Raw genomic sequence first — 70,860 nt, 5'->3', positions numbered from 1 at the left:
TTACAAGTTATGCAAGGTATGTCTGTGTGTATGTTTGGTGTTTTATAAATAAGTGTTTTTAGCTGTTTTATTATTGGATTGTCACATGCTGTTTTTATCATCGTTGTTAGCCGCCCCGAGTCTATGGAGAGGGGCGGCATACAAATCTAATAAATTATTATTATTATTAATTATTATATTACTTTAGTTTGAAGCTGATGGTATTACCTAGCTGGGTCATGAAACGTCTACAAGGAAAACACCCCCTGCCTGGGGAATTCTGGGAGTTGTAGTCCACCCATTTAACATCTGCCAGGCCTGCTGAGGAATTCTGGGAGTTGAAGTCCACCCACTTTCTTGCCTAGGGTGAGTAACGCCACAATCACAACTGTTGAGGCGCCGTCGAGCCGACCAGCTGGGGGAAACTCCTGCAACAGATTGAAAACCCTTGAATTATGCAATAGGGGAAAGTACCCTCAAGGGTCATCTAGTCTAACCCTGTGTGAGGAAAACCAGTTAAACCATTCCGGAGAGCTGGCACCCAGATTCTTTGCCACTCCCGTTGTGGTCAAAAACCCCAGCTTGCCGAAAAGCCACAAAAAACCCCTACTTTGAAGTTAACGACCAAAATGTGTGTGTAACTTAGAAACCTAGAAGATTGAGGGCAGAAAAAGACCTCGTGGTCCATCTAGTCTGCTCTTATACTATTTCCTGTATTTTATCTCAGGATGGATCTATGTTTATCCCAGGCATGTTTAAATTCAGTTCCTGTGGATTTATCAACCATGTCTGCTGGAAGTTTGTTCCAAGGATCTACTACTCTTTCAGTCAAATAATATTTTCTCATGTTGCTTTTGATCTTTCCCCCAACTAACCTCAGATTGTGTCCCCTTGTTTGTGTTCAATTTCCTATTAAAATCACTTCCCTCCTGAACCTTATTTAACCCTTTGACATATTTAAATGGTTCCATCCTGTCCCCCCTTTTCCTTCTGTCCTCCAGACTATACAGATTGAGTCCATGAAGTCTTTCCTGATACGTTTTATGCTTCAGACCTTCCACCATTCTGGTAGCCCGTCTTTGGACCCGTTCAGTTTTGTCAATCTCTTTTTGTAGGTGAGGTCTCCAGAACTGGACACAGTATTATTCCAAATGGAGTCTCACCAGTGCTCTATACAGCGGGATCACAATCTCCCTCTTCCTGCTTGTTATACCTCTAGCTATGCAGCCAAGCATCCTATTTCTTTTCCTACCGCCTGACTGCACTGTTCACCCATTTTGAGACTGTCAGAAATCACTACCACGTAAAACACGCAACCAGAGCACAGCCAGTCCTCGACTTACAACTGTTTTGTTTAGCGACCCTCCCAAGTGACAATGGCTCTGAAAACTGCTACTTACAGCTGTTTTTCCACGTTTATTGTCTGAGACGGGAGAAGGACTCCTGCCTTGGATCCCTGAGGTGGGGTAGGGGGTCAGACTAGACCACCTCCAGGGTCCCTTGTAGCCTGATTCTAAGATTCTTGCCACACACCCAGCCCCAAACGACACACCAGGCTCTAGAACCCAAAGAAGAAGCCATGGAAACAGAGTTCCGGATAACCCCCAGGGCTCCACCCACACATTCCTGGCTCTGCCCTCTTGGGACTCCCCATGTGCCCTCCGACAGCTCCTTGCCTGGGGTCCCCGAGTCCAGGGGGCTCGTCACCGCCCTTCCCCTCCGTCCTCCTCCTCTTCTTCTTCCTCCTCCTCCTCTTCCTCCTGGCCGAGGTGCCTGCGGAGGGCTGCCTCCACTGCGGGCACCAGTTTAAAAACCTCCAGATGCGTTTCGCCCACCTGTGTGCCCGTTACCGAGAGCATTTCGCCCGGAAGCGCTGCTCCAAATACCCCTGGGGGCCAAAGGCTGTCCGGGACTTCGCCTTAGGTAGAAGGAAGACCCCCCCCCCCGGATTTCAAACTTGGGGGGTGGATGGGGAGAGTGATGGAGCAGCGGGAGGCATCAGTGGTGGGCTTTTGCCCTCATCGGGGGGGGGGGTGTTGTAGGTTTATGCACCATTTATTGAATACTTTAGGTTTTTTATAGTTCTTGGAGGTTGTGAGACCTTCGCCCCTGGAGGCTTTCAAGAAAGATGGGATTGTCAGACATGGCATAAGGTCAGCTGCTGGAGTGGTGGGGTTGGACTAGAATCACTAGATGACCACCAAGCTCTCTTCCAATTCTTGTTCACCTGTGAAATCTCTTAGCCCAACCTTCCTGCTCCAGCGGGAAACCCAATTGGACAGGCGACTTAAGGAACGACTGGTTGAGTCCTGTTTTCATCAGCCGGTTCCTCGGGTCACTAAGTGAGCGGTCGTTAAGTCGAGGACCGGTTTGTGCGAGCCGTCGCTTTTGCAGCCTCAAACACAAACGTGAATGTGTGTGTTTGTGCCAAACTCCTTCCCACGACTGTTTATGATTTGCATCATGGCCGAATGGCTGCGATGGTTGTAAGTGTGATAGAGGGGTCATAAGTGTGAGAAAGGGGTCATAGGTATGAGAAAAAGGTCATAAGTGTGAGAAAGGGGTCGTAAGTGTGAGAAAGGGTGCGTGAAACTGTTGCATTTCTGCTGGAGGGGTTTTTTTTTGCTGGACGCCAGGTCCCATAAGAGCGGCTCTGCGAGGTAGGATGGGTCAAACAGCACAGAATTGGCCCTATGCCGGTTCCAGGGCTGCAGGATCCAATCAGGTTGGGCCTCCGACTTTTGCCCTGATAGGCAGATATCGTACAGGTCCAGCCCGGGCTTGCAACAAAGACCCCTCCTCTCTCTGTTTTCTCGGCCCCAGACGAAGACGCCCTGGACCTGCTTCTGGAGAAAACCCATCGAGTGCTCAGAGTGATTGGTAAGGGGATCCCTGAGTCCCTGGGGGGCTTCGATCTGGGTTCAAGGGCCTGGCTCGCCCTCCAATTCTTTGCCCCAGGCAGCCTCTGAGCGTGGCTGGGGATGCTGGGACTTGTAATCCACAGCTCCAGAAGACTCCCCCTGCATCTCTCTCTCTCTCTCTTTCTCTATCCATCCATCCATCCATCCATCTATCATCTATTTCCATCTAGTCTATCTATCTATTATCTACCTACCTACCTACCTATCTATCTATCATCTATCTATCTATCTATCTATCCATCCACCCACCCACCCACCCACCCACCCACCCACCCACCCATCCATCCATCATCTTCTTTATCTATCCATCCACTCATCCATCTATCTATCATCTTCTTTATCTATCTATCTATCTATCTATCTATTATCTACCTACCTACCTACCTATCATCTATCTATTTATCTTTCTATCATCTATCATCTATCTACATTTCTATCATCTATCTATCTCTCTTTCTATTATCTCTATCTATCTATCCATCCATCCATCCATCCATCCACCCATCCATCTATCATCTTCTCTCTCTCTCTCTCTCTCATCTATCTACCTACCTACCTATTTACTATTATTGTTATTTATTTGAGTTGGACGGGACTTTCTAGGTCATCTAGTCCAACCCCCTGCTTAAGAAATATTATTTCTTTAGAAATAAAGCAAAGTTTGGAGGATCTCCCCAGGTTTTGGAACTGGCTGCACGAGGTGAAGATCCCAAGCGAGACCCAAGAAGGTGGGAGAATCCGCACTCGGCTCCTCAGGAGGGTGGGGGGCAGGGGTTGGCTTTGTGGGGGGTTCAGCCCTGCCTGCCGGCCTCCATAAGATTTGGTCATTTCGTACTCGGCACCAAGGGGCACATTCTGAGAAAAGCCTGCCAATCTTTTTCTAAACAAAATAAATGTGTATCACCAGCACATCCGAATTCCCGAAGTGTTCCTTTGCCTATAAAATTTTGCAAATCGCACAAGGGCCTAGTCCTCAATGATTCTCAGACAAAGCTTTGCTCTGAATTTACCATTATCTGGGGGATATCTCTTTGATGTGATTTTTCTTCTCTTTCTCTCTAGCTCTATGTCCGCCTACCTGTCGTAAGTTTTCCTTCTAAAACTTTTGGATGGATAATTATTTTAATGACCAGTGATTGATCTTTAAAAGGCTATTTTTTATTTTTATTATATTGGTGTTTCCCTTCTGCATGCTTAAATTCCGGTAAGCTGCCATGAGTATTGGGGACAGAAAGGTGTATAATTAAGCAAATAAATAAATAAAAATCTGACAGTAACAATAACAATAATAGTAATAAAAATAATAATAATCCAATAATAAAAATAAGATTATCAACAACAATAATAATATACTTGGTTGATACCCGTATCAACCATCAGTGCTTCAATTGACTGAATGTCATGTTTAATGAATAAAAATTAATAATAATAATAATAACAACAACAACAACAACAACAACAAGTGGCCTTTTGCAATTGACAGATGGAGATTTTGTCAATTTGAAAACCATTGGAATTGACAAAATCTCCATCTGTCAATTGCAAAAGGCCGCTTTACTGGGATGGGCAAACATAATTCGCCACTACATCACGCAGTCCTAGGTGCTTGGGAAGCGCCCGACTGGGGATGAGATACGAAATCCAGCATAGTGATCTCATTTGCTGTGTTGTACTGACATAACAACAACAACAGTAATAATAATAGCAATAATAATACTAGTAGTAGAATAACAACCCGTATCAACCATCGGTGCCTGTCAATGATATTTCTGATAGATTTTTAAATGTTCAAGTTGACTGAATTTTATGTTTAATGATAAAAGAGATAACAATAATGTAATTTAATTTAATTTAATTTGTAGGCTGCCCAATTCCTTCCGGACTAATAACAATAATGATAATGATAACAGTAACAATAAAAATGACAATAACAACAATAACAACAACTAAGAGTGGAAGACGCTCACGTCCTTGACTTATAACCACAATCAAAATTTCCCAAAATTCCCATTGCAAAGCAACCCAGTTGTTGAAATTTCCCCCATTTCAAAATCTTTTTTCCCCCACTGTTGTTAAACGAATCCCTGCAGTTGCTCAGTTCTTAACTCGGTCGTTAAGTGAATACGGCTACCCCGTTGACTTCGATGGTCAGAAGGGGAATCCCGTGAACCCCGCCAGGACAGTGCGACCGTTGTAAAATGTGGGTCATTTGCCGAGCGGTTGAATTTTGATTGTGCAACCGCAGGGAAGTCCGTGACATGGTCGCTAAACGGACGGCCGTAAGTCGAGTATTGTATGACCTAGGAAAATAAATATTGCTACAGCTCAGGCGGAAAAGAAGAAGGGAGAAGCCAGAAGGATTTATTTTTATCACGCCGAGGCTTTTGAAATTGATTTGGAAGGTCAGAAGAGGTCAAAACGGCCCTCATGGTCGTGCTAAACCGCATCTATTTTTTACGTACGGCTGCCATTTTGATTTTTTTGCCCTGCTGGGATTCAAATCGGGTGGGTCTCCAAACAGGGCCGCTTTTCCAGACCTAGTAGATTTCAGTTCCCAGAATCCCACAGCCTGCCACTCAATGGAAATGTTGCTCGTAAATCCAGGACAATCTATAATCCAGTTTTTTGGGTTCCTTCCTCCAGATGTGGTGGCCTTAGTCTTTAATTGTTCTACCTGTCGCCGGACGGAGATTCCCTGTCGGGATATGAGGACCTGCTATCCAGGTGAGTGGTTGGCCCTGCCTCCTTTCTCTCCTGTCCCCCTGGGGTGGGGGGAGAGCAGGACCCTTCCTCCCTGGCCAACCCTCCCCTCTTCTCCCACTTCCCCCACTCCATTTCCTTCCCTCCTTTGGTTTCTTTTTAAGGGGCTATTCTTCCCCCTCCCTCTCTGCTGCTCTAATACATACATCTTGTGGCAGGGAGTTCCGCCGGTGAACGGTGGCTCGGCTGCACAAAAACCAAGAGAAGGGTGGGTTCCCTCTTTCTGGGACCACTGCCCTCAATTCCTTCCCCTCCCAACTCCTCCATCTGCTTCTCCTCCACCCCACAGAATACAAGGGGCTCCCAAAGGTCATCCAGACGTTGCTCTACATTTCCGGCTCCTGCTTCTTTCTTGGATTGGTCTCCTGTGCAGTGGAGTGAGTGGATGTCCCAAGAGAGGGGTTGGGGGTCAGATAGCCTCAGGAGGGGGGGAGGCAGGAGGGGTCTGAATGGAGAAGAGGGCTTTTCCATGGCGCCATGGGCAGAAAACCCTTTTTGGATAAACGCCTAAACTTTGTCTCGATCGCCATACGGTGGGTCAAACTTTGTAGAATCCTAGTTTGGCCAAAACAATGGGTCAGCCTTTTTCAAAAGTGGCCACTTGGAGATGGAAGGACTTCAGTTTCCAGAATTCCCCAGACGGCAACCTGGGAGTTGAAGTCCACTCATTTTCAACCAGTCAAGTTTGAAAAAAAAATTGGCCTAGTTCAAACTATGTTGGCTAGCTTGCGTTTCAGCGGGTTGTGTGAATACAGTGTTCCCTCGCTTTTCGCGGGGGATGCGTTCCGAGACCGCCCGCGAAAGTCGAATTTCCGCAAAGTAGAGATGCAGAAGTAAATACACTATTTTTGGCTATGAACAGTATCCCAAGCCTTCCCTTAACACTTTAAACCCCTAAAGTGCAATTTCCCATTCCCTTAGCAACCATTTAGATCATTACTCACCATGTTTTTCTATTAAAGTTTATTTTAAAAAAAATTATTAAAAGCAGACGAAAGTTTGGCAATGACATATGACATCATCGGGCGGGAAAAACCGTGGTATAGGGGGAAAACCCGCGAAGTATTTTTTAATTAATATTTTTGAAAAACCATGGTATAGACTTTTTGCGAAGTTCGAACCCGCGAAAATCGAGGGAACACTGTATAGTCTTTTGTGAATCCAGTGATCAAAAATATTAAGTTTAAGATGGGTGGACTACAACTCCCAGAATTCCCTAGCCAGCATGGCGGATCTTAAGATGGATGGACTACAACCCCCAGAATTCCCCATCTGGCATGGAAGACATTAAGATGGCTGGACTACAATCCCCAGAATTCCATGCTGCCTGGAGAATTCTGGGAGTTGAAGTCCACCCACCTTAAACTTCCCGTGGCTGACAAACGCTGTATAATGTATCTCTTTAGCCATCCTAAATCGGTTTAAGGATCACACACCCCCCTCATCCAAATGGGGGTCTCTTGTTTGTACAGATAGTCCTCGACTTACGACAGTTCATTTAGTGACCGCTCAAAGTAACAACGGGGCTGGAAAACAAGTGACGTCACATGATCAGTTTTCACACTTGTGCCCGCCCCCATGGTCACCTTATCAAAATTTAGATGCAAGTGACTCAAATTTATGACGATCGCAGCATCCCTGGGGGGGGGGAATCACACAAGCCCCTTTTGCAACTGTCTGACGGAGCCAGATTCGCTTAACAACCTTAACTCACAGAACTGCAGTGATTCGTTGAACGACGGCAGCTAGACTAAAAATATAACAAAACGGAACAAATTTCATTTAACATTTTTCTCAATTGTGTTCTGTCGGGCTCTCTGGCAGACTCCTCCCAAAAATGCACAGGTACAAATTTCAGACACACACACATTTGAAAATTCAAAACAATGTTCTTTATAATGAAAATTCACTTAAACCAAGCCCTCTTTTGGTATAGCAAAGAGCCCTCGTCTCCAAACAACCTGGTAATTTGTACAAGTCCCTTATCAGTTCTGTGATACTTAGCTTGCAGCTATGAGGCAATTCACAGTCCTTCTTCTTCCACAAAGTGAAACACACTTTGCTCTGGTTTAGTTTCAAAGTGGGGAAAAATCAGCACACAAAAGGTCAAAGTCAGTAAAGCAGTCATGAAACACAACGATCAGATAATCCTCCACAATGGCCAAACCCACAGGCTGCTCTTTATAGCAGCCTCACTAATGACCACAGCCCCACCCAACCACAGGTGGCCTCATTTTCTTTGATAGTAATCTCTCAGTTGTTGCTGCCTATGCATCGCTCTCCGCATGCGTGGCTGTATCATTAGCTCTTGTTCTGAATCCAAGGAGGAGCTAGATAATTGATCTCCTTCTGAGCTGTCTGCCCCACTCTCCTCCTCCCTGTCACTCATGTCTTCTTGGTCAGAGGAGCCTTCATCAGCAGATTCCACCGGGGGCAAAACAGGCTTGCAGCATGTGGATGTCTCCCCCACATCCACAGTCCTTGGGGCAGGAGCTGGGCCAGAGCTAACCACAACAAATTGGGGGGTCGCAAACCGAGGACTTCGTCATTGATTTGCTTAATGACAGAAGCGAGAAAGGTCGTAATACGGGGCAAAACTCACTTTTAAAAATTTCTCGCTCAGCGTCGATAGTGGTCGTAAATTGAGGACTGACCCGTACTGACCTCAGCCTCCCAACCCCAGTGTGGTCCGGAGTAATTTCCCAGAATTCTGAGTTAGCACGGAGCAGAGGATTCTGGGAAATGCCGGAGGAGTTGTGGATTGCAGAGAGCTGAGCGGGACAGGTTTTGACATGCACGCAGCATGAATCAGCCTCTAATAAACAGGTCGCTAAATATTGATTTCCTGGACAGAATTTTTTTTTTCCTTGCAGGTTTCGGTTCAGTGGGGTTAGAAGAAAATAGAAGACGGCGAGGGAAAATTTGTAATCTTTTGTGTGTCCCTTGGGCACGTGTGGGTGTGCAAGAATGCAGCCGGATTAGTAACCTTTTCCACCAAGAGAGACGGCTGTGTTTACACAAACAGGCACGCATGTGTACATATATATTTTAAAGTAGTTTTTTTAAAGTGGTTCTTATTATTATTATTATTATTATTATTTATTATTATTATTATTGAATTAAACTGGCCTGTGTTTCTTTAAAATTTAAATATAAAATTTAATTTATATTTGTTTATTATTATTTATTATTATTATTATTATTATTATTATTATTATTATTATTATTATTATTGAATTAAACTGGCTGGTGTTTCTTTAAAATTTAAAAATAAAATTTAATTTAAATTTGTTTTTATTATTATTCATTATTGTTGTTGTTGTTGTTGTTGTTATTATTATTATTATTATTATTATTATTATTATTATTATTATGTCAATACAACACAGCAAACGAGATCACTATGCTGGATTTCGTATTTCATCACCAGTCGGGCGCTTCCCAAGCAGCTAGGACTTTTATCATCATCATCATCATCATTATTACCATTACCATTACCATTATTATTATTATTATTATTATTATTATTATTATTATTATTATTATTATGTCAATACAACACAGCAAACGAGATCACTATGCTGGATTTCGTATTTCATCACCAGTTGGGCGCTTCCCAAGCACCTAGGACTGCGTGATGTAGCGGCAAATTATGTGTGCCGATCCCAGTCAAGCGGCCTTTTGCAATTGACAGATGGAGATTTTGTCAATTCCGATGGTTTTCAAATGTCCCCTGAGATCTTTTGGCATTGCGCCCAGCGTGCCAAGTACCACTGGGACCACTTTCACTGGCTTATGCCAGAGTCGTTGCAGCTCGATTTTTAGATCTTCGTATTTCACTAATTTCTCTAGCTGCTTCTCCTCAATTCTGCTGTCTTCTGGGATTGCGATGTCCATGATCCATACTTTCTTTTTCTCCATGATCACAATGTCTGGTGTGTTATGCTTCAGAATTCGGTCAGTCTGAAGTCGGAAGTCCCACAGTAGTTTTACTTGCTCATTTTCGACCACTTTTTCGGGCTTATGATCCCACCAGTTCTTTGCCACTGGTAAATGGTAGTTCTGGCACAAGTTCCATTATTATTATTATTATTATTATTATTATTATTATTATTATTATTCCATTATTATTATTATTATTATTATGGCCGCTGTTTCTTTATATTTTAAATATAAAATTTAAGTTTTAAAATATAAAACCATTGTTCAAAGCTGCGTGAGTGTTCATGTTTTCATCCCTTTTTCCTGGTTTTGATCACTTTGTAAGTTGTCACTTTCGTAAGGAAAACGGACGGCGACAAAATTTAATAAAAATTATAATAAAAACATAAAATACGGCTCGTTCTTGACTTACAATAGTTCATTTTAGTGATGCTTTGAAGTTACAATGTCAAATTGTGGCCATTAGTAAAATAAAATGTGAAAATGAATTTTAAGAAGTAAAATCAAATGAAGTAATGCAACACAACGCAATAATAATAATAATAATAATAATAATAATAATAATAATAATAATAATAATAAGCAATAAAATAAAGTTATGGTAATTTAAATTCAATTCAATGGCCGTAATTAAAATAAAATATAAAATTGAATTTGAAAAAGGGAAATCAAATGAAACAATGCAACACAATGCAATAATAATAATAACAACAACAATAACAACAACAATAACAATAAATAAAAAGCAATAAAATAAAGTTATGGTAATTTAAATTCAATTCAATTAAATAATAAGATAAGATATAAAGACTAGTAAAATCATCAAATAACATTCCATTAAATTCAAAACAAAACAAAACAAAGTTAAACAACTTCAGGTGGAGCTGGCAGACTAGGGGTGTAAACAGTCCCCCTCGCCACAGATGGATGACCTCTGGGGTTACCTGTGGCGTGCTCACAGCTGCGTTTTGGCAACCCTTCCGTGTTTGTGATGCGTTTTGTGATGCAGACGGTGTGTGTCAGCACCGCTTTGTGTTCATGGCTCGGGGCGATTGGCGTGGGTGGCAGGAACAAACGGTTAGAGGCTGCACGCTGGCTTGGCAAGGGATCAACGGGTGTTCCGCACAACTGATGGTTGTTGAAACCGCACGGTTTGGGCTTGTCGGTGTGTGAGCAGCTGTAACACGCCAAATCTAGGAACCGTTTTGGCTGGCCGATGGAAGAACCTCCAGCTCTCTTGCGTCGAACCGCTGTGCAAAACCTACAGGCACAACTGAGCCCATAAAAGCAGAGTTGGAAAAGGGACCTTGGAGGTCATCTAGTCCAACAGGAGGGAGGGAGGGAGGAAAAGAAGGAAGGAAGGAGAGAAAGGGAAGGAAGGAGGGAGAGAGAGGGGGGAGGGAAAGAAGAAAGGAAGGAAGGAGAGAAAGGGAAGGAAGGAAGGAGGGAGAGAGAGGAAAGAAGGAAGGAAGGAGAGAAAGGGAAGGAAGGAGGGAGAGAGAGGGGGAGGGAAAGAAGGAAGGAAGGGAAAGGAGGGAGGAAGGCAGGGAGGGAGGGAGGAAGAAAGGAGGGAGAGCGAGGGGGAGGGAAAGAAGGAAGGAAGGAGAGAAAGGGAAGGAAGGAGGGAGAGAGATAGAGAGGAAAGAAGGAAGTTAGGAAGGAAGATGAGAAGGAAGGAAGGAGAGAAGGGGAAGGAAAGAAGGAGGGAGAAAGGAAGGAAGGAAGGAAAGAAAGTAGTAAGGAAGATGAGAAGGAAGGAAGGAGAGAAAGGGAAGAAAGGAAGGAAGGGGGAGAGAGAGAGAGAGAAAGGGAGGGAAGAAGGAAGGAAGGAAGGGAAAGGAGGGAGGGAGGGAGGGAGGGAGGAAGGAAGTGGAACATACCAAATTTGCAGTAGTGTTCATAACACTTTTTTGGAGCATCTTCCTGGATACGGTGTGCAAGTCCCTCAGTGTCACCAAAGCTTCAACCCATTTGAAAAATCCTGGCCAATCTTCTTTCTCAGAATTGTACGGAGTTGTCTGGGCCTGTGTGGTCATCTGGAATGGCCAATGCAGTTGAGTGAGGAAGATGGCCAATGCAGGTGCCACACCTGGATGCCCAGTTCAACTTCAGCTCCTTTTGTCCTTGGTCCTCTTTGGGCCTCACCTTTGTGGTCAGGTGGGACCGGAAGGAAGAAGAGGCAGGACCCCAGCACAGCTGGACCACAGTTCGATATTTGGAAGGTTTAGGACAGCAATGGCGAGCCTATGGCATGGGTGCCACAGGTGGTATGCGGAGCCATATCTGCTGGCACGCGAGCTGTTGACACCAAATATGGATGTGTGTGCCGGCCAGCTGATTTTTGGCTCGCACAGAGGCTCTGGGAGGGCGTTTCTGGCTTCCAGGAGCCTCCAGGGGGATGGGGAAGGCATTTTTACCCTCCCCTGGCTCCAGGGAAGCCTTTGGAGCCTGCGGAGGGCAAAACACGAGCCTACTGGGCCCACCAGAAGTTGGGAAACAGGACATTTCCAGTCTCCAGAGGGCATTGAATTAAGAGTGTGGCCATTCATGCATGTGTAATAGTGTGCACAAACACTCTTTTGGCACCCAAGGGAAAAAAGATTCACCATGGTGATGATTTTTATTTTATTTTATTTTTATTTATTTATTTATTTTGTCCAATACACAATGAGGGTTTTAGTGGGTATGTATCTATATACACATAGTAAAATACATGATGAAGGTTATAGAGGAGATACTCATAGTAAAATATATCAATGAAAGAACAGAAGAAGAGATATAGGAATAGAAGGAAGGTATAGGAGATATAGGAGAGCAATAGGACAGGGGACGGAAGGCACTCTAGGGCACTTGTACTCGCCCCTTACTGACCTCTTAGGAATCTGGATAGGTCAACCGTGGATAATCCAAGGGTAATAACAACAACAATAAGAACAACAACAACAGAGTTGGAAGGGTCCTTGGAGGTCTTCTAGTCCAACCCCCTGCTTGGGCAGGAGACCCTACATATATACCAAATATATTAGCCAAAATTAGGCAAGGATGAGGATATAACTCAATGAATGGGCTGTGTGTCCGGCAGCTTCCTCTTTTAAAGGCTGCCCACCCAAGTTGCTTTGAATCACCCACCTGTCTAGTCAACCAATGACCTTCCTGGTCTCTCCCCGCCCCCCAATTTCAGGCAGATTTGAGGGAAGCCTTCACTGTCTATTGTCATATTTAATGAGCCCCCCTCCTCCTCTTCCTCCTTCTCCACAGTTCCGCCCCACAGATGCCCTGCAGCTACAGCTGTTTGAATTGGGGAAGGGGGCTGGAGGAGAGGGGCCGGGCACGTGGCTTTTGGGGGGAAGGGCATCTCTGTGCCAGGTTGGGGGGAGGGGGGAGAAGGAACCCCAAGCCCTAAAACCCAAGTGAGGGGCGAATCCCCCAATTCATCTTCCTTCCTTCCTTCCTTCCTTCCTTCCTTCCTTCCTTCCTTCCTTCCTTCCTTCCTTCCTTCCTTCCTTCCTCCATCTCTCCCTCCCTCCCTCCCTCCCTCCCTTTCTTCCACATCCCACGCCCCTGTTCAAATCGATTCTCGCATCCCAGCAGGACAAAATACAGAACAAGAAAAATGAAACCCACTCAGGGCAAGAAAAGGAGCGCGCACCCCCCTCCCCCCCCCCCAAAAAAAAAACACGCAAAAAGAAACAAAACCCACGAAGACACAAAAACGCACAAAACACGCGTGCAGGGGAAGGTCGGGGTGGTGGTCTCGAGACAGAGAGAGAGAAACACACACACCCGTGGGGTAAAGTGACCAGCTGACCGGCGGGATTCCCACACCCCCGACCTGCGTGGCGCCTCACCTGTGCCACGCAGATGGGAAACCCCCGGGCGGCCCTGGGCAGGCAGCTGTCTCGCCCAAAGCCCGCCTCCGCCTCCTCCTACCTGGCGGCCAGGTGAGGCGCGGGGGAGGCGTGGGGAAGTCTCGCCCGCCTCCCTTGGCTCTCCGTCCAGGAAGGAAGGAAAGGAGGAAGGAAGGAAAAAGAGAGAGAGAGAAAAAAAGAAAATAAAGCAGATTCGGCTGCCACAACAGACGGAGCGAAATTCTCTTCGCGGATCGCAGGTGAGGGGGGGGGGCAGAAAATCTGGGGTGGGGTGGGGCAGAGAACTCCCCAAAACTTCCTTTCTCCAGCCAAGTGTGCCTTTCCTTCCTTCCTTCCTTCCTTCCTTCCTTCCATCCTTCCTTCCTTCCTTCCTTCCATCCTTCCAACCAACTTCCTTCCTTTTCTCTCCTTCCTTCCGTTTCCCTCTTCCTTCCCTTTCTCCTTTTCTTCCTTCTTTCCTCCCCTTTGTTTCCTTCCTCCCCTTCCTCTCCTTCCTTCCTTCCTCCCCTTTCTCTGTTTCATCCCTTTTTTCTCTTTCCTTCCCTTTCTCTCCTTCCTTCCTTCCTTCCTTCCTCCCCTTTCTCTCTTTCATCCCCTTTTTCTCTTTCCTCCCCTTTCTCTCCTTCCTTCCTTCCTTCCTTCCTTCCATCCTTCCTTCCTTCCATCCTTCCATCCTTCCAACCAACTTCCTTCCTTTTCTCTCCTTCCTTCCGTTTCTCTCTTCCTTCCCTTTCTCCTTTTCTTCCTTCCTTCCTCCCCTTTCTCTCTTTCATCCCCTTTCTCTCCTTCCTTCCTTCCTTCCCTTCCCTCTCCTTTCTCTTTGGAGTTTTGGCTCACCTGGCAGAGCAGCTGATCAATTAAGGCCCAAATAAGCCTCCTGGAGTCCTCATGGTTGGGCGGTATAGAAATAATATTAATAAATAAAAACAAATCAGTTAAGGGCCAAACGAAAGCCTTGTTTTGCAAGCGGAAGGAGTCACAAATGTAGACATTCTCCCCTCCCCCACACCTCCTAACTCCCCCCCCCCCCGGTTTTTCCATGAGTGACTGGCCTTGCTTGGCCCCGTGCCATCTCCCCCAAGGCACCTTTGGAGGATGAACATTTTTTGTGACACACAAACACACATACACACCGACAACACACTCCTTTAATTTTCCCTGTCCTGGGTTTGTAATATTTATTATTATTATTATTATTATTATTATTATTATTATTATTATTATTATTATTATTATTGCAGTTGTTGTTGTTGTTGTTATTATTATTATTATTATTATTATTATTATTATTATTAATTAGATTTGTATGCTTTATATGATTTATATAGATTTGTCTTTCTCTGCACCTCATTTTGGGCAGAAAAAAAATCCTTCCGGGGCTTTGTGTCCATTTTACAGAGGGGGATGACCAAGGCCGACCCATGGAGACTTGGCCCAGGGAAGATCTAGAAAAGTGGTAGGGGTCTGTATGTATATGTGTGTGCGTGTTTTGAAACCCCTTCAGAATGGATCCCAGAGATCTTTTTTTGATCGGCGGCTGAGGAGGTCAGAGATCCCTTCGAAAGCTCCGCTCCCCAAATTCTCCCCCATCCTGAAAATTCAACAATATTCATCTTACAACAACAGGGCTCTCCAACCCTGACTACTTTAAGACTGGTGGACTTCAACTCCCAGAATTCCCCAGCCAGCCACATTGGGTAACGTCCTTCATAGATGGTGGGTATGCAGTATATCTTGACTTCAGCAAAGTGAAACAAAGAGCTGGCTGGGAATTCTGGGAGTGGAAGTCCACGAGTCTTAAAATCAGGGGTCTCCCACCTTGGCCACTTAAAGAATCATGGACGTCAAATCCCAGAATTCCCTGCTAGCTCTTTGTTTCACTTTGCTGAAGTCAAGATATATTACACTTACTGCATTCCCACCATCTATGAAGGAAGTTACCCAATGTGGCTGACTGGGGGAATTTTGGATGTTGAAGTCCCCAAGTGGCCAAAGTTGGAGACCCCTGGCTTAGAACACACACCATAGCCTCCTACACAGTAGTGCCTTACAGTTTATTTTATTTCTATTTTATTTATTTATTTTGTCCAATACACAATACATAGAAGAGAATAGACATGAAGTAATATATATAAAGAAAAATATAAAATAGAGGAGAAAATATATGAAAGGAAGAAAAGATATCTGATATATGAGATAAAGGAAAGACAATTGGACAAGGGACGAAAGGCACACTAGTGCACTTATGCACGCCCCTTACTGGCCTCTAAGGAACCTGGAGAGGTCAAATGTGGATAGTCTAAGGGAGAAATGTTGGGGGTTAGGGGTTCACACTACTGAGTCAGGTAATGAGTTCCACGCTTCAACAACTCGATTGTTAAAGTCATATTTTTTACAGTCAAGTTTGCAGTTTGAATCTGTTGCGTGCTCTTGTGTTGTTGCGGTTGAAGCTGAAGTAGTCATTGAAAGGTAGGATGTTGCAGCATATGATCTTGTGGGCAATACTTAAATTGTGTTTAAGGCATCTAAACTTTCTAGGCCCAGGATTGATAGTCTATTTTCGTAGGGTCTTCTGTTTCGAGTGGAGGAGTGAAGGGCTCTTCTGATGAAGTATCTTTGGACATTTTCAAGGGTGTTGATGTCCGAGATGTGGTATGGGTTTGCTTATTGACCATTCGCCGATTACAACAGTGCTGGGGGAAAAATGCACTTACGACCTGCTTTCTCACACTCAACAAACATTGTGGCATCTCGGTGGTTGAAATTGGGCATCTGACTCATTTATGGCGGTCACATGATTCCCTCTTTTGCAACCTTCTGGTGAGCAGAGTCAACGAGGCAAGCTGGATTTATTTTATTTTATTTTATTTATTTATTTTGTCCAATACACAATAATACACAATGAAAGTTATAGAGGATATAGCAGAGAAGAAATACAAGATGTAGGAGAGACTATAGGACAGGGGACGGAAGGCACTCTAGTGCGCTTATGTACACCCCTTACTGACCTCTTAGGAACCTGGAGAGGTCAACCGTGGATAGTCTAAGGGTAAAGTGTTGGGGTTAGGGGATGATACTACAGAGTCCGGTAATGAGTTCCACGCCCGATTACTGAAGTCATATTTTTAACAGTCAAGTTTGGAGTGGTTAATATTAAGCTTGAATCTGTTGTGTGCTCTTGTGTTGTTGTGGCTGAAGCTGAAGTAGTCGCCAATAGGCAGGACGTTGCAGCATATGATCTTGTGGGCAATACTTAGATCTTGTTTAAGGCGTCTTAGTTCTAGGCTTTCTAGGCCCAGGATTGAAAGTCTAGTCTCGTAGGGTCTTCTGTTTCGAGTGGAGGAGTGAAGGGCTCTTCTGGTGAAGTATCTTTGGACATTTTCAAGGGTGTTAATTTCTGAGATGCCAAATGTCAAAGATCGCAAAGATTCACTTCATAACACTGTTCCTAACTTAAGTGCTGCAGCGATTCAATGAAGGACGTTGCAATCAGGGCACAAATTCATGTAACGACCGTCTTGCTAGTAATGGAGGCTTTGCGGGTGGTCAGTTGTGGTCATAAGGCAACCCTCTCCTCAAGGCAGGAGACCTTGTATCATCCTGGTCAAATGTGTTGTCCAGTCTGTTTTTAAAACAAAAACAAAACCTCCAGGGATGAGCATCTGCAACTTCTGGTGGCAAGCAGTTCCACTGGTTAATTCAATTAATCATTCCATAATTCAAAAACAAAAAAAATCTTATTCAAAAGGTGGTCTGGTATTGAACATGTGAAAAGGAGAGTTTGTTTGTTTGTTTGTTTGTTTGTTTGTTTGTTACTTAGTTGGTCTATCTATCTATCTATCTATCTATCTACCTACCTACCTACCTACCTACCTACCTATCATCCATCTATCTATCTTCTATCTTCTATCTATCTATCTATCTATCTATCTATCTATCTATCTATCTATCTATCTATCTATCTATCTATCTATCTATCTATCTATCTATCTTACCTACCTACCCACCCACCCACCCACCCACCCACCGATCTATTAATCTATCGATCTACTTGCTTGCCTACCTACCTACCAATCTATTAATCTATTGATCTACCTACCTATCTACCCACCTACCTACCAATCTATTAATCTATTGATCTACCTACCTACCTTTCTACCTACCTATCTACCGATCTATTAATCTGTCAACTTACTTTCCTACCTACCAATCTATTAATCTATTGATCTACCTACCTACCTTTCTACCTACCTATCTACCGATCTATTAATCTGTCAACTTACTTTCCTACCTACCAATCTATTAATCTATTGATCTACCTACCTACCTTTCTACCTACCTATCTACCGATCTATTAATCTGTCAACTTACTTACCTATCTACCTACTTACTTACTTACCTACCTACCAATCTATTAATCTATCTATCTACCTACCTACCTACCTATCTGTCTATCTATCAGTCTATCTATTTACATGCTGACCAACTCCACATTTTTATTGCTAAGTAGATGGTTGTTAAGGAAATTTTAGCTCCGCTTTATGACCTTTCTTGCCACAGTTGTTAAGTGAATCACTGCCTTTGTTAAGTTAGTAACCTGCGACCGTGTAAATGTGAGTCAATGACTGTCATAAATGTGCGTCAAAGACCAAATGTCTGAATTTTGACCACCTGACATTGGAGAATGCTACAAGTGGTCGTTAAGTATGAAAAATGGCCCCAAATCTCTTTCCCCCCCCTAACTTTGAACAATTGCTAAGTGAACTGTTGTAAGTCGAGGACTTACATCGGTGCAGCCAAAAATCAGGATTCTATAGCCAGCCAAAGTTGTGCTCCAACACACAATAAATAGTCCTAGGCAGAAAAGGAGCTGCAGAGAGTCCTTGTTTTACGACCAAAATTGGGACCTGGATTTTTTTTTGTTCTTCACCAAGTTGGTTATTGAGCCACCAATTTTAGGGTATTATTAGTCTCCCTAGGGAGTTGGGCAGCATACAAATTAAATTAAATAAATTTTTGCCAGGCTTGTTAAGCAAAAACCTACATGGGCCTGCAGTTGTAAAGTGAATTGGGTAGTTAACTGTTAAGTGAGTCACACGGTCATTAAGCAAATCCAGCATTCCCCCCATAGACTTGGCTTGTCAGAAAGTCTCAAAAGAGGCTTATGTGACCCTTGGACCATCATAAATATATGTCGGTTGGCCCCGCATCCAAATTTTGATCACGTGGCTTTTAGAGAAACCCTGATGGCAGTTATAGAAACATAGAAACATAGAAGTCTGACGGCAGAAAAAGACCTCATGGTCCATCTAGTCTGCCCTTATACTATTTCCTGTATTTTATCTTACAATGGATATCTGTTTATCCCAGGCATGTTTAAATTCAGTTACTGTGGATTGACCAACCATGTCTGCGGGAAGTTTGTTCCAAGGATCTACTGCTCTTTCAGTCAAATAATATTTTCTCACGTTGCTTCTGATCTTCCCCCCAACTAACTTCAGATTGTGTCCCCTTGTTCTTGGGTTCACTTTCCTATTAAAAACACTTCCCTCCTGGACCTTATTTAACCCTTTAACATATTTAAATGTTTCGATCATGTCCCCCCTTTTCCTTCTGTCCTCCATTATAAATGCGAGGACAGGCTGTAAATCACTTTCTTCGATGCTGTGGCATCACCGGTCACTAAATGGATGGCCTTAAGTCGAGGACAGCCTGCACCAGTTTCTCGTGAATTTTCTGCCCCACTGCAGTGGCAAAAATTCAGCTTTCACGCCAAATGTTAACAAACGTATTTTAAATGTCGCCCCCTTCCTTTTTTATGTTTTTAAACACTTTTAAAATAACACATTATTATTATTTTTTGTTGCAGCATTTCTGGGAGGGAGATAGGCGGTTTCCCAAATTGTGATAAATAAATAATTGAAATGAAATGAGTATATCTGGGCTTTCAACTCTCAGAATTCCCCAGCCATCATGCTTCAAGACAGGGGTCGCCAACCTTGGCAACTTTAAGACTTCTGGACTTCAACTCCCAGAATTCCACAGGCAGCTTTGCTTTCTGGGCGTTGAGGTTCATAGGTCTTAAAGTTGTCTAGGTTGGAGACCCCTGTTTTAAAGCATGATGGCTGGGGAATTCTGGGAATTGAAGCCAATATATGTTAAGCTAAGAAGGCTGGGGAACTCTGGGGGTGGAAGTCCAGATATATTAAAGCAGGCAGGTTGGGGAATTCTGGGAATTGAAGTCCAGATATATTAAAGCAGGCAGGCTGGGGAATTCTGGGAATTGAAGCCAAAATATTTTAAATTAGGCAGGTTGGGGAATTCTGGGAATTGAAGTTCAGAGTATATTAAAGCAGGCAGGCTGGGGAATTCATGGTGCACCTACAGACTATATAGACAGACACACACAAAGACAGACACACACACATACACACGCATACACACACCCCAAATGCCACACTACAAAAAAGAGGTTGAGACTTTTGGAAAAAGTGCCGAGAAGAGCCAACTAAGACGATCATGGGCGACTAAAAACACGCGAAGAACAGCTGAAGTCTAAAGAAAAGAAGAGTTAGGGTTGAGATGATTACAAACGTCCGTTGTTTGTGGGGGCTGCCCCAAAGAAGAAGGGGTCAATTTCCAAACCTAGAAATAAGGAGAAACTTCCTAATGGGGAGGGTAATTAACTGGTGGAACTCCTTGCCACTAGACGTTGTGGGTGCTCCCAACCCTGGAGGTTTTTAGGAAGAAAACTGGACAGCCATTTGTTTGAAATGGTATAGTGGGGCTGGACTAGAAGACCTCCAAGGTCCCTTCCAACACTGTTATTCTATTAAAAAAGAGACAGGGGCTCATGGGGGGATTCTAAACTCGCCCCCTGCCCCTCTGACGCCCAGCAATCCCTTTTGTATTGACCTTTCTCCTTTGGCTGGTCAGACTTATCTAGAGTTGGCATCTGTTTGTTTATATCTTAGACTTAGAACCTTAGACTTGTTGCCTGGCGATTACGAGTGGTTTCCTGGACTTAAAATAAAAATAAAACACACTGGAATTTTTTTCAAACTGCAAGGGCAAATATATGGCAAGTTTCTAACAAAGGTGATGGGAGATATAGTTCCTCACAGATGGAAGATGTCAGCTAAGAGCATGGAATGGAATGGAATGGAATGGAATGGAATGGAATTTGGGATTAGATTAGAACAGAGTGGAACAGAATTCAGAATTAGATTAAAATAGAATAGAATTCAGAATTAAATTACAATATAATAGAATTTCAGAATTAGATTAGAATAGAATTCAGAATTAAAATAGAATATAATAGAATTCAGAATTAACTTGAATAGAATTCAGAATTAGAATAGAATGGAATGGAATAGAATTCAGGATTAGAATATAATAGAATTTAGAATTAGAATAGAATAGAATTCAGAAGAGGAGAGAAGAGAAGAAAATTTAGAATTAATAGAATAGAATGGAATGGAATATGGAATACAGAATACAAATATCAAATGCAGAATGTAAAATACAGAAAATAGAATAGGAAATTTAAAAATACAGAACATATCAAAATAGAACACAGAATATTTTTTTTAATTCATTCATTTCTCCAATACACAAATACATAGGAAGAAAAATAGACATGTAGTAATATATATAAGGGTAAAGTGAACTTAGAGGAGAGGATATATGAAAGGAAGAAAATATATAAGATAGGTGAAAGAAAGGAAAGACAATTGGACAGGGGCCGAAAGGCACACCAGTGCACTTATGTACGCCCCTTACTGGCCTCTTAGGAACCTGGAGAGGTCAATCGTGGAGAGTCTAAGGGAGAAATGTTGGGGGTTAGGGGTTGACACAATTGAGTCCGGCAATGAGTTCCATGCTTCGATAACTCGGTTGTTGAAATCATATTTTTTACAGTCAAGTTTGGAGCGGTTCGTATTAATTTTGAATCTGTTGCGTGCTCTTGTGTTGTTGCGGTTGAAGCTGAAGTAGTCATTGACTGGTAGGACGTTGCAGCATATGATCTTGTGGGTAATACTCAAATCGTGTTTTAGGCGCCGTAGTTCTAAGCTTTCTAGGCCCAGGACTGTTAGTCTATTTTCGTAGGAATAGTATAAAGAGAATAGTATAAAGTATAATAGTATATTATAGTATAAAGAATAGTATAAAGAGAATAGAACACAAAACAGCACAGCTCAAAACTATTTAGCCTAGTGTGGTTACCCACACAAGGAATTTATGTCTGGCGCAGTGCATTTGCAAAACAACAGGGCAAACCATAATGATACGTTTTCACTTGTACAATCTGTGGGCAGATCTACTTTGAAAGAAAACACCCGATCACTCTAGCCAGCGAGCCAAGGTGCATGCCTAGCAGGTGAAGAACTGGTTAAATAAAATATATATTTCTGGCAACCAGTTTCATCTGATCTGGGCAACAAATTCTCAACTGATTTTGGGGGCCCTTGTGCTTTCCCCCTAACTTCAGGCCTGTCTACTCCTGTTCCCTGTAGCCTCCCCCACCCGTGTCCCCCCCACCCCGATGGCGCCAGATGACGGGACCGAATGGCTGCAGCAGCTTTTGAGCGAAATCCAGCTGGAGCAGTTTTACACCCGGATCCGAGATGAGCTTCACGTCACCCGGCTGAGCCATTTTGACTACGTCAAGCCCCTCGACCTGGACCGCATCGGCATGGGGCGCCCAGGTGAGGCCGGGAGAGTGGGGTTACGGAGATGTGGCACTGCGTGACAACTCTGCTCAGAGTTGACACCTCTCGCAAGACCTCCAAAGTTTCTAGTCCTCGTGGAGGTAGACCAGGGGCGCAGTGCAGAAGGGAGGGCGAGGCAGGAGCCTCAAAAACCGGGCCTTCGAAAACAGCAGAGCCACAAGTTGCTGTTGCTAAGCGAGGCGAAAGTGAAATTTTACCCCGTTTTAAGACTTTTCTCACCACCATTGTTAAACGAGTCACTGCAGTTATGGTAGCCCCACTTAACGGTGGTTAAGTTAATCCAGCTTTCCCTGCGGTCATAAATGTGAGTCAGTTGTCAAGCAGCAGAAATTTGATCATACGATCAATGCTGCAACGGTTGTAAGTGTGAAACGTGATCACTAGTGTGTCCCCCACCCCACCCACTTTTTCAATGCCATTGTAATCTCTGAATGGGAGAAAGTCAAGGAGGCCATCACTCACAACAAGACTTCCAAAGTTTCAAGACCTCATGAGCACCAGAGGAGAAAAAAACCCTGGAGGGCGCCTGGTGCTATACCCTGTTTCCCCAAAAATAAGTCACCCCCGAAAGTAAGACATAGGAGAGGTTTCGCAGAATTGCCTAGTATAAGGCATCCCCCGAAAATACAACGTAGGAGACGTTTTGTCTCGCAGTATGTATTTATTTATTTATTTGTTTATGTGTTTGTTTGTTTGTTTGTTTGTTCGTTCCTTCCTTCCTTCCTTCCTTCCTTCCTTCCTTCATTCATTCATTCATTCATTCATTCATTTATTTATTTATCAGATTTGTATGCCGCCCCTCTCCGTAGACTCGGGGCGGCTAACAACAATAATAAGACAATATAAACAAATCTAATATTTAAGTTAATTAAAAAACCCTAATTTAAGAAACCAATCATACACACAGACATACCATGCATAAATTTTATAAGTCTAGGAGGAAGGGAATATCTCAATTCCCCCATGCCTGACGACAGAGGTGGGTTTTAAGGAGCTTACGAAACGCAAGGAGGGTGGGGGCAACTCTGATATCTGGGGGGAGTTGGTTCCAAAGGGTCGGGGCCGCCACAGAGAAGGCTCTTTCCCTGGGCCCCGCCAAATGACATTGTTTAGTATTCCTGAACAGAACATATATAACATTGCTGTCCATAATTTGCACCCCAAAATGTTGCACCAATCAGATTTTTAAACACATCCAACACGCATTCAAAATGCGGCTGCGTGTTTGGATGCATTTTTGCTGCAGCAGGATCGCAGACTTAATATAATCGTTGTTATTATTATTAAGATAATATAATCATTATTTTAGAATAGAGCAGTTAGAAAACAATCTAATTTAACTTTAACAGTTTGTCTGGTTATACTGGTTTGGGATGATAACTGCTTACAGTATATAATAAACATTCATTTTTTTTGTTCAGCAATAAATGTGAATTCTTCTTCATTGAAAAAAAATATAAGACATGCCCTGAAAATAAGATTTTTATTTATTTATTTATTCATTTGTCCAATACACAAATACATAGGAATAAAAATAGACATGTAGTAATATATATAAGGGTAAAGTGAACTTAGAGGAGAGGATATATGAAAGAAAGAAAATATATATGATAAGTGAGAGAAAGGAAAGACAATTGGACAGGGGACGAAAGGCACACCAGTGCACTTATGTACGCCCCTTACTAGCACATCTTTGGGAGCAAACATTAATATAAGACGCTGTCTCATTTTTGGGGAAACAGGGTGTAATACAGGGATTCAAAAGGAACGAATGCCTGTTTACGGTATATTGGATATACTGTACTGTAATATCAATATAATATATCTCACCTTTTATTTATTTGACTTCTATGCTGTCCAATACTGTAGGACTCAGGGCAAGTTCCCCCCGAGAATTTTTTTTAAATTATTTTTATTATTAATTAATTAATTAATTAATTAATTAATTAATTAATTAATTAATTAATTTATTTATTTATTTATTTATTTTTTAGATTTGTATGCCGCCCCTCTCCGCAGAATTGCTATCATGGATAAAAATAGAGGTCCCCCCCCTTTAATTTACTGTTCACCTATAGCTGATGTCTCACCTTCGTAACTTATGGACTTCAATTCCCAGAATTCCTCAGCCAGCAAAGATTTACCCACAATTCAGCAAGGAGAAGGAGAAATGTACATTGTTTTTAATTGTCGGTTTTAAATTGTTTTAAAGGGGTCTTAATATATTACATTGTATGTTTTGTTCTTTGGCTGTGAGCTTTCCAGAGTCCGTTGGGAGTTGGGCGGCATACAAATCCAGATAGATAGAAAGAAAGAAAGAAAGAAAGAAAGAAAGAAAGAAAGAAAGAAAAGTAATAAGTAAGTAAGTAAGCAAGCAAATGATGAATGAATGAATGAATGAATGAATGAATAAATAAATAAATAATAGCATATTTATCGTGTTTTTTTTATAAGGTTTCTGAATAATAGATGGTGGGAATGCGTTAGTAGATGTAATATATCTTGACTTCAGCAAAACGGGAGGAGGGGGAATGGCTGGCTGAGGAATTCTGGGAGTTGAAGTCCACGAGTCTTAAAGGGGCCAAGGCCCTCTGACCTATCAAAAGGAATATTATCTTGGAATAATTTCTAATAGATCACAAAGCCGGCTTAAGCCACCCATAGAGGTTAAGGGTGCTGATAACTTTCTTTCTTTTTTTAAAATAATTTTTATTCATTTATAAATTTAAAAAATACATAAAAAAACAAACAAACAAATAGGACATAATACAATGTGAACCAAAAACAAAAAACCCGAAACATATACACATACATTTATACCATTAAGGTTATTTTACGGTACATATATCAACTGATATACACTTGTTTACTATTTTTATCTATTCCTACTGTCATTGTAATTTATATATCTCTAAAGATCTTAATTATTACACCATTATTTATTATATATATATATATATATATATATATATATATATATATATATATATATATATGTTTCTATGTATTGATATAATATAGTATTACAGTATGTTCATTTGCCCTTACAATCTTAATACTAATATCCTAATGTTTAATATATTATTTTATTTTCTTCTGTCATGCCACTCATACAACAAATCCCATGCTTTATAATATCCCAAATCTTCTTTTTTCTTCAACTTCTATAGTCAATTTATCTACTTCTGTGCAGTACAAAATCTTTTTAATTATAATTTAACTTTCGGTTGGTGTTCCTCCTGTTTCCAGTATTGTGCCAGGATGATTCTTACAGCTGTCAGAATGTGTTATATCATACACTGCTCAAAAAAAATAAAGGGAACACTTAACAACAGAATATAACTCCAAGTAAATCAAACTTCTGTGAAATCAAACTGTCCACTCGGGAAGCAACACTGATGGACGATCAATTTCACCTGCTGTGGTGCACCTTCAACTTTATACAGAACAAAGTATTCAATGAGAATGTTTCATTCCTTCGGCTCTAGGATGTGTTATTTGAGTGTTCCCTTTATTTTTTTGAGCAGTATATTTTGGTATTGCCGGCAACTTTCATTCGGATTTGGTTTTGGCTGGAGGCATCGTCCAGCCACTCAAAGTTTGTTTGTTTGTTTGTTGATTGATTGATTGATTGATTGATTGAATTTGTATGCCGCTCCTCTCTGGAGACTCTAACAGCAACAATAAAGCAGTGTACAATAGTAGTCTGATGTTAGAAATAATTAAAAGCCCATTAATATATATATTTTTTTAAAAACCCAAACATACATACATACATACATACCATGCATAGAATTGTAAAGGCCTAGGGGGAAGAGGGTCTCAATTCCCCCATGCCTGATGACAGAGGTGGGTTTTAAGGAGCTTACGAAAGGCAAGGAGGGTGGGGGCAATTCTAATCTTTGGGAGGAGTTGGTTCTAGAGGGCCGGGGCCGCCACAGAGAAGGCTCTTCCCCTGGGTCTCGCCAAGCGACATTCTTTAGTTGACAGGACCCGGAGAAGGCCCACTCTGTGGGACCTAACTAGTCGCTGGGATTCGTGCAGCAGAAGGTGGTCCCGGAGATAATCTGGTCTGGTGCCATGAAGGACTTTATAGGTCATAACCAACACTTTGAATTGTGATCGGAAACTGATCTTATATATATCTTCCAGGTCAACGTCGGCTTGAAGAGGCCTTGAAACGCCGGAAGGGTCAAAGCCAGCGCCCCAAATCCTGGGTCTATAAGGTGAGTGCCAGGACCCTCCCTCAAAAGGGACTCGCAGGGTGGGCTGCCTCGCCCTGGCATTTCTGCAGCCGTGGGGATCGAGCTGTTCCCATGGAGAAGATTTGAGCAAAAGGGAAAGGCTGGTGGATTTATTTGGGGAGTGGGGGTGGCAGAGGAAGTGAGACCTTAACTCACTGTTTCCCAACCTTGGCAACTTGAAGATATCTGGACTTCAACTCCCAGAATTCCCCAGCCAGCAAATGCTGGCTGGGGAATCCTGGGAGTTGAAGTCCAGATATCTTTAAGTTGCCAAAGTTTGGAAACACTGCCCCAACATCCCAACAGAAGAGATCTTTGTAGCTTTGAATTGAGGGGGGTCTTGGGGGTTTGATGGCTTTTTTGCAGACGTTTCGTGATCCAACTAGGGAATGCCATCAGTGCGAGAAGGAGAGGAGGAGGAAGAGCAGGAGGAGGAGGAGGACTGTGGGGTCTTTGGTGGTCTCTGAGCTTGGTGGTTTTCTTGCAGACCCAACTAGGGAACCCCATCAGTGCTGGAAGGAAGGGCTTGTGAAAGGAGGAGGAGGAGGAAGACTCTGGGGTCTCCGAGCTTGGTGGTTTCTTGCAGTCTTTTCATGACCAAACTAGGGAATGTTATCAGTTCTGTGTTAGCAAAAACTTCAGAAGAGACGGATTTAGGAGTCGTGATTTCTGACAGTCTCAGAATGGGTGAACAGTGCAGTCAGGTGGTAAGAAAAGCAAGTAGGATGCTTGGCTGCATAGCTAGAGGTATAACAAGCAGGAAGAGGGAGATTGTGATCCCGCTATAGAGAGCACTGTGAGACCCCATTTGGAATACTGTGTTCAGTTCTGGAGACCTCACCTACAAAAAGATATTGACAAAATTGAAGGGGTCCAAAGACAGGCTACAAGAATGGTGGAAGGTCTGAAGCATAAAACGTATCAGGAAAGACTTCATGAACTCAATCTGTATAGTCTGGAGGACAGAAGGAAAAGGGGGGACATGATCGAAACATTTAAATATGTTAAAGGGTTAAATAAGGTCCAGGAGGGAAGTGTTTTTAATAGGAAAGTGACCACAAGAACAAGGGGACACAATCTGAGGTCAGTTGGGGGAAAGATCAAAAGCAACATGAGAAAATATTATTTTACTGAAAGAGTAGTAGATCCTTGGAACAAACTTCCAGCAGACGTGGTAGATAAATCCACAGTAACTGAATTGAAACATGCCTGGGATAAACATATATCCATCCTAAGATAAAATACAGAAAATAGTATAAGGACAGACTAGATGGACCATGAGGTCTTTTTCTGCCGTCAGACTTCTATGTTTCTATGTTATCAGTGCTAGAAGGGAGGAGGAGAAGGAGGGGAGCTGTGGGGTCCTTGCCATTCTCTGAGCTCAGCTGTTTCTTGTGGACGTTTCGTGATCTAGCTATTTAACATCACCATAGAAACATAGAAACATAGAAACATAGAAGTCTGACGGCAGAAAAAGACCTCCTGGTCCATCTAGTCTGCCCTTATACTATTTCCTGTATTTTATCTTAGGATGGATACATGTTTATCCCAGGCATGTTTACATTCAGTTCCTGTGGATTTACCAACCACGTCTGCTGGAAGTTTGTTCCAAGGATCTACTACTCTTTCAGTAAAATAATATTTTCTCATGTTGCCTTTGATCATTCCCCCAACTAACTTTAGATTGTGTCCCCTTGTTCTTGTGGTCACTTTCCTATTAAAAACACTTTCCTCCTGGACCTTATTTAACCCTTTCACATATTTAAATGTTTCGATCATGTCCCCCCTTTCCCTTCTGTCCTCCAGACTCTACAGATTGAGTCCAGGGAGTCTTTCCTGATACGTTTTGTGCTTAAGACCTTCCACCATTCTTGTAGCTCGTCTTTGGACCCCTTCAATTTTATCCATCTCTTTTTGTAGGTGAAGTCTCCAGAACTGAACACAGTATTATTCCAAATGTGGTCTCACCAGCGCTCTATACAGTGGGATCACAATCTCCCTCTGTCTGCTTGTTATACCTCTAGCTAAGCAGCCAAGCATCCTACTTGCTTTTCCTACCGCCCGACCACACTGCTCACCCATTTTGAGACGATCAGAAATCACGACCCCTAATCACCAGTGCTAGAAATGAAAACGCCCTCCCTGCTTTTCCTTTTTAGCACTGATGAAGTTCCCTACTTGGGTCATGGAAACATCCTCAAGAAAACTGCCAATCAACCCCACTCCCACCACCATCACCTTATTGTGCAACTGACAGCAAATTGTGGAATTTGCAACAGGGCAGCGAGGGAGCGAGCCAACCCAACCCCGGTGCCCTGTCATTTGAGCCCTGTGACCTCATGGCATTGCCATGTCCAGCACGGATGCTGAGGGCAAGACACGGCAATGGCGTGTGTGTGTTCTTCCTCTGCCTCGAAGACCTTCCGTCGTTCGGCTGCACCTGGAGGGCCCCCCAAAAACCCGTTAAGCTGGCTGGCTTTCCCCCCTGGTCGGCGACGAAAATATGCCCTTCCCGACAGCTGTTTGGGAGGAAGTTTACAATGTGCTTATTAAATTTTTGTGTGTTGTTGTTGTCGTGGTGGTAGTGGTGGCTTTTTTTATAGCCAGCCAGATGTCTCGACTGGCCTTTTTCATCCGCCTCTCTTAAAATAGGCAGTTGTGGTTCTTTGATGTGTTTAAATAAAAGGCACCAGTGCGGAATGGAAAGCTATAGTTTAATTCGTGATAATTGGTTACCTCGATAGCCAGATGTTTGGGCTGGGTTTTATTTTTGTTTTCGTTCATTTCGTTCGTCCAGTCCTTCCCAAACCAGCCTTCCCCCCCCCAAGATAGGCAGATGTGCCTGTTTGGTGGTGTTGAGGAGGGGAATGCTCTGTTATTACGGTTGGTTGCAAAGTCATCCAGATGTTAAGACTGAATTTGGCCTGTTTGATCCACCTCTCCAGCCCTTCCCAAATACCTGGAATTTGTCTGATTAATGGCGTTAAAGAAGGAAGCTCTACTATTGCAATTGGTTGCAAAGTCAGACAGATGTTCAGATTGCATTTGGCCTGTTTATTTATCTCTGGAGTCCATCCCAAACCCCTAAGATAGACAGATGTTATGTTATTGTTATGAGCTCTGAGCTTGCAAGTGTTTCGTCCCCATTCAAGGAGGCGTCTTCAATGCACTTTGGATTGTGCAGACAGATGTGGTTGTTTGTTGGGTTAAGAATGGAAAGTATATTATTATGGTTCATTGCAAAGTCAGCCAGATGTTCAACCTGGATTTGGCCTGTTTGATCCACCTCTCCAGTCCTTCCCAAACCCCTAGGATGGGCAGATGTGGCTGCTTGATGGAGATAAGGAGGGAAGCTGTGTTATTACGGTTGTTTGCAAAGTCAGCCAGATGTTGAGAGTGAATTTGGCCTGTTTAATCCCCCTCTCCAGTCCTTCCCAAACCCCTAAGAGGGACAGGTGTTGTTTTGACGGTGTGGTTGAAGGTCTTCCTGAAGAATGTCAACCCAAAGCAAAGCTGCCTTTGGCAATTGATTGATGGTGAAATTTGTCAATGCCGAGGGTATTTAAGGGGTGCTCCAGGTGTTTTGGGATTCCAATCCAAGGCACCTCTTGCTATAGTATGGTTTGTTACACACCGAGCCAGATGCTGGACTTGGCATTTTGGTCTACCTGTTGGGTCCCTTCCCAAACACCTAGGATAGCCAGATGTGGTTGCTTGGTGATGTGAAAGCTGCCACTGCAGGATGAAAGCCAAATGATGATGATAGTGGGGTTCCAAGTCATCCAGATGTTGATTTGGCCTTTTTATCCATCTCTCAAGTCTTTCTTAAGGACATGGAAGAGACAGATGTGGATATTTGGTGAGGTTAAAAGTCTCCTTGCGAAATGCCAGCTGTTCCAACTCAAGTTGCCTTTTCTTTCTTTCTTTCTTTCTTTCTTTCTTTCATTCTTTCCCTCCTTCCTTCCTTTCTGCCTTTCTCCCTCCCTTCTTTTCCTCCTTTTTTCTTTTTCTCTTTTCCTTCCTTCCTCCCTCCTTCCTTTCTTATCCTCCTCCTCCTCTTCTTTCTTTCTTTCTTTCTTTCTTCTTGTCTTCCCTTCTCCTCCTTCCTCCATCCCTCCTTCCATTATGATTTACCATGGACAGGCTCCACAAACGGTCATAACTCAAGGACCGCCCTGTGTTGTGCTGTTTCGGACTCTCGTAGTGACCTTTCCCTGCCTCTACTCAGCGGCCCAGAACAGCTGTCGAGACTGCCCTTTCTCCATTTCTTTCCCCACCCCTGCCAGATGTTCACAGGAGCACGGAGCCCCGAAAACGAAGAGACCCCCAACTTGCAGGCCCCAGCCCCTCCACGGATGGACACGGACGCCTCCCTCAAATGCTTGATCAGCGAGTGGGACCTCCACATCTGTGAACGCCTGGGAGACGGATGCTTCGGGGTGGTTCATCGGGCAGAGTGGCACGCGCCCGGCGGAGCCTTGGTAAGCGCCCGGCCCATCTGGCTGCTTTCCTTTGCCCGTGCCTGGCCGAACTAGGCGCCCGGGACATTACAGGCAGTCCTCGACTTACAACGCCTCGCTTAGTGACCGTTCCAAGTTACAACGGCACTCACGGCCATTTTTCACACTTACGTGGCAAGCAACCCTGATCCAAAATTCAGACTTTGGGAAATTGGTTTATATTTATGACGGTCGCAATGTCCTCTTTTTACGACCTTTGGACGTAAAGGCGAAGTCCGTGGGGAACTTCGGATTCTGTTAATGGCCATGAGGCTTGTTTAACCATCACAGGGATGGATTCGCTTAACAACCAAAGAAAGGTCGCGAAAGAGGGGGAAATTCGCTTAGCAAGTGTCTCACTTAGCCACAGAAATGGCGGTCGTAAGTCGAGGACCGTCTGTAAAAGGCAAATGGGTTCCACTTAGCCAAAAAGACGGCCTGATGCCCTTGTTCCCAGTATAGGCAGTCTCCCACTTAACGACCACTTAAAGTGACGATGGCAAAAAAAAGAGAGACTTACAACTGGTCCTCAAACTTACGACCGTCGCTGTATTCTAGACGATTAGGCGACCAAAAGTCAGGCGCTTGGTAGCCGGCATGTATCTACGGCATATATTTGGGTGGGTTTTGACAAGCAAAGTCTATAGTGTGAAGGAAGCTATGTCTGTTTAATGACCTCTTGATTCACTTAACGACTGCAGTGATTCTCTTATTTATTTGATTTTTTTTAATGCCGCCCTTCTCCCTAGACTCAGGGCAGGTCACAACATGTTAGCAATAGCACTTTTTAACCGAGACAGCAGCCTATTGCCCCCACAATCCGGGTCCTCATTTGACCCACCTCGGAAGGAGGGAAGGCTGAGTCAACATTGAGCCGGTGGTGAGATTTGAACCGCTAACCTGCAGATCTAGCAGTCAGCTTTAGTGGCCTGCAATACTGCACTCTACCCACTGTGCCACCTTGACTTTTAACTGCCGAAGGGGGAAAAGTCGTCAAATTTTGAGCCAGACTCTCTAATTAACTCTCTGGTTTGACGATGGAAATTCTCATTCCAACGTTGGTCGTAAGTCGACGACTGTCCGTCCTGGGCGGGTGGGTGCGGGAGCTGCAATTTGTCCGGGAGCGTATTATGCGTCCCAGGCGGTCCCTGGGTCCTTGTATTCCCAAAAGGCTTCTGCCAAATCAGAATTTTGGGAGAAGGAAAGGGCGCCACCTGGTGATCCAGCGGTGAGCCATGGATGGTATTGAAAGAAAAGCAGGGGCCCAATTGGCAATGGAGATCTTTCACTCCCATCCGGATCACAGGATTCCAGATTGTTACACTGTATTTCGCACGCGTTGCCCTTTCCAGAACTTTTCACGGGCGGCCGTATCACTCTTCGAAGGAGACCAAGAGGCGATCCCCTCGTCCGACTCTAGCATCCCAGAGGCAACGAGTGTTGTACGTCCTGTCCAGCCAAAACCTTTTCTTTGCCTCTTTAGATCTCTGTGGCCGCAAAGACGCTGCGTTCGGACGTCTCCTCCGACCCGGGCGCCTTGATCGACTTCCTCAATGAGGTCAACGCCATGTGTTGCCTGGATCACCCACATCTCCTCCGCCTCCACGGCGTGGTGCTCACCCAGCCCCTCAAGATGGTAAAAGGAGGGAATGCCAACGAGGCCGTGCGGGCTCTCCAGCCCTGGAAGATAGGCCATTGTTTGTCTGGAATGGCAGGGGGCTGGGCTAGATGACCTCCGAGGTCCCTTCCAACTCTATTATTCTGCAAGGGTCTCTTGCTTGAGCTGGGGTTGGACTAGACCAGGAGTACACAAAGTTGGCTCTTCTATAACTTGTGTACTTCAACTCCCAGAATTCCTGACCCAATCATGCTAGCTCAGGAATTCTGGGAGATGAAGTCCACACGTCATAGAAAAGACAACTTGGCCTACCCCTGGGCTAGATGACCTCTAGGGTCCTCTCAAACTCTATTATTCTGCAAGGGTCTCTTGCTTCAGCAGGGGGTTGGACTATTCATTCATTCATTCATTCATTCATTCATTCATTCATTCATTCATTCATTTGTCCAATACACAATACATATGGAAGAGAATAGACATGAAGTAATATATATAAAGATAATATGTAAAAATAGAGGAGAGGATATATGAAAGGAAGAAAATATATATGATATATGAGATAAAGGAAAGACAATTGGACAGGTGACGAAAGGCACACCAGTGCACTTATGTACGCCCCTTACTGACCTCTTAGGAACCTGGAGAGGTCAATCGTGGAGAGTCTAAGGGAGAAATGTTGGGGGTTAGGGGTTGACACTATTGAGTCCGGTAATGAGTTCCACGCTTCGACAACACGATTGTTAAAGTCATATTTTTTACAGTCAAGTTTGGAGCGGTTAATATTAAGTTTGAATCTGTTGCGTGCTCTTGTGTTGTTGCGATTGAAGCTGAAGTAGTCATTGACCGGTAGGATGTTGCAGCATATGATCTTGTGGGCCATACTCAGATCGTGTTTTAGGCGCCGTAGTTCTAAGCTTTCAAGACCCAGGATTGTTAGTCTATTTTCGTAGGATATTCTGTTTCGAGTGGAGGAGTGAAGGGCTCTTCTGGTGAAATATCTTTGGACATTTTCAAGGGTGCTGATGTCTGAGATGTGGTATGGGTTCCAGACAGATGAGCAGTAGTCTAGGATGGGTCTGGCAAAAGTTTTGCAGGCTCTTGTGAGTAGTGTGAGATGGCCTCCAGGGTCTCTTTCAATTCTATTATTCTGTAAGGTTGTCCTTGAATATGGGGTGAATTTGTTTGAATGCCAGGAAGGTCCGAACATCTGTTGAGTTATTCGGGGGGGGGGAGTTCGGAAGACGAGGCGACGGATCCGTGGGGAGCCACCGGGTTCAAACTCCTTTTCTTCTCCGCAGGTTACGGAGTTGGCCACGCTGGGCTCGCTCTACGACCGTCTCCATCCGCCCTTCCCTCTCCACCAACTCTGGAGCTACGCCACACAGGTGGCAGGTGCCATGGCTTACCTGGAGTCCAAACTCTTCGTCCACCGGGATCTGGCCGCCCGCAACATCTTGCTGGTCTCCGAGGACCACGCCAAGATTGGCGATTTCGGCCTGATGCGCCCGCTGTCCAGCAAGAGTGACCGCTACGTCATGTCCGCCCACCGGCGCATCCCCTTCGCCTGGTAAGTGGCAGAGGATAAACCCTCGACAGTCAATAAAAAGAGTAAAACATAAATAAAATGAGGACTAGTGTCCTGCCATGTGTTGTGGAGACCGGCATGAAGGAACGTGCCACGTCAGACTTTAAGGGGGAGATCTGGGCTGGGGGGAGTCAAGTATTGGGGTGTCCCCGAAGGATCCCTGAGCAGAGGGTGCACTAACCATCCTTTTAACTAACCTCCTTTGCAAATCGTGGTCAGTCTGTGTGGTTAAGAGCGAATCTTGGCTTGCAAATTTGCTATTGACCCTGATTAATATTTCAAGCAGTGCCAAGGATTGTTGGTTTATGCAAGCAGTCCTCGACCTAAGACCGCCATTGGGCTTAAAAGTTTATTTTGCAAAGTGAGAAACTTGTTCGGTGAGTTTGGCCCCACTTTTAAGACATTTATTAAACGAAGCAGGGCAGTTGTAAAATGAGAAACTTGTAAAGCGAATCGGGCTTGCCCCATGGGTTTTTTCGTACATCAGAAGGGGAAATCACATGACCCTGGGCTGCTATGACCGTCATCAATGTGAGTTTGTTGTCGAACGTCTGATTTTTGATCCTGAGGCTGTAAATGGTCGTAAGTGTGAAAAATGGTCGCAAGTCCATTTTGGGGTCTGGATGGGTGTCAACAGATTCAAGCTCAACCCTCATAAGAGAGTGGCTGTGGGTTCTGCCTCCCAAGGACAATTCCATCTGTGTATCCATCACCCTGGGGGGGAATTATTGACCCCCTCGGAGAGGGTCCGCAACTTGGGCGTCCTCCTCGACCTACAGCTCACATTAGAGAACCATCTTTCAGCTGTGGCAAGGGGGACGTTTGCCCAGGTTCGCCTGGTACACCAGTTGTGGCCCTATTTGGACCAGGAGTCATTGCTCACAGTCACTCATGCCCTCATCACCTCGAGGCTTGACTACTGTAATGCTCTCTACATGGGGCTACCTTTGAAGAGTGTTCGGAAACTTCAGATCATGCAGAATGCAGCTGCGAGAGCAATCATGGGCTTCCCTAGGTATGCCCATGTTTCACCAACACTCCGCAGTCTGCATTGGTTGCCAATCAGTTTCCGGTCACAATTCAAAGTGTTGGTTATGACCTATAAAGCCCTTCATGGCACCGGGCCAGGTTATCTCCGGGACCGCCTTCTGCCGCACGAATCCCAGTGGCCGGTTAGGTCCCACAGAGTGGGCCTTCTCCGGGTCCTGTCAACTAAACAATGTCGTTTGGCGGGATCCAGCAGAAGGGCCTTCTCTGTGGTGGCCCTGACCCTCTGGAACCAGCTCCCCCCAGATATCAGAGTTGCCCCCACCCTCCTTGCCTTTCGCAAGCTCCTTAAAACCCACCTCTGTCGTCAGGCATGGGGGAATTGAAATTTCCCTTCCCCCTAGGCTTATAGAATTTATACATGGTATGCTTTATGTATGATTGGTTCTTTAAATTGGGGTTTTTTAGATTATTTTTAATACAGTATTAGATTTGTTTACATTGTCTTTTTATTGTTGTTAGCCGCCCACGAGTCTTCGTAGAGGGGCGGGATACAAATCTAATAAATAAATAAATAAAATAAAGTCACTTTTCTCTCCAGAGCCATTGTAACTGGGAACAGTCACTAAGCGAACTATAGAAGACTAGTTGTACAAGTGGTCCTCGACTTACGACTACAATTGGGCCCTCCCAATTGGGCACTCAACTGCTGGTCGTAAGTTGAGGACTGCTTCCCTTTTAACAAGTCAACGACTCATTGTAAACTCCACACAGTGTGTAAAATAAAAATGTGTAGCCTGAACACATGTCTCACTTAGCGATGTAAATTTTGGTTTGTGGTCGTAAGTTAAGGATTGGCTGGGGAGGGAGAAACTTAGATTTACATTTTGCTCTCAAACAAATCCTGGCTTTAAAAATTTGATTTGACCTCAGCTGGCAGAAGTGGCCGGCAATTGTAAAGCTTCCCAGGTACGGCTGATGTGGGGGCGTCCCCCTCAAGCCCCGCCCCAGGTGACTGAACCCCACCCCCTTTTGCGCTTTTCCAGGTGTGCCCCCGAAAGTCTGCGCCAGGGCATCTTCACCAGCGCTTCGGACGTCTGGATGTTTGGCGTGACCCTTTGGGAAATGTTCTCCTACTGCGAAGAGCCCTGGGTGGGCTTGTCCGGCCGGCAGGTGAGACCCATGGGGCCTAGTGATTAGAGCCCAAAGCCTGTCTGGGGGACGATGGGAACTGTAGTCCGAGACTAGAAGTTTGCCTTCTGGAGTTTGTAGGAGTTTCATCTCTGGAAGGCTTTCAAGAAGAGAATTGCACCGGCTCTCGGTCAGAAGCGGCGTAAGGGTGGGCGGGGTGGACTAGATGACCTTTGAAGATCATCTTCTCGACTCTGTTAAATCTGTTATCTCTAAAACCTTGGGAGGTGGCACCAGTTTTGACTGGAAACAGTTCAGTAATGGTGGGCTTTTTGATAATGGCGATGGGCCAGAGACACTTTGCCAAAGGAGGGCAAAAAAGTCAAGATGGCAGCCAGGAAAAAAGGCATTAAAAAACCCCAACCTTCCACTTGGTTTTTTTTAATTTCATGCATAAAAACAAGACGTAAAAAGATTTGAAGAAGGCTGCTATGTAGAGGTGGTTTGGCAGGGGTTGAGGCATCAGGATAGAAACCAGGAGACTGGGAGTTCTAGTCCCACCTTAGGCATGAGAGCCGGCTGAGTGACTTTGGGCCAATCACCAGGTGTCATTGAGTTCTAGTCCCACCTTAGGCATGAAAGCCGGCTGAGTGACTTTGGGCCAATCACCAGGAGACTGGGAGTTCTAGTCCTGCCTTAGGCATAAAAGGGACTGGGTGACTTTGGGCCAATCACCAGGTGTCAGTGAGTTCTAGTCCTGCCTTAGGCATGAAAGGGACTGAGTGACTTTGGGCCAATCACCAGGAGACTGGGAGTTCTAGTCCTGCCTTAGGCATGAAAGGGACTGGGTGACTTTGGGCCAATCACCAGGAGACTGGGAGTTCTAGTCCTGCCTTAGGCATGAAAGGGACTGAGTGACTTTGGGCCAATCACCAGGAGACTGGGAGTTCTAGTCCCACCTTAGGCATGAAAGCAGTAGGCCAAATCCCTAGGCGATGTGGGAGTTTTAGTGCACAAAAGCCGGCTGGGTGGCTTCAGGACTCAATCCAACCCACCTTGTAGGGTTGTTGTGGTGATGGGGAAATAGCAGAAGGAAGGAATATGAGGCCCATTCGCTGCCTTGTTAATCAAAATAACAAAGACAGCATTACCAAAATAAAATAAAAACAACCCTATTTTTAAAAATTATAAATGGACTTTTGGAGGTTTTGTCTGCTCCAAAGCTTCAAGCGGATGTTTTATTTTTCCTTCTCACCACCCTCCACCAGATCATGATCAAAATTGACCGAGAAGGAGGTCGGCTGGAAAGGACGGAAGATTGTCCGAAGAGCATCTACGCCCTGGCGCTCAAATGCTGGGCTCACAACCCGGAAGAGAGGCCCAAATTCCGGGAAATTATCCACTTGTTGCAGGAGGTGAGAGGAGGATGACACCTGGGAGGGGTTTGGAGATGGGGGAGAGACAGGGAGGAAGACCAACTTGGTGCCCGGAATATCTAGATTCCTGCCTGGCCAAGAACTGACCAGGTTTGGAACTGCTAGGTGGTTGGCATCTGGGCAATGTAAGACCTGGCCTTGAAACATGGCCTCTTGGGGACTTCAACTCCCAGAATTCCACAGTGAGCAAGCTGTGGAATGCTGGGAGTTGAAGTCTATAAGTCTTAAGGAGGCCAAGTTTGAAGGCCTTGATTTAGGATATGAAGCCATGTGAACTTCCACTCCCAGAATTCCACAGTGAGCTGGTGAATGCTGGGAGTTGAAGTCCACAAGTCTTAAAAGAGGCCATGTTTGAAGACCCTAAGTTCCAGTAATGGGTTGCTAGCTGGTAGGCGCCACACTGCACATTGGTAGCGAAAATGGAGCTGCGCACACAACTCTGGATGGCTGGCGGGCACATACGCGCATCCGAGCAAGATTTGGCGAAGTGAAATCCCACGAGAGGACACACACGCACGAGCGATTTCAGCAATTTTGGGTGATTTTTTTCTTCTGCGCATCTGAAATCATGCGCAACCAGGCAGCCTCTCAAAAGATTTTAATTTTTGCACATGTGCAGAAGCCAAATCTCACTCGGACGCATGCGTACGCCCACCAAATCACCAGGAGCTGCGCGCGCATTGCACCGGTAGTGGCAGTAAGCAGGAACCCCCGCCTGCTAGGTCCGTGATGGCGAACATAGGGCTTGTATGCCACAGGTGACACGCAGAGCCATATCGGAGGCCACGTGAGACTGCCACGTTTCAGCTCCAGCGAGCATGCGTGTGCTGGCCAGCCAATTTTTGGCCCTGGGAAAGGCCATTTCGCCCTCCAGATGCTTGAGGGAAGCTTCCCTGATGCCTCAGATGTGAAAGAAAATCGCCCAATGGACAAACCAGAAGTTGGGGAAAATGTACTTCCGGTTTGCCCATTGTGCTGTTTTTTGCACTCTGGAAGGTTAGTTTAGTTTAGTTTAGTTTAGTTTAGTTTAGTTTAGTTTAGTTTAGTTTAGTTTAGTTTAGTTTAGTTTAGTTTAGTTTAGTTTAGTTTAGTTTAGTTTAGTTTAGTTTAGTTTAGTTTAGTTTAGTTTAGTTTATGTGGACTTCAACTCCCAGAATTCCACAGCAAGCTAGAGAATTCTGGGAGTTGAAGTCCTCAAGTCTTATAGAGGCCATGTTTGGAGAGGCCAAGTTTAGGTATGAAGCTATGTGGACTTCAACTCCCAGAATTCTTAGCAGTGTCCATGTGTTACCACTGCTAGGGATTCTGGGAATGAAGCCTACACATCTGGAAGACAAGAAATTTGCCAGGCCCACGGTCACGTGATCCAGATGCTTGGCTGCCGCTTCATATTAATGACAGTCACGTGACACCCCACCCCCCCTTTTCTGACAAGCCCTGTCAATGGGCAAGCCAGATTCGCTAACAACCGTGGGTCTTACTTAATAATGGCCATGGTTCACTTAACACAACTGGGCAGAAAGTTTGCTGGAAACTCACTGATCGATTGTCATTCTTAGCGGCGGAAATGTTGCCACCTCGCCTTTTTCTGACCACACCGTGTCTCTTTCGAACGCAGCTCCGTCCCAAAGAGATGACCGCCAGCCGAGGGTTCGGGGAGCCCGGCTGGCTGAGGCTGGAAGCGAACGACCCGGTGACGATTATCGAGGGCGGGTGAGTGATGGCTGCCGGGGACCCTTTTTGGGTGAAGGGAAAGGGGGGGTCTTCCCTCCTTCAGCCCCCTTGCCAATTACCCAAGCTTCCTATCCCTTCAGCTCTGTCTTGTTTTTCACGTTTCTAGTCCTCAATGTCCAGTCCCCCTGTTGTCCTCTTTCTGCCTCTGTTCCCAACGTCGTTTGGAGGACAGGTGTCCGTGAGGTCATCTAGGCCAACCCCCTTCCCACTAATCTGGATTTAGCATCAGTGTCAGAGGCCGGTTGTTCCCAGTTCAGACTGGTTCCGTAGAACCGGTAGCGGGAATTTCTCCCCCATCCCCACTCGCCGATTGGCCGCACCCCCTGAACTGGCCCCCTGAACCCTGATCTTGTTTTTGGCTTCTGCGCATGCATGCTAAGCATAGTGTGCCCCCATGCACAATACATATGCGCCCGACCATGCAGCGCAAGAGATATGAACTGGCCACTAGGTGAACTGGAATGCACCCCTGGTTGGATTAATATCTCCTAAAGATTTCTAGTAATCTTGGTTTATTTTTTATTTTATTTATTTTTATTTATTAGATTTGTATGCCGCCCCTCTCCGTAGACTCGGGGCAGCTCCCAACAGCAATAGAACAATTCATAACAAATCTAATAATTTAAAAACATTTTTAAAAACCCTTATTAAAATAAAATATAAACATAAACATACCATACATAAATTGTATAGGCCCGGGGGAGATGTCTCAATTCCCCCATGCTTGGCGGCAGAGATGGGGTTTAAGGAGTTTCCGAAAGGCGAGGAGGGTGGGGGCAGTTCTAATCTCCTGGGGGAGCTGGTTCCAGAGAGTCGGGGCCGCCACAGAGAAGGCTCTTCCCCTGGGACCTACCAAACGACATTGTTTAGTCGATGGGACCCGGAGAAGGCCAATTCTGTGGGACTTAACTGGTCGCTGGGATTTGTGCAGCAGAAGGCGGTCCCAGAGGTATTCTGGCCCAATGCCATGAAGGGCTTTATAGGTCATAACCAACACTTTGAATTGTGACCGGAAACTGATCGGCAACCAATGCAGACTGTGGAGTGTTGGTGTGACATGGGCATATTTGGGAAAGCCCATGATTGCTCTCACAGCTGCATTCTGCACGATCTGAAGTTTCCGAACACTTTTCAGAGGTAGCCCCATGTAGAGAGCATTACAGTAATCGAACCTTGAGGTGATGAGGGCATGAGTGACTGTGAGCAGTGAGTCCCGGCCCAGATAGGGCCGCAACTGATGCACCAGGCAAATCTGGACAAACGCCCCCCTCGCCACAGCTGAAAGATGGTTCTCTAATGTGAGCTGTGGATCGAGGAGGACGCCCAAGTTGCGGACCCTCTCCGAGGGGGTCAATAATTCCCCCCCCCAGGGTGATGGACGGACAGATGGGATTGTCCTTGGGAGGCAAAACCCCCAGCCACTCCGTCTTTTCAGGGTTGAGTTTGAGTCTGTTGACACCCATCCAGACCCCAACAGCCTCCAGGTGCCAGAACATCACTTCCACTGCTTCGTTGACTGGACATGGGGTGGAGATGTACAACTGGGTATCATCTGGTTTGTTTCTTTTTCTGTGACTCTTGCACTCCAGGTGAGATTTTGGCAAGTTGTCAAAAAAACAACAACCAAGTACCACAAATTCCCTTTCGTCCAAAACCTTTTCCAGCTTTCTAAGTTGATGGGAGTTGTAGTGCGAGACGCAGAAAGACAGGGATTGCTGGTGACGTATTCATCTTGTCTCTCCCCCACCCTCCATCTTTCTCGCCCTTCCAGCCCCGAATCCTCCACCTGGCGGGGGCAGAACAAGCGCACCCTCAAAGTCGGCATCTTCCCATCTTCTGTGGTGGCAGCCGTCGAGGAAGGAGCGCCCCCTGTTGGAACCCCGCGGATCAGCCACCCCATCCGAAGCTCCTTCCTTCACCTGAGTCACGGGGATATCGACCCTGAGCAAGGATGGGGGTCTCCGGACCAGATGGAGGAGTACGTCAGGGGGTGTGCAACATACCCACAAACACACACACACAAACATACACAGAGACACAGATAACACACACTAATATTGAAAAAGAGTGCTTTAGGATCCCTGTAGAATGTGTTTGGGATTATCCTGCCACCCAGTGGTCACCAGTGGCACTGCATTTTCTGTCCATGCTGCAGCTAATGGGGCTAAACGCCATCACAGTGAGGAGAGAAGCCGGAAAGAGGAGGGGGCCACTGGACCCCCCTCCCCTAACCTGGCTTTCTCATCAGCCCCCAGAGGAACCCCATGGGTGGGATCTGGGACCAACGGGGGGACCAGGTTTAATTTCTGCACCATGAAAGGAATCCTAGAGGTTCCTCGGACTTACAACCACAGCTGGAACTGCCAATTTCTATGGCTAAACGAGGCAGGTGAATTTTGCCCCACCCTTTTTGCAACCTGTCTTGCCATGGATGGGAAGAAAATAACTGCCGTTAAGTGAGTTGTGTGGTCATTAAGTGAATCCAGCTTCATCCATTCACTTTGTTTGGGGGTGGGAGAATCTATCCAGAAAAGTCACGTGACCCTGGGATGGTGAAACCGTCATAAATGCGTGTCACTCACTGAGTGCCCAAATTTTTGATCCCGTGACCGCAGTTGATGCTTCGACGGTCATAAGTGCGAGGACCCATCGTGAGCCATTTCCTCTGTGCCATTCTAACTGCAACGGCCACAAAATTATATTAATAGGGGGTTTTTTCTTATGGGTTTAAATTGTTTTTTATATTATTTTAGATGTTGTACACCACCGAGAGTCCAGAAGGGGAGGCTTATAAATCAAATTAATCAAATCAAATCAAAATTAAATAAATACAACAGGCCTAAGTACAAGAAACCGGTCCTACACCGCTTGCTCTGTGCCATCGTAACTTCAAACAATGGTTGTAAATCCGAGAATCCTTTTTCCCACATTGTTGTTAACTTTGGAATGGTTGTAAAAGCGAGGACTGCCCATCATTGTCCGTCACTAAACAGAACAATGTGAATTTCTCTCTCTCTCTGTTTTTTTTTAGAAAAAAGCCAAAACCGCGTGGGGGGATTCTCGGCCCCCCAAATCCCAGTAAGAACAAGCAGCTGTTGCAACTGGCCCGTGAGTCCCTCCCCTCCCCATGGATGATTGGGGGGGGCATCTTTCGCCTCCTCTTTTACTAACCCCTTCCCCGCCGCTGCTCCCTATAGGCCTCTCCAAAAGCTTGGAGTCCATTTCCGAATGGTCCATTCTGCGTCACAAGCCGAGGTTCCCCCCTTTCCGGATGGATGGACCCCCCAGCCGGGCCCCCCAGCGACGCTTCAGCGACTTCCCGGTGCCCCCCCAGCTGGACGGCCGCAGCCCCAAACCTGCCGCCCGCGTCCCGAACCCGGCGCTACCTTCCTGGGCACTGCCGAAGGCAGAGGCCACGGGCGCCAAAGAGAAGGACCAGCGCATCGGACGGACGGGCCCCAAAGGCCCCGGGGGGCCACACACCCCCAGTGGGCAGAGACTGACCATGGGGGAGATCGAGAAGAAGATCAAAGAGGTAACAAAGACGCCCCCTCCCACAACAGGGGCCCGATCAGCAGGCCATTGTGGCTTCCACTGGGGATACCATGAGGGCATCCATCCGGGCGCCGTCTGGATGTGGGCTGCTTCGGGGGAGAGGTTTTTCCCCCCCCAGATTGCGAGGGGCAGGGAGGGACTGGACAGCTTGAAAGGAGTGTGCCACGAAAAAAAAGGGGGGGAAAGAGACCACCAGGAGATGCTCCTGGAAAGTGGGGGGGGGGGGGAATCCTTTGGACAAATTCTACGTAGGTCACCTTCGACTTACAATGGGTTAGTTTGGTATTCAAAGTGATGCCAGTTCTGGAAAAAAAAGTGACTTGGGACCGCTGCAGGACCCTGCGTGACAATTCTGATGTTTGGCAAGTGTCATGCATGTAGTGTTGCAAGTCGTCAAGTCGAGGACACCCCCTTCCCCGTACGGAATTTATTATTATTATTATTATTATTATTATTATTATTATTATTATTATTATTATTATTATAGGGGTAGTGATTTCTGACAGTCTCAAAATGGGTGAACAGTGTGGTCAGGCGGTAGGAAAAGCAAGTAGGATGCTTGGCTGCATAGCTAGAGGTATCACAAGCAGGAAGAGGGAGATTGTGATCCCACTATATAGAGCGCTGGTGAGACCACATTTGGAATAATACTGTGTTCCGTTCTGGAGACCTCACCTACAAAAGGATATTGACAAGATTGAACAGGTCCAAAGACGGGCTACAAAAATGGTGGAAGGTCTGAAGCATAAAATGTATCAGGAAAGACTTCATGGACTCAATCTGTAGAGTCTGGAGGACAGAAGGAAAAGGGGGGACATGATCGAAACATTTAAATATGTCAAAGGGTTAAATAAGGTTCAGGGGAGAAGAGTTTTTAATAGGAAAGTGAACCCAAGAACAAGGGGGCACAATCTGAAATTAGTTGGGAGAAAGATCAAAAGCAATGTGAGAAAATGTTATTTGACTGAAAGAGTAGTAGATGCTTGGAACAAACTTCCAGCAGACGTGGCTGGTAAATCCACAGTAACTGAATTTAAACATGCCTGGGATAAACACAGATCCATCCTCAGATCATATACAGGAAATAGTATAAGGGCCGACTAGATGGACCAGGAGGTCTTTTTCTGCCATCAGTCTTTTATGTTTCTGTTTCTATTATTATTATTATTATTATTATTATTATTATTATTATTATTATTATTATTATTATTTATTAGATTTGTATGCCGCCCCTCTCCGTAGACTCGGGGCGGCTCACAACAATAACAAGAACAATGTAAGAACAAATCTAATAATTTAAAAAACGCTAAAAACCCCATTATTAAAAGCAAACACACACACAAACATACCATGTATAAACTGTATAGGCCCAGGGGAGATGTCTCAGTTCCCCCATGCCTGATGACAGAGATGGGTCTTAAGAACTTTATGAAAGGCAAGGAGGGTGGGGGCAGTTCTGATCTCCGGGGGGAGCTGGTTCCAGAGGGTGGGGGCCGCCACAGATTTCTTTCTTCAATTTAAAAATACAAAAATTCTCGATAGTGATTTCCCCCCCCCCAACTCTGCCTGGGGAACAAAGCTCGGTCCCATCAACCTTCCGAATGCTGCTTGGGTCCCTTGCTGGTGGAGATGGGCTTTGTAGTCCCAAAGAATTGGCATGGGAAGGCTAGCCGAGCCTCGAAGGGGGGGAGACCCCCCATCTTCCCAGTTGGTTCCCATTTCTTCTTCCGAGACCCACCCACCCATCCACAAATTGAAGGGTCTTTTGGAGGGGCCATCTCAGGCCCCTCGGCTAATGCTGTCCCCCTCCACAGGTGGAAGAGAGGGTGCACGGGGTCACCACCGAGGAGTGCCTGGAGGCCCTGCGGACGAACGCCTGGGAGGTCCCCAAAACCGTCCAGCTGCTGAAGGTGGGAATCCTTAGCCCTCAACGACCCCCCTGTGGGGTTGGTCACACGGGAAGGAGGGAGGGAGGGAGGGGCGTCCGTGTCCAGCAGTGTCAAAGGGGAAGAGGGGAGGATGGCACCCCATCTTTTCACTGGGGGCCAGAGGAAACCCCGTGGGACCCCCCCATTTTCCTTCCTCTCCTTTTCATATTTTCCTTCCTTCCTTCCATTCATTCAATCCATCCTTTCCTCCCTCCCTCCCCCTCCTTCCTTCCTTTTCCTTCCTTCTTTCTCTTTCCTTCTATTCCTTCCTCTATTTTCCTTTCTTCCCTCCTCCTTCCCTTTCCTTCTATTCCTTCAATTTTCTTCCCTTCCCTTCTTTAATTCCTTCCATCCTTTCCTCCCTCCCTCCACCCCTCCTTCCTTATCCTTCCTTCCTTCTATTCTTTCTTCCCTCCATTTTCCTCCCTTCCCTCCCTCCTATACTTTTCTTCCTTCTATTCTTTCAATTTTCCTTCCTTCCCTTTCATTCCTTCCATTCTTTCCTCCCTCCCTCCACCTCCTTCCTTCCTTTTTCTTCCTTCCTTCCTTCTATTCTTCCCTCCCTCCATTTTCCTTCCTTTCTTCCCTCCCTCCCATCCAACCTTTCCTTCCTTCTGTTCCTTCCTATTTTCCTTCCTTCTCTCCTCCTTCCCTTTCCTTCCTTCTATTCCTTCAATTTTCCTTCCCTTCTTTCATTCCTTCCTTCCATCCTTTCCTCCCTCCCTCCACCTCCTTCCTTCCTTTTCCTTCCTTCCATTCTTCCCTCCCTCCATTTTACTTCCTTTCTTCCCTCCCTCCCATCCAACCTTTCCTTCCTTCTGTTCCTTCCTTCTCTCCTCCTTCCCTTTCCTTCCTTCTATTCCTTCAATTTTCCTTCCCTTCTTTCATTCCTTCCTTCCATCCTTTCCTCCCTCCATTCTCCTTCCTTCCCTCCCAACAGGTGCACCAGCTCTTCAACCTGAGCTCCCTGTCATGGGACGAATGCCGTCGGATCCTGGAGAAGCACCGCTGGAACCTGGCCGGGGCCTCCCGCTACGTCCTCAGCCGGGGGCTTCGGACCTGAGCCACACCTGGGGCCAGGAGGACCCCCACTCATCTCTGTGCCGGTGGGCAGGAAAACAGCCCCCTCGACCTTCCCCAGCGCCCTCCGAGGACCCCTGGCCGATTCGGCCAAAGACACAGATGGTCCAGTTGCCCAGCCTGGGAACGCAACCCTCCTCTGAACCTCAGGACACAAGGTCCTAGTCCTCATTGAGGAGGGCAACCTCCACTGGGCCGAAAAACCATTTTTGTAACTCGCCTTCGGATCCTGCAGGTTTTTATTTATATGCACGGCTAACTTGGAACTAGTATTTCAGATTTCCCCCCCCTGTGTGGTGGATGCTTGTGGTGTATTGGGACAGGTGGGAGGGGGAGGCATGGTAGCCCCCTCCCCAAATGCCCAGGTGCCCTAATGGGTTGGGGGGGAGCGGGGCTGCCGGGTGGAAGTGCCTTTCTGGCTCTTTGATGTAAATATGGGTTTTACTGAAAAAATAAAGGTGACAGTCTGTGCAATCTTGGGGTGTCTTTGGAGGAAGAGGAGGAGGAGGAAGAAGGGAAGAAGAGGGGAACAGGTGAGGAAGAGGGAGGGCGGGGAGAGGAAGAGAAGGAGGAGGAAGAAGGGAAGAAGAGGGGAACAGGTGAGGAAGAGGGAGGGAGGGGAGAGGAAGAGAAGGAGGAGGAAGAAGGGAAGAAGAGGGGAACAGGTGAGGAAGAGGGAGGGAGGGGAGGAGGCAGGGGAGGGGAAGAGAAGAGGAAGAGGAGGAGGAGGGGAAGAGCAGGAAGGGAAGGAGAGAGAGAAGAGGGAGAAAGGGGAAAGAGGAAGAGGTGAGAAGGAGGAACAGAAGAGGAAAGGGAAGAGGAAGGGAAGGAAAAAGAAGAGGAAGAGAAGAGGTGAGAAGGGAAAAGGAAGAGGAAGGGAAGGAGGAACAGTAGAGGAAAGGGAAGGGGTTGGAAGGGAAGAGGAAGGAAAAAGAAGAGGAAGAGGTGAGAAGGGAAAAGGAAGAGGAAAGGAAGGAGAAAGGAAGAGGAAGAAAAGGGAAAGAGGAAGAGGAAGGGAAGGAGGAACAGTAGAGGAAAGGGAAGGGGTTGGAAGGGAAGAGGGAGGGAAGGAAAAAGAAGAGGGAGGGAAAGAGAAGAGGGGAGAAGGGAAAAGGAAGAGGGGGGGAAAGAAAGAGGAGGAAGAAAAGAAGAGAGAAGGGGAAGAGAAGGAGGGGAAGGGAAGCGGAGGAAGAGTTGAGGAACAGCAGGGGAAGAGAAGAGGGGAGGGAAGGAATTAAGAGGATGGGAAGGAGAAAGAAGAGAAAGGAAGGAAGGAGAAAGAGAAGGAGAAAAGGTGAGAAAGGGAGAAGGAGGAAGTGATGAGGAAGAGGCAGGGACAGGGAGAAAGACTCACTCCGAGGAAAAAGAAGAGGACGATTTCTGTTCTGGTTTTTCAGGCAATCCTCAACATGGGACCATTTATTTAAGGACCATTCAGTTACTGAAAAAAAGTCCTCACACTTACAACTTCTGCAGTATCCCAAACGCTGCAATTCATCAATCACTCCAACTAATATTAACCTTCAGTGTAGCCATTCACGAGACACCTTAGATTAAGGTCACCAAGCTCAGGATCGACTCCCATTAGCGAGAACGCCAACCTTGCTAGGTTGGGTGAGTCAGGGTCAATCATCCATCTTTCCTTCGCCAAGATCATCTCGGGGACCATCGAGAGCCCCATTTTATAAAGGAGAGGTTATCCCTGGAAATCCAGCTTGGGGTAAACTACATATGTGGCCTACCCCCGATCTACTAAATTCATATTATTGGCAGAGATTAAGAGTTATGGTTGTGGGAAATCAGTGCTATTAAACCAGAGAACTTCTAACTTGGCAACTTTTAAGACTTGCGGACCAACTCCCAGAATCAAAAACTTCAGCAAAAACGTCAGAAGAGAAGGATTTAGGGGTCGTTATTTCTGACAGTCTCAAAATGGGTGAACAGTGTGGTCGGGCGGTAGGGAAAGCAAGTAGGATGCTTGGCTGCATAGCTGGAGGTATCACAAGCAGGAAGAGGGAGATTGTGATCCCCTTATATAGAGCGCTGGTGAGACCCCATTTGGAAGACTGTGTTCAGTTCTGGAGACCTCACCTACAAAAAGATATTGACAAAATTGAAGGGGTCCAAAGACAGGCTACAAGAATGGTGGAAGGTCTTAAGCATAAAACGTATCAGGAAAGACTTCATGAACTCAATCTGTAGAGTCTGGAGGACAGAAGGAAAAGGGGAGACATGATCAAAACATTTAAATATGTGGAAGGGTTAAATAAGGTCCAGGAGGGAAGTGTTTTTAATAGGAAAGTGAACACAAGAACAAGGGGACACAATCTGAAGTTAGTTGGGGGAAAGATCAAAAGCAACATGAGAAAATATTATTTTACTGAAAGAGTAGTAGATGCTTGGAACAAACTTCCAGCAGACGTGGTAGGTAAATCCACAGTAACTGAATTTAAACATGCCTGGGACAAACATATATCCATCCTAAGATAAAATACAGAAAATAGTATAAGGGCAGACAAGATGGACCATGAGGTCTTTTTCTGCCGTCAGTCTTCTATGTTTCTAATCCTTTAGTTTTAAGGCATGAAGATAGATGGACTGCAATATCCATAATTCCATAGAAAGTTAGGGAATTCTAGGAGTTAAATCCCCTCCCTCAGAGTCTTAAAGAGTCCAAGTTCAAAGGCTTTGATCTAGGCCTAGGGTGTGTAGATATGTGGACTTCAACTCCCATAATTCCGCAGTGAACTGGGGAATGCTGGGAGTTGAAGTCCACAAGAGGCCAGGTTTAAAGGCCTTGATTAGGATATGAAGATATGTGGACTTCAATACCCAGAATTCCACAGCAAGCTAGGGAATTCTGGGAGTTAAAAATCCACAAGAAGTCTTAGAGGCCAAATTTGAAGGCTCTTAAATTTTTGAGGGTGTGAAGCTATGTGGACTTTAACTCCCAGAATTCCACAGCTAGCTAGGGAATGCTGGGAGTTGAAGTCCGCAAGTCTTTAAAAAGGTCATATTTGGGGTGCCCTGTGCATTAAAACAGTTGTCTTTGGGCCCAAACATTTCACCTTCCTTTCCCTCCCTGCCTTTCTGAAGATAGCAGTGATGTATTGATGACATGATGATGGTTTATTGTATTATTTTCAGTTTTTCCACAGTTTCTGGAGTCCTTCCCCAAAAAAGTCTAATTTGATTATGATTTCATTTTTTTGTAAGCTGCGTAGAGTCCTTAGGGAGTTGGCAGTTTATTATTATTAATAAATAATAATTTATTATTATAAATTATACTAATAATATGAAATCCAGCACAGTGATCTTGTTTGCTGTGTTGTATTGTAAATACGCTGCTCAAAAAAATAAAATAAAGGTAACACTCAAATAACACATCCTAGATCTGAATGAATTATTCCCATTGAATACTTTGTTCTGTACAAAGTTGAATGTGCACAACATGTGAATTTTATTGTCGATCAGTGTTGCATCCTAAGTGGGCAGTTGGATTTCACAGAAGTTTGATTTACTTGGAGTTATATTCTGTTGTTTAAGTGTTCCCTTTATTTTTTTGAGCAGTATAATCATCGTCCTCCATTATATCAATCTCGTTTGCTGCGTGTTACTGGTTTTTGTGAATATAATAATCTATTATTAATATTATTATTTATCTGTTATTATTTATTAATTCAACTTCTATGGTGCCTACTCCCAATGGGACTCAGGGTGGCTAATAATTTCCCTTCCAACGCTTGTCAATCTCTTCAGTGTAACATAATCACTCTCACCCAAACTTCCGGCCATTTCAACCCCATCACTTCTTTCTACGTTAGATAAGAATGAGGTCCAGTACAGGTAATCTTTGACTTACGACCCCCCGATTGACTGCAACATTTTCTGTCATTAAGCGAAACATTTGTGAACCGTGCTTTGCCCAATTTTATGGCCTTTCTTTATGCTGACGTTAACCAAATCACTGCAGACGTTCCATTAGCTGTGTGGTTGTTAAAGTGAAATCTGGCTTCAATCACAGCTCATTGGAAGGTCGAAAAGGACTCTGGGCCAGTGCGCCTGTCATAAAAACGACTCGGCTTCCAAGTATATGAATTTTGAGGACCACGGGGATGCGGCAAGGATCATAAAAGTGTGAAAAACAGATGTAAGACATTTCTTTCAATGCCGTTCTAAACTAACCACCCACTCTTGCGGTCCAGGTATATTGCTGTGATCAATCTAGTAAAATCAAACAATTAATCCACGAAAAGCAGGAGAAAAAACAAGAGCAAACGCTACATATATTTATTTGTTTTTGGTTCGGCCTAGAAACTAAAAAAAAGCTCGTTTGTGAGACCCAAATTTGCATCCTTCGTAAAAAGGGTTGTTTTGGTATTTTTGGTTTTATTTTTGGTAACCTGCTTGACCTTCCAAAACGAGATCCGAACCCTTCCTCCAACATGGGGTGGAACTACAAATCCCATCACCACACAGGTTGGAGAACACGGCCCGAATTGGAGGACCCTCAAGCAACCCGCAAAACTCGGAGACTTCAAATTTGTCCAAGCGAGCAATGTCAGGAGTCCATCTTTGGGTTTTTCCCCCCCAACTACAGATCCTTCCTCCGCAGTTGACCTATGAGACTTGTCCGGTACAAATTCACCCCCACCCCACCCCATTATCCCCAGAACATTTAGCATTTAAATACAGTACAGAAAAAGACACAATATTAATATTATGCAAGGCATTGAAATTCGGAGGGGAGCGGAGTGGGTAATTCCGTGGTTAAGGCAATGTGGCAACCTTTGCAAAAATCCACGTCTGGCTAAGACATTGAAAACAGGAATTAAAATCCCAGTTCAAAGAGCAAAATTATCCACACATTTGCGCCAGAAAGAGGATAAAACGGTCGAACAGTTGGGCTCAACATAATCCATAACATTCTGTCCTTCGTGCCGACAGTTCTGTGCCAAACAGACACCCACAAACACCCACTGTACATAATCCAGACCAGGGGTGGGCGAAGTTGGCTCTTCTATGAAATGTGGACTTCCACTCCCAGAATTCCTGAGCTAGCATGACTGGCTCAGGAATTCTGGGAGTGGAAGTCCATAAGTCATAGAAGAGCCAACTTTGCCCACCCCTGATCCAGACAGACTCACACGCCCAAAGTGTCATCCGAGTCTCTGAGTGTAAAAGACTACAACACCCATCAATCTCTCCCCAGGGCAGCCCAGCCTATCGCCAGAGGGCTACATTTTGGCAAAACAAGTCCGACCACGTCCTGTGCCAGCAATTTTTTAAAAAAAAGAATTGTGAATCAGCAATTGAGAGAGACAGATATCTCCAGATGTGCTGGTTTCCAAACTTAAGAGGCACCAATATACTCCGTTCCTTGTCTTGACAATCATCTGATTTGGGTCTAACAAAGGGATCTTTGTTAAACCAAAGATGGCTTGTTTTTGTTTTAACAAGTGAAGATTATTCTTTTTCTTCACTCAAATTATTCAGGGTTTTGGGTGGGGGTGGAGGAAAGGCAACGGCAAGGCTACCAATATATATATTTATTCTTTATATATACATACAGTATAGCAGTAGCCATCATGTTTTCCGGAACGTTTAAAATTTAAAAGATAGATAGGTCGGTAGGTATATAGGTTGGTAGATATATAGGTAGGTAGATAGGTAGAGGTAGATAGAAAGATATATAGGTAGGTAGGTAGGTAGATAAATAGATAGGTAGATAGGTAGATAGGTAGATAGATAGATAGATAGATAGATAGATAGATAGATAGATAGATAGATAGATAGATAGATAGATAGATAGATAGATAGATAGATAGATAGATAGATAGATAGATAGATAGATAGATGAACAGAATTCTTCAGGATTAGGGCGTGAAAACAGTCTGGCTTTATGTGCAAAGTTTTGGTTACACAATAATCCAATGCTCTGATTTTTTTAAAACCAGACTCTAAAACAGCCTTGGTCTGCGCACCCCAAAACCCCCGAGCAGACATCCCTAATCAGACGAACACCCACCGTGAGCTCCTATGCCAAACAGTTCCCTGAAAAACCACAACTTTAAACTCGTTAACGGCAGAACAAGCTAACCCAACACGTCGTCCTTTCCAACCTCTTCTCTCTCCTTTAGGGCTGGACTTTAGAGAGAGTCCCATAGTCCCTAGAGCAGGGGTAGTAGGCAAAGTTGGCTCTTCTGTCACCTGTGGACTTCAACTCCCAGAATTCCTGAGCTCATCATGGTAGCTCAGGTCTTCTGGGAGCTAAAGTCCACATGTCCAAAGTCCAACTTTGAAGACGACAGACAAGAGCGCTCAGGACAGAGCCCAAACAAGGTTTGCGCAGAAGTGACAGCCCCCCTCAACAGCTTTTTGGGAGCTGAAGCAACCAGGACAGGGATGGCGAACCTATGGCACGGGTTCCAGAGGTGGCCTGTGGGGCCATATCTGCTGGCACACGAGCCATTGCCCTAGCTCAGCTCCAGCACGTATGCGTGCACCGACCAGCTGATTTATGGCTCACGTAGAGCCTTTTGGAGGGCATTTTCGACTTCCAGAGGGCCTCCAGGGTGATGGGGCATCTTTGTCCTTCTCAGGCTCTAGGGAAGCCTCTGGAGCCTGGGGAGGGAGAAAAACGGGCCTACCGGGGCCACCAGAAGTTGGGAAACGAGCTGTTTCTGGGCTGCAGAGGGCCTGGGGGGCAGGGGGAGGAATTTTTGCCCTCCCCAGACATCGAATTATGTGTGGGGGCACTCACACAGATGCAATAGCGTGTGGCACCCAAGGGGAGAAAGGTTCACCATCACTGAACTAGGATAAGAGATCCTAAGTTTTTGGAAACCTCCCAAGTGGGCAATTTTGCCACATCTGTCAAAAATGGTGTATAAAGCATAATGCTTTATTTTTGTTATGAGTGTATATATGTTACCATTCTCCTTCTTATTATTTCTTTTTCTTTAGAGATTTACATGTATATACATTCTGTAAATGTTGTCTTGTTTTTTTTGTCTTTTCTCTTTTTTTTAATGTATATAATTAATAAAGCATTTTTTTAAAAAAAACAAAAACAAAAATGGTGTAGGGAAGTGATTGTTATGTCTCCAGCAACGGGGAAGTCGCCCACGATTGGGCGACAACAAAAGCGGGAAATTCCCTGTGTCCGGATTGGCTGTTGGGGCCGACAGCTGCTATATAAATAGAGCTGTCAAGATTCTGAGGCGTTCTTGTTTGCGTGTTCTACGTTCGTTCTGTTATTGCTACGCATCGATGTTCCGTTGTTTAACTTGCAAATAAACAAGTTAATTGAAGTCTGACCGACTTAGTTTGATATATTACAGTGATGGTGAACCTCTTTTTCCTCGGGTGCTGAAAAAACATGGGGGCGTGGTCTTGCGAGTGCCCACATCCATAATCCAATGGCTGCGGAGGGCGAAAACAGCTTCCCCTGTCCCTCTGGAGGCCAGAAACGGCCTCTTTCCCAACTTCTGGTGGGCCCAGTAGGCTCATGTTTCACCCTCCCCAGGCTTCAAAGTCTTCTCTGGTGCCAGGGGAAGGTAAAAACGCCCTCCCCCTTTCTCCTGGAGGCTCCCTGGAAGCCAAAAACGCCCTCCCAGAGCCTCTGTGTGACCCAAAAATCAGCTGGCCGGCACACACATGCGCGTTGGAGCTGAGTTAGGGCAACAGCTTGCATGCCAGCAGATATGGCCCTGGGTGCCACCTGTGGCACCCATGCCATAGGTTTGCCATCACTTGTGTAGGGTCTGCTTGTGCTGGGGGGGGGATGGACTAGGTGACCTACAAGGTCCCTTCGAAGTCTGTTAATCTTTTAAAACTGTTAAGTGTTCCTGCGCAATGAATGGAGACAGATCAGGGAAGGGAGTCAATTCTAACTTAGAAACCATCGCTGTCAGACCCAAACACACATATACACATGTCCTCTACAACACACACAAACACACACACATTCTCTCTCTCTCTCTCTCTCTCTCTCTGCCAGGTCAGAACCAGGAAAATTGTCCCTAATTTGAGATGGTTTTCAGCTGGACAGAACAGAAGTCCTGTGTCCAACTTCTCCCGTCTTCTCGAAAAACATGAAATCCTGCAAACAATAAAGAGAAGAGAAGTTAGCAAAACCTTCAGAAGAAAAGGATTTAGGGATCGTGATTTCTGACAGTCTCCAAGTGGGTGAACAGTGCAATCAGGCAGTAGGGAGAGCAAGTAGGATTCTTGGCTGCATAGCTAGAGGTATAACAAGCAGGTAGAGGGAGATTGTGATCCTGCAGAATAGAGCGCTGGTGAGACCCCATTTGGAATAATACTGTGTCAAGTTCTGGAGACCTCACCTACAAAAAGATATGGATCAAATGGAACGGGTCCAAAGACGGGCTACAAGAATGGTGGAAGGTCTTTAGCATAAAACTTATCAGGAAAGACTTAATGGATTCAATCTGTATAATGTGGAGGACCGAAGGGAAACCGGGGACACAATCGAAACATTTAAATATGTTCAAGGGTTAAATAACGTCCAGGAGGGAAGTGTTTTTAATAGTGAACCCAGGAAGAAGGGGGCACCATTTGAGGTGAGTTGGGGGAAAGATCAGAAGCAACATGAGGAAATATTATTTGACTGAAAGAGTCGTAAATGCTTGGAACAAACTTCCAACAGAGGTGGTTGGTCAATCCACAGGGACTGAATTTAAACATGCCTGGGATAAACCTCTATCCATCCTAAGATAAAATACAGGAAATAGAACAAGGGCAGACTAGATGGACCAGGAGGTCTTTTTCTGCCATCAATCTTTTATGTTTCTATATTTCTATGTTTAAGTATTTTTAATAGGAAAGTGAACTCAAGAACAAGGGGGCACAATCTGAGGTGAGTTGGGGGAAAGATCAGAAGCAACATGAGAAAATATTATTTTACTAAAAGAGCAGTAGATGCTTGGAATAAACTTCCAGCAGACGTGGTTGGTCAATCCACAGGAACTGAATTTAAACATGCCTGGGATAAACATCTATCCATTCTAAGATAAAATACAGGAAATAGTATAAGGGCAGACTAGATGGACCAGGAGGTCTTTTTCTGCCGTCAATCTTCTATGTTTCTATGTGTCTATGTTGGTGGGGTGAAGCGCCAGGCAGTCTCGTTTTAGGGGGAGGAAAGGTCCCAGGAAAGTGGATCCCCCAACCCCAGATCTTATTGCCTTCCCTCAACTCCGGAGCTGGACTCACAATGAGGAAGCAGGCACCCAGCAGAATCGCCTTGACCTTCACGTCCAGATCGATGGGGAATTGGATACCAAAGTTGTCTGTATCGGTGAAGACTTCCTTAAGGAGGCCACTCCACTGTTTACTGATCCGGCCCACCCCGCGTGACTCGTCCCGGGTCTTCACCTGCAGAGTACACACACAATAATAATAATAATAATAATAATAATAATAATAATAATAATAATAATAATAATAATAATTTATTAGATTTGTATGCCGCTCCTCTCTGAAGACTCGGAGCAGCTCATAACAGTGACAAACAACGTGACAAATCCAATTCTTAAAAACATCTAAAAACATCTATATAGTATAGTGAAACCTGGCTTCATAGCAGCAGCCTCTGTGAAAGGGATCTTGGACAAACCGGTTACCGTATTTTTCAGAGTATAAGACGCAGCTTAGTTTTTGGGGAGGAGAAAAGGGAAAAAAGGTATTTATCTGGCTAGCATCCTTAGTCTGGTCACCTTCAGCACATTAGATACAAGAACAGTTTCTTCCCGAACGCCATCACTCTGCTAAAGAAATAATTCCCTCCAGACTGTCAAACTATTCACTAAGTCTGCACTAGTATCACTACTAGTTTTTTTCTCATCATTCCTATCACCCATCTTCGCTCGCTTATGACTATCACTCGTGGCTTGTATCCTTAAGATTTTAATTAATTTTGATTTGTAGCATACAAATCCAATAAATATTTTTTTTATTATTATTATTATTATTATTATTATTATTATTATTATTATTATTATTTCTTCTATTCTATAGTCTATATTCTACTCTATTCCATTCTGCTTATTCTATTCTATTCTATTCTAGACAAATGTGTATTTTTTTTCTTTTATGTCCACTAAGAGCATCTGCACCAAAGACAAATTCCTTGTGTGTCCAGTCACACAATAAAGAATACTATTCTATTCTAAAAAACAAACAAACAAAGAAAGAAATAATTTGGGGGCATGTGTCTCTGGGGAATGCCGCAATGTTCATAAATGTGAACAATGGTCCTTGCCCCCCACCCCCACTGTTGTCGTTGTAACTTCGAGACCGTCGCTGAACGAACTGCGTGGCCAAGTCGAGGGGTTGCCTGTGCTGTACCTCAAAGCTGACGTCTCCGCCGCAGCTGCAGGCGAAGCAGGGCCCCAACACCCGCAGCACCGTCTCCTTCTCCACATTCTGGATGGAGAACCTGGGCATGAAGGGGTGCCAGGTTTGGACCACGTATCCGATGGTGGCACCTGGCGGGCACTGCACTTCCATCTGGGCGGAGGGAGAGAAAAGCTGGCGTCAGAAGAACCAGGTTGAAAAGATCCCCCAAGTTACTCACACACATTCGCTTCGACCAGGCGCGGGTTGCAAGTCTCCTCCGCTACCGGTTCGGATATAGGCGCAGCTCCAGGGGACCGGAGCGAGATTTGGCTTTTGCGCATGTGCAGGAAGCAAATCTTGTCAGGAGACACACGGGTGGGTGAGATTTCGGTGAGATTTCTGCTATTCTTTGCTTCAGTGTATGCGCATGTTAATGGAAGTTTTTTTAAAAGGACTGTTTTCATGTACTTTAATTGGATTGATTTTATTACTGTCTCTTTTGTATATGTTGTGAGCCTCCCCGAGTCCTCAGAGAGGGGTGGCATACAAATCCAAATCAATAAATCAATAAATCAATAGAGTTTCGCTTTAGCTTAGTCCACTGAGAGAGAGATAAAATTGGGGTCCTGAGTTATGAACCATCAAGTTGCCGAGATCTTTAATAACCGGGTTTCATTCCTTTTCCATCAATCTTGTTAAAGAAACTTGGGGAATTATTTCACTACCAAGAGATTGACAGGGCATCAATCCATCAGGAATGCCAAGACAGGCTTTAAAAGGACAGGAAGGGTCCTTTCCCACACCTCCACAAGGTGATGGTGAGTTCTAGTCCTGTCTTCAGCATGATTTGGTGCTTTCCTGTCTAAGGCAGGACTAGAATTCACAGTCTCCCAGTGATTGGCCCAAAGTTATTCAGCCAACTTTCATGCCTGAGGCAGAACTTATTATTATTATTATTATTATTATTATTATTATTATTATTATTATTATTATTATTGGTTATCTCTGGCCCAGCTCCTGCCCCAAGGACTGTGGATGTGGGGGAGACATCCACATGCTGCAGGCCTGTTTTGCCCCCCCGCCCGGTGAAATCTGCTGAGGAAGGCTCCTCCGACCAAGAAGACATGAGTGACAGGGAGGAGGAGAGTGGGGCAGACAGCTCAGAAGGAGATCAATTATCTAGCTCCTCCTTGGATTCAGAACAAGAGTTCATGATACAGCCACGCATGCGGAGAGCGATGCATAGGCAGCAACAACTGAGAGATTATTATCAAAGAAAATGAGGCCACCTGTGGTTGGGTGGGGCTGTGGTCATTAGTGAGGCTGCTATAAAGAGCAGCCTGTGGGTTTGGTCATGGTGGAGGATTATCTGATTGTGGTGTTTCGTGACTGCTTTACTGACTTTGACCTTTTGTGTGCTGATTTTTCCCCGCTTTGAAACTAAACCAGAGCAAAGTGTGTTTCACTTTGTGAAAGAAGGACTGTGAATTGCCTCACAGCTGCAAGCTAAGTATCACAGAACTGATAAGGGACTTGTACAAATTACCAGTTTGTTTGGAGACCAGTGCTCTTTGCTATACCAAAAGAGGGCTTAGGTTAAGTGAATTTTCATTATAAAGAACATTGTTTTGAATTTTCAAATGTGTGTGTGTCTAGAAATTGTATCTGTGCATTTTTGGGAGGAGTCTATCAGAGAGCTCGACAGAACTACTACTATTATTATTATTATTATTATTATTATTATTATTATTATTATTAATTGGATTTGTATGCCACCCTTTTCCGTGGACTCGGGGCGGCTAACAACAGTGATAAAAACAGAATGTCAAAATCCAATACTAAAACAGCTAAAAACCCTTGTTATAAAACCAATCATACATACAAACATACCATACATAAATTGTAGAAGCCTAGGGGGAAAGATTATCTTGGAACTAGAACTCACTATCCCCCGGTTGAGCCTGGGTGCAATTGCGCACTAGACCAAACTCGATGCATTACCTCCTGAAGGCAGCAAGGGAAAAGGCAGCTGACGCATTTCAGCGGACGGACGAGGCGGATGACTTCGCGGCCGCTGGGATCGTCCAGCCGCATAGAGAAGCGGCGCAGCGAGCCGCAGCAGTTCCGGGTGCAGCAGTCGTTCTGCTCCTCGGCGTGGAAGATGTGCTGGCCAAGGCTGTTCCGTACCTCGTACTTGTTGTTGCCTTCAAAACCGATGAAAGCTGTGGGAGAGAAAGGGATAAAGGAGAGCGAGAGATGGGCTTGGTGACAAAATGTGCTACGAGCTCTGCAACAGACTGCGGTGGGGATGTTCAACCAGACTGAAAGGCAGGCAAGTAAGGATCTCTCTCTCACACACACACACACACATCCCAAGGATTTACCAGATTTCAGCAGGGGCAGAAAAAGAACAAATGTGGCTAGACGACTTTATCACATTTTTTATTTAGTAACTTTCTTAAGAGAAGATGGAAATGCAGTAGACGCAATATATGAGGGTTATCCAGAAAGCAAGGTTGGGGCCTGGATGGGTGTCAACAGACTCAAACTCAACCCTGATAAGACGGAGTGGCTGTGGGTCCTGCCTCCCAGGGACAATTCCATCTGTCCATCCACTATCCTGGGGGGGGGGAATTACTAACCCCCTCAGAGAGGGTCTGCAACTTGGGCGTCCTCCTCGATCCACAGCTCACATTAGAGAACCATCTTTCAGCTGTGGCGAGGGGGGCGTTTGCCCAGGTTCTCCTGGTGCACCAGTTGCGGCCCTATCTGAACTGGGACTCACTGCTCACAATCACTCATGCCCTCATTATCTCGAGGCTCGACGACTGTAACGCTCTCTACATGGGGCTACCTTTGAAAAGTGTTCGGAAACTTTAGATCGTGCAGAATGCAGCTGCGAGAGCAATCATGGGCTTTCCCAAATATGCCCATGGTACACCAACACTCCGCAGTCTGCATTGGTTGCCGATCAGTTTCCGGTCACAATTCAAAGTGTTGATTATGACCTATAAAGCCCTTCATGACATCGGAGCAGAATATCTCAGGGACCGCCTTCTGCTGCACGAATCCCAGCAACCAGTTAGGTCCCACAGAATGGGTCTTCTCCGGGTCCCATCAACTAAACAATGTCATTTGGCGGGACCCAGGAGAATAGCCTTCTCTGTGGCGGCCCCGGCCCTCTGGAACCAACTCCCCCCAGAGATCAGAACTGCCCCCACCCTCCTTGCCTTTCGTAAACTCCTTAAAACCCACCTCTGCTGTCAGGCATGGGGGAACGGAGACATCTCCCCCGGGTCTATACAGTTTATACATGGTATGTTTGTGTGTATGTTTGCTTTTAATAATGGGGTTTTTAGTGTTTTTTAAATTATTCGATTTGTTCTTACATTGTCTTTGTTATTGTTGTGAGCCTCCCCGAGTCTGCGGAGAGGGGCGGCATACAAATCTAATAAATAATAATAATAATAATAATAATAATAATAATAATAATAATAATAATAATAATGCTACAAGGCGCGTAGCTCTCAGGGGAATGTTTGCAGGTGAAGTCGGTATGACTATCATGAAGCCAGCGGACGAGAACGAGCAGTGACAGGGGTCAGGAGATCATCGGCTGGTGTTGTGATGAAGGTTAGAGATGAACGTCCTCGTTCCGTTTCCCTTCAAGGGTGAAGTTCACGCTCTAATACGCTGCCTGAATGCTAAGGGCATGAACGCTGCTGTGATGGGGGCCCAAGATTTGCGCACGATGGCTGCCCAAGGTTTTTCTTGCCCACTGCTGAGTTTTGAACTTTGGGGATGAAGTAGAATGGATATGGTGCCACTGCATTGATTGACGTTTGCTCTCTGGAGTATGGTGATAAACCCAGATTTCATCTCCTGTCATTCTACGGATGTCCAAGTGCTGCCTCTATGTTGGTTGAGGCAGGCAGGATTCCCTTGGGTCCCATTTGTTGGGAGTCAAGGGGAAGGGAGGGTCTTGCCTTCTCTTTCTGCTCATGGACAATTGGTGGGCCACAGAATGGTGGATTCGATGGAAAGAGCCTCACCTTCAATCTCAAAACGGTCAAGAAATTCTCGGGTGGCTCTGTCATAAGAACCTAAGAACCTAAGAAGAGCCAGGACAATCAGGCCAAAGCCCATGGAGTCCAGCATTCTGTGTCACACAGTGGCCCACCAATTGTCCATGGGGATTCTGAGCTGAAAGAGAAGGCAAGACCCTCCATTTCCCTTGACCCCCAACAAATGGGACCCAAGGGAACCCTGCCTGCCTCAACCAACATAGAGGTGGCACATGGACCTCCGTTTCAATCACCACCATGGATACACCTGGCATCCATGAATCTGTCTAATCCTGCCTTGAAGCTCTCCAGGCTGACAGCTGTCGTGACCTCTTCTGGAAGGGAATCCCATCAACCAAGGACCCTCTGGGTGAAGAAATATTTCCCTTGATTTGTCCTGTGAGCTTTAGGGAGGGACCCCTCGTCCTACTATTATGTGATAAAGAGAATTTTTCTCTATCCACCTTTTCTCTCCCATGCAGGATTTTATACCCTTCGATCAAGTCACCCCGTAAACGCCGTCTTTCAAGGATGAAGAGACCAAGGCCTTGCAACCTGGTTTCATAAGGGAGGGGCTCCATTTCCTTGGTCATTCCTGTGGCCCTTTTTTGCACCTCTTCCAGTTCCATTCTATCCTTCTTGAGGTGCGGTGACCAGAACTGGACACAGGACTCCAAGTGTGGTCTCACCATCGATTTGTACAGAGACTTTGTCAATTTTGTGTGCTTCAGTAAGCATCTCGGGCACCCATCGCAGCCGCTTTCCTGCCCTTAGCATTCAGGTAGCGCATTACAGTGGGCACTTCACCCTTGGAGGGCAACGGAATGAGGACGCTCACCTCTAGCCTTCACCCACAACGCCAGTCGATGATCTACTGACCCCTGGCACTGCTCGGTCTCTTCCGCTGGCTTCCCACTAAACGATAGTAATACCAACTTCTCCTTCGAACATTCCCTGCGAGAGCTATGGGCCTTGTAACCTTACTTCCCGGATAACCCTCATATACAGTGTTCCCTCGATTTCCGTGGGTTCGAACTTCGCGAAAAGCCTATCCCATGGTTTTTCAAAAATATTAATTTAAAAAATACTTTGCTGTTTTTTCCCTATACCACAGTTTTTCCCGCCTGATGACGTCATATGTCATCACCAAACTTTCGTCTGCTTTTAATAAGTATTTTCTTAATAAACTTTTATAAATAAACATGGTGAGTAATAATCTGAATGGTTGTTAAGGGAAGGGGAAAGGGTAATTTAGGGGTTTAAAGTGTTAAATGAAGGCTTGGGATACTGTCCATAGCCAAAAATAGTGTATTTACTTCCGCATCACTACTTCGCGGAAATTCGACTTTCGCGGGTGGTCTCGGAACGCATCCCACGCGAAAGTCGAGGGAACACTGTATCTTGACTTTTCAGCAAAGCAAAAAAAAAAAGAGTTGGTCAGGAATTTCTGGGAGATGAAGTCCACAAGTTTTAAAGTAGCCAAGGCTGGAACACCCCCCAAATCTATAGGGTTCCCCAACTTGCACGTTATGATGTCATAACTCCCCCCTACCCCTAGTTCAAAGCCTCAGGGAAACCAAGCCCTGAACTCTATCCATGTACAAGGTTTAGGAAGGAAAAAAATGTCTTTGACACCAATACCTTCTACAAGTTCCACCTTTTGATGGATCAGAATCTGGTCCACCTGAAGAGACAAAAACCAGAACAGAATTAGCGAGGGTGACAAACAAGTAATTGCATCACCAAGGCAAACAATTCTATATAGAAAATGAAAACCACAATATGTCAAATACAAGGGAGAAGAAAGGAAAGAGTTTACTTCTAACTCTTCCTAGTACCGTAGAACAGTGATTTTCAACCTTTTTTGAGCCACGGCACATTTTTTACATTTACGAAACCCTGGGGCACATTGAGAGGGGGGGGGGGGCGCTAAAAAAGTTTGGACAAAAAAATTCTCTCTCTCTCTTCCTCCCCTTCACTCTATTTCTTTCTCCCTCCCTCTTTCTCTCCCTTTCTTCCTCTTTCTCTCTCTCTCTCTCCATCCCTCTTTCTTTCTCTTCCTTCCTTCCTCTCTTTTTTGCTCTCTTTCTCTCTCTCTCCCTACCTCCCTCTATGTCTTTCTCTCTCTCTCCTTCCCTCCCTTTCTCTCTCTCTCTTGCTTTCTTTCTCTCTCTTTCTCTCTCTTTCTCTCTCTCTCTCTTGTTTTCTCTCTCTCTTGCTTGCTTTCTCTCTCTCTCTTGCTTTCTTTCTCTCTTTCTTTCTCTCTTGCTTTCTCTCTCTCTTGCTTTCTTTCTCTCTGAGCTTCGCGGCACACCTGACCATGTCTCGCGGCACACTAGTGTGCCACGGCACACTGGTTGAAAAACACTGCCGTAGAAGATACACACACTTCGACTTCAACTTTTCACTTTTACGTGTTAATACATACATACATACATACATACATACACACACACAAATATAAACACACACAGCCATTTCTAGAACACCAAATCTCTCTAACTGATAAAAAAACAAGATCAAAGTTTCCTCTTTTCTTCCCCTTTCGCAATCCCAAATTACAGAATTGATATCCAAATAAGAATACATTTTCCCCCTTTCAATTCAAGCTGTCCATTTAGCTGTCCCTGCTTTCTCTTCTTTGCTATGGAAAAATAAGGGTGTATTTCTATTCACATCTAATCATCTTTTGGGAGCAGTCACCAAACCCATTGTATTCTTCCAAATTCTTTGGCCTTACTGAAAAGGGAAAAAATGGGTAATTTAAATTTTTTTCACCCTCCTTTTTTCCTCAAAGTACTAAACTTTTTTAAAAGTGCTTTTTTTTAAAAGAAATCAAAACTTCTAATACATCTTATTCTTTGATTTTAACAAACAAGCTTTAAAACTTCAATATTGCGTTTAGCTTCCTCCCTCCAAACTACCCTTATAGAATAATTATGCTTTTTGTAAAAAAAAAAAAAAAATAGACATTAGAAGGAGAATAAAGAAAATTGGAACTGGAACCGCAAAAAAAGAAGAAGAGGAAAGCTTAAAAAAAACAAATGGAAATAACAAAACAAATTTAATTTAATAGGAAAAAGAAGAATTGGCACAGTGAATCAAAACAGCAAGACCCGTTTTTTTGAAAAATGAGAAGAAGCTAGGAAGGTTGCCAACATATTGTAAAAAAAAGAGACAAAAGACACCGATAACTGCAAAGATGGATACTTGCAGTTTCAAAATGAGATTTTTTTAAAAAATTCCCAAAAGTGACTGACTAAATTCTGTATTTCTTTTTCTTCCCCACCCCATGTTTTAAGAAGTTTTATTAAATATAAAAAAATCTATTTCTAAATAAACCATGTGCCTGTGTACAAATACTTCTGAGAAATAATAATCACAATATTCATCACCTCTCATAATGATCATATTTGCTTATCCATTTTAATAAACCTTTACTATCAGATTAATCCTTCTCTTCTACTATACCATATTTCTAACTTCTCTTTCTGTTGGTTGATAAAACAAGTCCCAAGTCAAAAAGTATTCGGTTTCTTCCTTTTCCTTAATTTGAAGTGTTAATCTATCTAATTCTGCACACGCTAGAATTTTTTTAAAAAAACACATTTTTCCTCTGTATGGATCCTTTTTACATTTCCATTGTTGTGCAAATACAATTCTGGCTGCAGTTAGCAAATGTAGAATGTATTCCCTTCAGTATAGATACTAAATTCTATAATTCTATATATATATATAAATATATTAGAATTATATATATAAATATTTTTTATTAAATATAAACATTAAAAGAGTATTTAAGACATTAAAATACAAACTTTAAAGAAAACCATACAAACAAAACATTAAATCCCACAAAGAAAAGAAAGAAAGAAAATACATCGAACCTTTATAACCCTTTTACAATGAATTCCGTTGATGTCATATTTCCATGTATGTGCAGGCAAGTTAAATTGTATTTCCTCTACAGCTCTCAATTATCAATCTGTTTAACTGTTAATTAACATTGCCTCTTATCATATACATTACCACTATTCCTTATATGCCTTTACTTAGGCATTCATTGTTTCTGGTTGCCTTCCGTTGGCAAGCACCAGGGTGGGATTATGGAAGTCTTTAGAGCCCCCAGCATCAAGAGTAGGGCTAATTGCAGGACTTGAATTCAGAGCTTTGAAAGCAAAGCACGTTCCCTTGAGGTCTCCAGAATTTTCAAATCAAAATCTGTGTTCCTTCCGGACTTATAAACAGTGGAGTCTTACTTTTAAATCCCCTTTTTAAAAAAAACCAATAATGCCCACTCCCTCCTTGAGGACCCAACCTTGTGCTTACCTGGGTCAGGTACTCCAAGCCAGGTGGGATGCTAGCTGACACAGGCAGGTAAGGGGTGATGGCCGCATGGGGATCGCTGGACTGGGGGTGCTGTGGGGAAGCGGAGTGGTCCCGGTACCCTCGTGGAGGTGGTTGGGGGGCAGCCACGTAGCCAGGACCTGGACTGGGGGCTGGATAGACGTTGAACCCAGGGCTGGGGGCAGAGGGCGCAATGTGTGGTGGTGGCCCGGCGGCATAAGGTGGAGAAGCCACTGGGTATCCTGGCTGTGGAACATGGTACCCTGTGTCGAGAGGACAAAGAAGGAAATCAAGGCTTGGTTCCTGAAACTTTTGCAGCAAACAGTGGCAAGTTAACAGACTTAACAGAATAAGAGGGACTGGAAGGTTGAACTCAAAGGTCATCTAGTCCAGCCCCCCACTCAAGGAGGAGACCCTATTCCATTTCGGACAAATGGGCCGTCGGGTCCCTTCTTAAAAACCTCCAGTGATGGTAGAGTCCGCAGAGAGGAGCGGCATACAAATCTAAATATTAAATAAACTGAATGTGTACGATTGTGTAGTTGGTGATTTTAGAATACTGGTTATGTTATTAATGTTTTCTAATTGATTTTTAAATTTTATTATTAGATTTGTAATGTATTGGGTTATTGTTGTGTTGTGAGCCACCCCGAGTCTTCGGAGAGGGGCGGCATACAAATCAAAATAATAATAACAACAACAACAACAACAACAACAACAATAATAATAATAAACAGACGATCCAAAGTGCAGACTCTGTAAAGAAACAGATGAAACAATCGATCACATACTCAGCTGCTGCAAAAAGATCACACAGGCTGACTACAAGCATAGACACGATGCCGTGGCACAGATGATCCACTGGAACTTGTATTGGAACTACCATCTACCAGTGGGAAAGAACTGGTGGGATCATAAGCATGAAAAAGTGGTCGAAAATGGGCAAGCAAAGCTACTGTGGGACTTCAGACTGACCGAATTCTGAAGCATAACACACCAGACATCCTGATTGTGGAGAAAAAGAAAGTCTGGATCATCGACATCGCAATCCCAGGGGACAGCAGAATTGAGGAGAAGCAGCTAGAGAAATTGGTGAAATACGAAGATCTAAAAATCGAGCTGCAACGACTCTGGCATAAGCCCATGAAAGTGGTCCCAGTGGTACTTGGCACGCTGGGCGCAGGGCCAAAGGATCTCAGCAGACATTTGAAAACCTTCGGAATTGACAAAATCTCCATCTGACAATTGCAAAAGGCCACTTTTCTGGGATCGGCAAACATAATTCGCCGCTACATCACACAGTCCTAGGTGCTTGGGAAGCGCCCGACTGGTGATGAAATATGAAATCCAGCATAGTGATCTCGTTGGCTGTGTTGTATTATTGAAATAATAATGATGATGATAATAATAATAATAATAATAATAATAATAATAATAATAACAACAACAACAACTACTACTACTACTAGAAGCAGTTTCCAAACCACACGGTGGAGCATGGGAAATGTAGTCCCTGGGGCAAAGGAGGCAGTTTTGCTTTGCTTATGGAAAATCTCTACTGAAGGGGATCACGTGACCTCCGGATGTTGTAAGCATTCATCTACACCAGTCCGTTGCCAAGCGTCCGAATTTTTAATTCTTTGGGAGCATATGGTCCATAACATGACAAACGGTTGCAGGTCATTTTTTTCCAGTGCTGTGGAAAACTTTGGTTGCTAAACGAACCGTCGTTTGGGTGAGGACCCACCTCGTATGGTCAGGCCTCTCACGTTCACCACGCCAAGAAAGGTGTCAAATATTATTTATTCGGCAAGTTTACGTAGCCACCACATTCACACCCACCCCACAGGTGAGACTCCAGGCAGTTGCAAACCTTTTTTTTTTTTTTAAATTAAAAATTAAAATGAAGAAAATGAAAAAATTAAATTTTAAAAAATAAGCAATGGAAGTGATGTGCCGCTGCCTGGAAGCTGTTGCGGTCTGGATGGGTGTCAACAGACTCAAACTCAACCCTGATAAGACGGAGTGGCTGTGGGTTTTGCCTCCCAAGGACAATTCCATCTGTCCGTCCATCACCCTGGGGGGGGTGGAATCACTAACCCCCTCAGAGAGGGTCCGCAACTTGGGTGTCCTCTTCGATCATTAGAGAAACATCTTTCAGCTGTGGCGAGGGGGGCGTTTGCCCAGGTTCGCCTGGTGCACCAGTTGCGGCCCTATTTGGACAGGGACTCACTGCTCACAGTCACTCATGCCCTCATCACCTCGAGGCTCGACTACTGTAACGCTCTCTACATGGGGCTACCTTTGAAAAGTGTTCGGAAACTTCAGATCGTGCAGAATGCAGCTGCAAGAGCTATCATGGGCTTCCCCAAATATGCCCATGTTACACCAACAGTCCGCAGTCTGCATTGGTTGCCGATCAGTTTCCGGTCACAATTCAAAGTGTTGGTTATGACCTATAAAGCCCTTCATGGCATCGGACCAGATTAGGGACCGTCTTCTGACGCACAAATCCCAGTGACCAGTTAGGTCCCACAGAGTGGGCCTTCTCTGGATCCTGTCAAGTAAACAATGTCGTCTGGCGGGACCCAGGGGAAGAGCCTTCTCTGTGGCGGCCCCGGCCCTTTGGAACCAACTCCCCCCAGAGATTAGAATTGCCCCCACCCTCCTCGCCTTTCATAAACTTCTTAAAACCCACCTCTGCTGTCAGGTGTAGGAGAACTGAGATATTCTTTCCCCCTAGGCCTTTACAATTTACGCATGGTATATCTGTATGTATGTTTGGTTTTTATAATAAGGTTTTTTTTTAGTTATTTTAGTGTTGGATTGTTACATGCTGTTTTTATCATTGTTGTTAGCCGCCCCGAGTCTATGGAAAGGGGCAGCATACAAATCCAATAAATAAACAATAAATAAATAAATAAATAATTTTTTTAAAAAAAACATTAAAATATTTAAAATCCCTCACTATATAACTGATTGCAAAAAAAAAAAAAGAGAGAGTTTAGGCTCAGCTGGGGTTGGGGATGATGCTCCATGGGATGCCAGCATCAGGTTACATCAGCAAAAGAGGGGAGGGGTCCCCGCTGCCTCCCCCTCCCACCTAACCTGCCCAGGTGCATTCCAGCCACGCCCTCCCTCCACCTTCCTGGCTCTCCTCTGCCTAAAACAACTACAAAGAGAGGAACAGAGGGGAGCGCCCTTATCATCGCCATGGCAACCTCTGGTTTCTGTGAATCACCTGCTCTCTGCAGGCCTACGGGTTTTAATCAGATTACAGAGCAGGGAAGGGACCTTGGGAGGTCATTTAGTCCAACAACCCCTATGCAACATTCTCCAGTCTCTTCTTTGAAAACCACCAGTGATGAAAGCACCCACAACTTCTGGTGGCAAGCAGTTCCACGGTGGTTAACAGGTCCTCGCTTTGGGGAAATTTCTCCTCAATTCCAGTTTGCTTCTCTCCTTTTCTTCGTATGTTTAAATCGCCAGGCCTTTTAATCTTCCTAATTGCTCATCCTTGACCTTTTCCCAAAGTCTCAATCTCTCTTTTTTTTTGTAACTGTGGTGACCTAAATTGGATTCAGAATATACCAGGTGTAGCTTTACTAAGGCTTTACAAAGCGGTGGCTAAGCCTTCGCCTGATTGTGTCTCTATGCAACTGAAGAGCGTATGAGCTTTTTGGGGGGGCTGCCACCCACAAGGCTGGCTCATGTTTCAGCCATCGTCTGCTGGGACGCCAAGGTCCATCTCCCAGTTAAGTGTTTTGGAGCCAGGTTTAACTCAATACTTGCATCCTCTCCGCCCCCTCGGGCGGCTGTCTAGAAAGGGGTGGGTACCACAAGTCCCATCATCCCCATCTTGCTGTCCTGAAAAGGCAGCCTGACGGGCAGAAAGCAATCGTTTTTCGGAAGTTGGCATCAAAACATTTATTATTATTATTATTTATTTTAAAATAATAATAATAATAATTATTATTATTATTATAGCAACAGTATAACGCAGCAAACAAGATAACTATGCTGAATTTTGTATTTATTATTATTATTTTAAATTATTATTATTATTATTATTATTATTATATCAACAGTATAACGCAGCAAACAAGATAACTATGCTGAATTTTGTATTTATTATTGTTATTGTTATTTCTTTTATTCATTACACACAAAACGCAGTCAACTGGACATTTAAAAATGCATCATAAATGTTATTGCTATGATGATAATGATTATTATTATTATTCACAAAAAACAGTAGTACACAGCAAATGAGATTGATATGCTAGATTTAGTATCACAATATTATAAGTCGAACACTTCCCAAGCGTCTAGGACCATCTCTATTATTATTATTATTATTATTATTATTATTATTATTATTACTATTATTATTATATTTCTTTTGTTCATTAATCATAAAATTCAATCAACTGGGCATTTAAAAATGCATCACAATTGTTGTTGTCATTATTATTATTATTATTACTACTACTACTACTACTACTACTACTACCACTACTACTTTTATTTATTAAATATAAAACTCAGTCAACTGGACATTTAAAAATTCATCACAAATTTATTATTATTGTTTTTATTATTATTATTATTATTATTATTATTATTGTTGCTGCTGTTGTTATTGATGATGATGGTGGTAATAATAACAGTGATAACAGTAATAATCATAATAATAATAATGATGATGATGATGATGATGTCATTCTCTCCTTTCCATTGCTGGTTTCGCTGCAGCAGCAATTATACACAGCTGCACCTGCTGGAAAGTTAAGACTTAAAAGAAATTAAAATAATTCTTTTTAGAAAAGGAAATGAAAAAAAAAAATCAAAAAGTTGGCTAGCCTCATCGGATGATTCACAAAGGGGTTCCAAGTGAGGTCACCGGTCTTTTCAAAGCAAGATACCTAAGGCTTGTCCTTTGAAAATATGTAAAATTAAAATGCTATTTCTCAGAAGTGTGACTACATAACGAGGGAAACTTGTGTTTTTCCTGTTTTAACAGCCTTCCGGCTCTATCAATTTTCACCTTCTTGCAGAAAGAGGCAAGATGCCTAGTTTCGTTTCTCTTCTGTTTGGCCATCTGTTGCTGCAAACGGGCTGTAATTTATTTATTTTTTAAAGGAATTTATAGTACTTTGCAAATAATGTAAAAAGGGAAGGTGTGAGCAATTGGGTCAAAGTTCATTGATAGCAGAGAATTTTCCCATTAGCAAATGGTCAGGGTATTCACCTTTTCGTTCCAAGGCTGGAATAGTGTCATGGGGCAAGGAGTTCCGAAGTCTATCTCTGGATCCTGTTGAGATTTTTTTCCCTCTTCTTCCCTCTCCCTCAACCTGACTCTTCCACCAATCAAGCTTCACCAGGATTCCCCATGGATTTTAAATTCTGTGGAGGTTGGCCAAGTCTACGGGAAGGGAATTCGCCAACATTGGCAACTTTAAGACGTGTGGACTTCAAGTCCCCGGCCAGGTCTTTTTTCACTTTGCTGAAGTCAAAATATTTATTATGTCTACTGTATTCTCACCATCTATTAAGAGAGGTGGTTTTTTTTTTAATGTGATAAAGTAGTCTAGTCAGAGTCTTCGGAGAAGGGCGGCATACAAATCTAATAAATATTGATAATGATGATAATGATAATAATAGTAATAATAATAATAATAATAATAATAATAATAATAATAATAACAACAACAACTTTAATAGATGCATTAATTAAGGGGCGTACATAAGTACACTGGTGTGCCTTTCGTCCCCTGTCCAATTGTCTTTCCTTTCTCTCACTTATCATATATATTTTCTTTCTTTCATATATCCTCTCCTCTAAGTTCACTTTTATCCTTATATATATTACTACATGTCTATTTTCCTTCCTATGTACAGTATTTGTGTATTGGAAAAATGAATGAATGGATAAATAAATAAATAAATTGCTTTTAAGTCTTAACTTTCCACCAGGTGCAGCTGTGTATAATTGCTGCTACAGCGAAACCAGCAATGGAAAGGAGAAAATGACATCAGCATTATCAGCATTATTATTATTATTATTGTTATTGTTGTTGTTGTTGT

The 70,860-nt window shown here is 44.4% G+C and overlaps 3 protein-coding genes across 11 annotated transcripts in view; 2 read left to right on the top strand and 1 right to left on the bottom strand.

Annotated features, from left to right (window-relative positions):
* Positions 1 to 1,631: 1,631 nt before the first annotated feature.
* Positions 1,632 to 8,600, top strand: TMEM95 (transmembrane protein 95). The gene is made up of 7 exons (XM_070728732.1): positions 1,632 to 1,902; positions 2,803 to 2,859; positions 3,548 to 3,628; positions 3,963 to 3,983; positions 5,544 to 5,624; positions 5,950 to 6,037; positions 8,534 to 8,600. The coding sequence occupies exons 1-7, from the start codon at positions 1,632 to 1,634 to the stop codon at positions 8,562 to 8,564; spliced, it is 630 nt and encodes a 209-aa protein (XP_070584833.1). The 3' UTR covers positions 8,565 to 8,600.
* A 4,945-nt stretch (positions 8,601 to 13,545) lies between these two features.
* Positions 13,546 to 46,474, top strand: TNK1 (tyrosine kinase non receptor 1). Of its 9 annotated transcripts, XM_070767336.1 has the most exons (16): positions 13,596 to 13,710; positions 14,800 to 14,927; positions 21,988 to 22,179; positions 24,469 to 24,561; positions 26,356 to 26,429; positions 30,734 to 30,928; positions 32,430 to 32,582; positions 33,863 to 34,131; positions 36,183 to 36,309; positions 37,536 to 37,682; positions 39,322 to 39,416; positions 41,209 to 41,415; positions 42,469 to 42,545; positions 42,635 to 42,972; positions 44,807 to 44,902; positions 45,861 to 46,474. In XM_070767336.1, the coding sequence occupies exons 6-16, from the start codon at positions 30,734 to 30,736 to the stop codon at positions 45,981 to 45,983; spliced, it is 1,827 nt and encodes a 608-aa protein (XP_070623437.1). In that variant the 5' UTR covers positions 13,596 to 13,710; positions 14,800 to 14,927; positions 21,988 to 22,179; positions 24,469 to 24,561; positions 26,356 to 26,429; the 3' UTR covers positions 45,984 to 46,474. The 9 variants fall into 9 exon arrangements, with proteins under 9 accessions (XP_070623436.1, XP_070623430.1, XP_070623439.1 ...); XM_070767335.1 differs by lacking the exon at positions 14,800 to 14,927 and having other exon boundaries at positions 13,546 to 13,710; XM_070767330.1 differs by lacking the exon at positions 24,469 to 24,561 and having other exon boundaries at positions 13,636 to 13,710.
* A 6,477-nt stretch (positions 46,475 to 52,951) lies between these two features.
* The window catches only part of PLSCR3 (phospholipid scramblase 3), a 23,866-nt gene continuing 5,957 nt past the window's right edge, over positions 52,952 to 70,860 (bottom strand). Inside the window, exons 3-8 of the mRNA XM_070767382.1 lie at positions 64,756 to 65,036; positions 62,068 to 62,110; positions 58,364 to 58,584; positions 56,372 to 56,533; positions 55,238 to 55,399; positions 52,952 to 54,104 (exon numbers count right to left, since the gene is read on the bottom strand). Coding sequence (XP_070623483.1) covers positions 54,042 to 54,104; positions 55,238 to 55,399; positions 56,372 to 56,533; positions 58,364 to 58,584; positions 62,068 to 62,110; positions 64,756 to 65,036 — 932 coding nt within the window. The 3' untranslated portion in view covers positions 52,952 to 54,041. The remainder of the gene's footprint in view (positions 54,105 to 55,237; positions 55,400 to 56,371; positions 56,534 to 58,363; positions 58,585 to 62,067; positions 62,111 to 64,755; positions 65,037 to 70,860) is intronic.

This window comes from Erythrolamprus reginae, chromosome Z (assembly GCF_031021105.1).
Source record: "Erythrolamprus reginae isolate rEryReg1 chromosome Z, rEryReg1.hap1, whole genome shotgun sequence".
Lineage (NCBI taxonomy): Eukaryota > Metazoa > Chordata > Lepidosauria > Squamata > Dipsadidae > Erythrolamprus > Erythrolamprus reginae.
Note: the sequence above shows the minus strand (reverse complement) of the source record. Positions and strands in the feature narration are given on the sequence as shown.

Excerpts from the sequence above, each read along its gene's own strand:
- TMEM95 (XM_070728732.1), top strand. The coding sequence starts at position 1,632 with ATGTGCCCTCCGACAGCTCCTTGCCTGGGGTCCCCGAGTCCAGGGGGC. Across the intron at positions 1,903-2,802 it reads TGTCCGGGACTTCGCCTTAG|ACGAAGACGCCCTGGACCTG; the intron begins GTAGAAGGAAGA and ends TCTCGGCCCCAG. Across the intron at positions 5,625-5,949 it reads TATGAGGACCTGCTATCCAG|AATACAAGGGGCTCCCAAAG; the intron begins GTGAGTGGTTGG and ends TCCACCCCACAG.
- TNK1 (XM_070767329.1), top strand. The coding sequence starts at position 22,017 with ATGGCGCCAGATGACGGGACCGAATGGCTGCAGCAGCTTTTGAGCGAA. Across the intron at positions 22,180-26,355 it reads CATCGGCATGGGGCGCCCAG|GTCAACGTCGGCTTGAAGAG; the intron begins GTGAGGCCGGGA and ends TATATCTTCCAG. Across the intron at positions 37,683-39,321 it reads TTATCCACTTGTTGCAGGAG|CTCCGTCCCAAAGAGATGAC; the intron begins GTGAGAGGAGGA and ends TTTCGAACGCAG.